General features: G+C 41.7%; 1 protein-coding gene across 1 annotated transcript; it reads right to left on the bottom strand.

Moving 5' to 3' along the window:
• Positions 1–18475: 18475 nt before the first annotated feature.
• gtf3c4 (general transcription factor IIIC, polypeptide 4) lies at positions 18476–43102 on the bottom strand. The gene is made up of 5 exons (XM_061980885.2): positions 42769–43102; positions 36025–37752; positions 26938–27068; positions 26663–26751; positions 18476–19543 (listed from the first exon to the last, which is right to left on the bottom strand). Exons 1-5 carry the CDS (start codon positions 43075–43077, stop codon positions 19479–19481), a joined length of 2322 nt encoding a protein of 773 aa, XP_061836869.2. The 5' UTR covers positions 43078–43102; the 3' UTR covers positions 18476–19478.
• Between the last annotated feature and the right edge of the window lie 28987 nt (positions 43103–72089).

Raw genomic sequence — 72089 nt, 5'->3', positions numbered from 1 at the left:
ACTAAACAATTCCAATAGATAACATTGGTGTCATTACCTTTTTGTGGCTAAAATCCAAATAAAATCCGAAAAACGTTGAAAGTTTTCCACTTGTATCGCTAGCAACGGCATTAGACTTGTGTTTTTTTGTCCCAACGTGGTCTTTTACATCGCTAATTCCTCCGTGTCCGATCGAAAAATCTTGTCTGCACAAGGTGCAATTCGCGTAGTTTTCACCCTTTTTGGAACTAAGAAACAAAGCTACGAACAATGGGAGACTGGGCTTTCTGCTCCGCCGCTCCCAGTCTGTGGAGCCCTCTCCCTGACCACCTGAGGGCACCAGAGACTGTGGATGCTTTTAAAAAAGGCTTAAAAACCCTTCTTTTTAAAAAAGCCTTTTTTTTTAGATACATGCATACTAGTTTTAGCTATTTGGCTGTTCTAGTTTTTATTTTTATTTATTTTTTATCATTTTTTTATTTTTATTTATTTATTTTATTTTATTTATTTATTTATTTGTAGCACTTTGAGGTTGTTTACTCAATGTAAAGTGCTTTTTACAAATAAAATCTATTGAAGTTTTGAAAACTAAAGGGTTGCTATGGTGATAAACAAGAGTGCACAATGAGTCCAAACGTGGAACAGGTGAAACTAATGGGGTAATCATGGAAACAAGACGAGGGAGTGAAAAGCCAGAAACTAAACAAAACGTGACTAAGACAAAACATGATTACACAGACATGACAGAAAAGTATCGAAATACATTTTGGTACCGGTACCAAAATATTGGTATCGGGACAACCCTAATTGACAGTGATGCAAAACTGAACTTGGAAGCAAAGCCACTTGACTAAATCATTAGCACACGTCACATACGCACTTCAATGTTTCCTAAGCGGTCCACAGTGAACAGAGTGCATCAAGCAGCCGTGTTTTCACGGCGTAAACTGAACGCGACGGAACAGATTGATACTCGTGAGACAAACTTGTGTGGCAGATCATGTTCTAAATCAAGTCTAAACAAAAGGAATATCACATGGAATTAAGGTGGGGGGGGGGGGGGGAAGGTGCCTGCAGTGATCTCAGCCACCCTGACATAAAGGATATAATAAATATTGTATGCAAAGAGAACAAAAACCCTGTTTGAAGCCTTGCGAGGAGACACAGTGGGGGGTAAGAGAAGCAGGTAATGATTGGTAGTTTGTCGTAAGGAAGTAGAACAAGCACTGACAGGAATCTTATGTCTAGGGCTGCAGCTAACGATTATTTTTCTATCGATTAATCTATAGATTATTTTTTTCGATTAATCGGTTAATCTATAGATTATTTTTTCGATTAATCTATAGATTATTTTTCCTTTTACCGATTTTTTTTTTTTATTTAAAATGAAGAGGAAAAAATAAATGTAGGCCAGTTTTTTCAAAAGGCATGGCTTTTATTTACAAAAACAAAAAAGTATGGCCACTCAGTCAACATTGACAACAACATGACAAAATATTCTGTAACAATGTAAACATTTAAAACTTTTAACATTTAACAAAATTAAAAGTAGCTTATTTGCTTTTTAATGTGCAAATATAAAAGTAAACATCCAGTGCAAATCTTAATATTCTGGAATAGTATAAGCATTTCAAAAGTAAAAGTATTGCTTATTTTGCTTTAAAATGTGCAAAAATAAAGATAAACATCCAATACAAAAAAGTGCAAAACGGAAATATTCTGTAACAAGTGTAAACATGTCAACAAAAGTAAAAGTATTGCTTATTTGCTAAAATGTGCAAAAATAAAGCTAAACATCCAATACAAAAAAGTGTACAGTGTAAACATTTCAACAAAAGTAAAAGTATTGCTTATTTTGCTTAATAACACAACAATGATAGTATGATTAAAGTGAAAGTTAATTGTTGGTTTGTACATAGTATATGTAACTGTTAATGTTGTAAAAGGTATTTGCACAACTAATTAACGTTAGCGTTTGTGACAAGTCTTGTGCCGTGGGGTTCTTTCAGGACCGACAGACTGAACGCCAGACGGCTTTGCCAGGTTTACAATCTTTTAATTTTACACAAAGTCTTTTCTCTTCCAACTGCGCGGATCGCGCACCCGGGCACGATTGCGGCGTCGCTCCCGGCGCGCCCCGCCTGGCCGCTCGCTCGCCGCCGCCGCCGCCTCTCCACAGCGTTAAAGAGGAGCGCGTCTTTGTAAACACTGAACAGGCACGCCAAACGCGCCTCTCAGAGCGAAACGGTGCTTTAGTTTATGAATTTACAACGCAGATACAAATGACACATTCATGTTTTTGTGTAATAATGACAACGTATGCGCACGCGGACGATTGACTTGTTGATGGTGATGGCAAGAACGCTGTCGGGGGTTTTCTTTTCAAATGTTCGTTCATAGCCGTTGTGCTGCTATGATAGGCCATTTCCGCTCGACACAGTGTGCATACAACAACATTATTAGGCCGTTTATTGAAATACTCCCACACTTTTGACGACTTTTGGCGTGCTTTTTTCCCCTCGCTCGCATCGTCTGCTTTGCGCTCCGCCATGACAGTAAAGTAGAGTGACGTAAATATGCGACGCGCCGACGCACAAAAACGGCGTCGACGTATTTACGTAACCGATGACGTCGACGCGTCGTTTCAGCCTTACTTATGTCCACTATTGGGTTGTCCTGGTACCAAAATGTATTTAGATACTTTTCTAAATAAAAGGGGACCACAAAAATGGCATTATCGGCTTTATTTTAACAAAAAAATCTTAGTGTACATGAAACATATGTTTATTATTGCAATTTAGTCCTTAAATAAAATAGTGAACATACTAGACAACTTGTCTTTTAGTAGTAAGTAAACAAACAAAGACTCCTAATTAGTCTATGCAGTAACATATTGTGTCATTTATACACCTATTATTTTGTACACATTATAAAGGACAAACTGTAAAAATTGGATTATTAATCCACTTGTTCATTTACTGTTAATATCTGCTTATTTTCTGTTTTAACATGTTCTATCTACACTTCTGTTAAAATGTAATAATCACTAATTCTTCTCTTCTTTGATACTTTACATTAGTTTAGGATCATACCTACATTTTGTGAATTTTTTTAAAAGGAAAAAAGATTTTGTGACAATAAAAAATATTGATGTAATCATAGTAGTATCGACTAGATACGCTCTTGTACTTGGTATCATTACAGTGTCTCATGTCTGTGTAATCATGTTTTGTTTTAAGTCATGTTTTGTTTAGGTATAGGACTCTTTAGTTTCTGTCTTTTCACTCCCTTGTCTTGTTTCCATGATTACCCCATTAGTTTCACCTGTTCCACGTTTGGACTCATTGTGCACTCTTGTTTGTCACCATAGCAACCATTAGTTTTCACCTGTCACGTCACGCACCTGTTTCACGTTTTGAGTCACGCACCTGCTTTCACTAATCATGTCCATAGTATTTAAGTTCATTCATTTTCTGTTGTTCGTCCTGACGACCTCACACCACATTTATGCTCTGTCCATTTTTTCATGTCCATGTTCACGCTGCTCCTTTTTTGTCCATGCCAAGTAAGTTTTCTTTATTCAAGCCATAGTTTGCAAGTTTTGTTTAATTGTTCATAGTTTATTCTCCGCCACTGTGCGCGCTTTTTGTTTGATCCTTTTTTTTTGTATTTATAGTTAATAAATAAATCATGTACCTTCATTCCCGTCTCGCCCGTGCCAACTTTCCGTTGCATACCGGAAAAGCAAACTCACAAGATCAAGACTTGACACAGTGGAAGTCAGGTGTAGATCCACCCATGGCGTTTGTTTACATTGTGACGCCGGTGAGCTATTGTATCCTCCCACGGTGTGTAGTGAAGCATGTTTAGCTATTCCTCGTCCTGCAGTGATAATGCTACTTGCAAGAAACTTACTTTATTTGTCGTCATGGAGGCGAGGAATAGTGATTTAGAAGAAGTTAAAACACTGCCGACTGCGGATGGAGGTTAGCCGCTAGCTAGCTACCCATAAAATAAATATAATATTCTCTCCATGAGCTTCAAGCACACCTGTGAAGTGAAAACCATTTCTTCTTGAAGCTCATGGAGAGAATGCCAAGAGTGTGCAAAGTAGTAATCAGAGCAAAGGGTGGCTATTTTGAAGGAACTAGAATATAAAACTAGGGATGTTCGATAATATCGGACTGCCGATATTATCGGCCGATAAATGCTTTAAAATGTAATATCGGAAATTATCGGTATCGATTTCAAAAAGTAAAATGTACGACTTTTTAAAAACGCCCGCTGTGTACACGGACGTAGGGAGAATAAACCTTAAAGGCACTGCCTTTGTGTGCCGGCCCAGTCACATAATATCTACGGCTTTTCACACACACAAGTGAATGCATACTTGGTCAACAGCCATACAGGTCACACTGAGGGTGGCCGTACAAACAACTTTAACACTGTTACAAATATGCAACATAAACATAACAGAACAAATACCCAGAAACCCTTGCAGCACTAACTCTTCCGGGACGCTACAATATACACCCCCACCCCCAAACGCCGCCTACCTCAACCTCCTCATGCTTTCTCAGGGAGAGCATGTCCCAAATTCCAAGCTGCCGTTTTGAGGCATGTTAAAAAAAACAATGCACTTTGTGACTTCAATAATAAATATGGCAGTGCCATGTTGGCATTTTTTTTCCCATAACTTGAGTTGATTTATTTTGGAAAACCTTGTTACATTGTTTAATGCATCCAGCGGGGCATCACAACAAAATTAGGCATAATAATGTGTTAATTCCACGACTGTATATATCGGTATCGCTTGATATCGGAATCGGTAATTAAGAGTTGGACAATATCGGCAAAAAAGCCATTATCGGACATCTCTATATAAAACACATGTTCAGTTATTTACATAACTCCACATGTGTTCATTCATAGCATTGATGCCTTCAGTGACAATCTACAATGTAAATAGCGTATTTTCCGCACTATTAGCCGCACCTAAAAACCACAAATTTACTCAAAAGCTGACAGTGCGCCTTATAACCCGGTGCGCTTTATATATGGATTAATATTAAGATTCATTTTCATAAAGTTTCGGTCTCGCAACTACGGTAAACAGCCGCCATCTTTTTTCCCCGTAGAAGAGGAAGTGCTTCTTCTTCTACGCAAGCAACCGCCAAGGTAAGCACCCGCCCCAATAGAACAGGAAGCGCTTCTTCTTCTACTGTAAGCAACCACCCGCCCGCGTAGAAGAAGAAGAAGCACGCGGATATTACGTTTCATTTCCTTTGTGTGTTTACATCTGTAAAGACCACAAAATGGCTCCTACTAAGCGACAGGGATCCGGTTCATGAAAAGACGCAATCTCTCCATCCGCACACGGACTACTATTTCACAGCAACTGCCTAAAGACTTTCAAGAAAAGCTGGCTACTTTCCGTGCATATTGTAAAAACAAGATAGCTGAAAAAAAGATCCGGCCAGAGAACATTATCAACATGGACGAGGTTCCACTGACTTTTGATATTCCTGTGAACCGCACTGTGGATACAACGGGAGCACGTACGGTGAATATTCGCACCACAGGGAATGAGAAGTCATCCTTCACTGTGGTTCTAGCTTGCCATGCTAATGGCCAGAAACTTCCACCCATGGTGATATTCAAAAGGAAGACCTTGCCAAAAGAGACCTTTCCAGCCGGCGTCATCATAAAAGCTAACTCGAAAAGATGGATGGATGAAGAAAAGATGAGCGAGTGGTTAAGGTAAGTTTACGCGAAGAGGCCGGGTGGCTTTTTTCACGCAGCTCCGTCCATGTTGATATACGACTCCATGCACGCCCACATCACGCTGGTTTTTAATATATTATTAAAGTTTGACTGACCTATCTGACTGTTTTTTTGACATTCCTTTAGCGCAGTTAGACGCGGCTTACAACACGGGGCGGCTTATAGGTGGACAAAGTTTTGAAATATGCCGTTCATTGAAGGCGCGGCTTATAACCCAGGGCGCCTTATGGTGCGGAAAATACGGGTCATGAAAATAAAGTATCTACGTCCTGCTCCTGTAACCGCCACCAGTGAGCTCGGAGCAAATAAATCGCCTTAATGGCGCCGAGCTTTTCTCTCTGCAGGGTGGACCCTAACCCATTTCTGAAATAAAGGCGACCCGCCCTCCTCTTTGATGAAACGCCACCAAGCTCTTCAGGTCCGTAAGGAAACAAGGTTGGAGGGAGGGCGAACACGCCATCCTTGTTCCCTTCCAAATACGAAGAAAGCCTAAGTTGCGGTTAACAATATGCTCCCCCTCCCCTCCTTGATTAGAATTAGAATCACATCTGGCGCCGAGTTCTGTCCCTCATTACCGCTGAATTTCATTACAGGCCGCTCCCGTGGGAGGCAGCACGGCAGGTTTTTAAGCACACTTCGCTTTCTTCCTGCCTATTGCTCATCTCATCCGCCGTTTCTTCTATTCCGCGTTTACATTAGCGGAAGTCCTCATCTGAGAGAATGACTGAGCGCCCTCCTCCTCCTCCGCCTACCAGAGCGTGGAAATTGTTTTATGCTGCCAATTAAAGGAGGCACGTCGAGAGTATGTTTTATTCACAATGTATTATTTGTTTTGCTCAAAAAAAAAAGTACGGAACGACTAAAATAGGTCTGGCGGTAAGTAGGTTCCACTTACTTGCAATAAAAAGTACACCAAAGGTTGGGAAATTCAGGCAAATTATTACGAAAAAAATGAGGACATTTATTTATGGTGGCGTCAAGTCTCCACATGAGCATATTTAAACTTGCATCCTCCGGGAGTTCTTTTAGAGGGTTAGGAAATAAAGGATGTCAAGTTTGAGCGCGGAATATTTTACCTCAAACTTTTTGTCACTCAAAAAAAACACCTGGCTCTCCAAGTGCCACCAGGATGACTACAGTAGCCAGTGTTTCCCCCAGAATATTTGTTAGTTAAGGTTGTGTTTCTCCAGGGGGGAGGGGGCTGGGTGGGTGTAATTTGGCCTGTCGCCACCATCACGTCTCCATCTCATCGCTGCCTGGGGGGGTGGCAATAGACTACAGACTGTGGTGAAGTAGGCCGGCTTCAACGCCTGAAGAAGCCTACAATTTGTGGTTGTGTTTTCCGCTCCGTATGCTGAATGGCAATATACTATACAGGTAAAAGCCAGTAAATTAGAATATTTTGAAAAACTTGATTTATTTCAGTAATTGCATTCAAAAGGTGTAACTTGTACATTATATTTATTCATTGCACACAGACTGATGCATTCAAATGTTTATTTCGTTTAATTTTGATGATTTGAAGTGGCAACAAATGAAAATCCAAAATTCCGTGTGTCACAAAATTAGAATATTGTGTAAGGGTTAAATTTTGAAGACACCTGGTGCCACAAACTAATCAGCTGATTAACTCAAAACACCTGCAAAGGGCTTTAAATGGTCTCTCAGTCCAGTTCTGAAGCCTACACAAACATGGGGAAGACTTCAGATTTGACAGCTGTCCAAAAGGCAACCATCGACACATTGCACAAGGAGGGAAAGACACAAAAGGTTATTGCTGAAGAGGCTGGCTGTTCTCAGAGCTCTGTGTCCAAACACATTAATGGAGAGGCAAAGGGAAGGAAAAACTGTGGTCAGAAAAAGTGTACAAGCGATAGGGATCACCGCGCCCTGGTCAAGATTGTGAAAAAAAAAACATTCAAAAATGTGGGGGAGATTCAGAAGGAGTCGACAGCTGCTGGAGTCAGTGCTTCAAGATCCACCACCAAGAGACGCTTGAAAGACATGGGTTTCAACTGCCGCATACCTCGGGTCAAGCCACTGTTGACCAAGAAACAGCGCGAAAAGCGTCTCACCTGGGCTAAGGAAAAAAAGAGCTGGACTGCTGCTGAGTGGTCCAAAGTCATGTTTTCTGACGAAAGCAAATTTTGCATTTCCTTTGGAAATCGAGGTCCCAGAGTCTGGAGGAAGACAGGAGAGGCACAGGATCCACGTTGCCTGAAGTCTAGTGTAAAGTTTCCACCATCAGTGATGGTTTGGGGTGCCATGTCATCTGCTGGTGTCGGTCCACTCTGTTTCCTGAGATCCAGGGTCAACGCAGCCGTCTACCAGCAAGTTTTAGAGCACTTCATGCTTCCTGCTGCTGACCTGCTCTATGGAGATGGAGATTTCAAGTTCCAACAGGACTTGGCGCCTGCACACAGCGCAAAATCTACCCGTGCCTGGTTTACGGACCATGGTATTTCTGTTCTAAATTGGCCCGCCAACTCCCCTGACCTTAGCCCCATAGAAAATCTGTGGGGTATTGTGAAAAGGAAGATGCAGAATGCCAGACCCAAAAACGCAGAAGAGTTGAAGGCCACTATCAGAGCAACCTGGGCTCTCATAACACCTGAGCAGTGCCAGAAACTCATCGACTCCATGCCACGCCGCATTAACGCAGTAATTGAGGCAAAAGGAGCTCCAACCAAGTATTGAGTATTGTACATGCTCATATTTTTCATTTTCATACTTTTCAGTTGGCCAACATTTCTAAAAATCCCTTTTTTGTATTAGCCTTAAGTAATATTCTAATTTTGTGACACACGGAATTTTGGATTTTCATTTGTTGCCACTTCAAATCATCAAAATTAAATGAAATAAACATTTGAATGCATCAGTCTGTGTGCAATGAATAAATATAATGTACAAGTTACACCTTTTGAATGCAATTACTGAAATAAATCAAGTTTTTCAAAATATTCTAATTTACTGGCTTTTACCTGTATATGTCTTGATATTTTTTCCGTCAAGTAAAACCAACACACAAAACAGTCCTAGTTACATAGTATGTCATTATTTTGACTTAGTAAATATTGACTTACTAAGACAAAACGACATACCGTATTTTTCGGAGTATAAGTCGCACCGGAGTATAAGTCGCACCTGCCGAAAATGCCTAATAAAGAAGGAAAAAAAACCTATATAAATCGCACTGGAGCCCGGCCAAACTATGAAAAAAACTGCGACTTATAGTTCGAAAAATACGGTACTTAGTATCTCAGGTAAGTTTTACAGTAAGTCATTAATTTGACTTAGTCATTATTTTGACTTAGTAAATATTGACTTACTAAGACAAAATAATGACTAAGTCAAATTAATGACTTACAGTAAGTATGTCATTATTTTGACTTAGTAAATATTGACTTACTAAGACAAAATAATGACATACTTAGTATCTCAGGTAAGTTTTACAGTAAGTCAATAATTTGACTAAGTCATTTTTTTGTCTTAGTAAGTCAATATTTACTAATTCAAAATAATGACTAAGTCAAATTAATGACTTACTGTAAATAAGCGTTTGCAATAAGCGTCATTATTTTGTCTTTTGACTTAGTAAATATTGACTTACTAAGACAAAATAATGACTTAGTCTAATTAATGACTTACAGTAAAACTTACCTGAGATACTAAGTATGTCATTAGTTTGACTTAGTAAATATTGACTTACTAAGACAAAATAAATTAATGACTTACAGTAAAACTTACCTGAGATACTAAGTATGTCATTATTTTGTCTTAGTAAGTCAATATTTACTAAGTCAAACTAATGACTTAGTCAAAATAATGACTTACTGTAAATCTTACCTGAGATACTAAGTATGCCATTATTTTGACTTAGTAAATATTGACTTACCAAGACAAAATAATGACTAAGTCAAATTAATGACTTACAGTAAAACTTACCTGAGATACTAAGTATGTCATTATTTTGTCTTAGTAAGTCAATATTTACTAAGTCAAACTAATGACTTAGTCAAATTAATGACTTACTGTAAATCTTACCTGAGATACTAAGTATGCCATTATTTTGACTTAGTAAATATTGACTTACTAAGACAAACTAATGACTTAGTCAAATTAATGACTTACTGTAAATCTTACCTGAGATACTAAGTATGTCATTATTTTGTCTTAGTAAGTCAATATTTACTAAGTCAAACTAACGACTTAGTCAAATTAATGACTTACTGTAAAACTTACCTGAGATACTAAGTATGTCATTAGTTTGACTTAGTAAATATTGACTTACTAAGACAAAATAAATTAATGACTTACAGTAAAACTTACCTGAGATACTAAGTATGTCATTATTTTGTCTTAGTAAGTCAATATTTACTAAGTCAAACTAATGACTTAGTCAAATTAATGACTTACTGTAAAACTTACCTGAGATACTAAGTATGTCATTATTTTGACTTAGTAAATATTGACTTACCAAGACAAAATAATGACTAAGTCAAATTAATGACTTACTGTAAAACTTACTTGAGATACTAAGTATGTCATTATTTTGTCTTAGTAAGTCAATATTTACTAAGTCAAACTAATGACTTAGTCAAATTAATGACTTACTGTAAAACTTACCTGAGATACTAAGTATGTCATTATTTTGACTTAGTAAATATTGACTTACTAAGACAAAATAATGACTTAGTCAAATTAATGACTTACTGTAAAACTTACCTGAGATACTAAGTATGTCATTAGTTTGACTTAGTAAATATTGACTTACTGAGACAAAATAATGACATACTTAGTATCTCAGGTAAGTTTTACAGTAAGTCATTAATTTGACTAAGTCATTAGTTTGACTTAGTAAATATTGACTTACTAAGACAAAATAATGACATACTTAGTATCTCAGGTAAGTTTTACTGTAAGTCATTAATTTGACTAAGTCATTATTTTGTCTTAGTAAGTCAATATTTACTAAGTCAAAACACAAAATAATGACGCTTATTTACAGTAAGTCATTAATTTGACTTAGTCATTATTTTGTGTTAGTAAGTCAATATTTACTAATTCAAAATAATGACTAAGTCAAATTAATGACTTACTGTAAATATGCGTTTGCAATTAGCGTTTGAAAAAAAGACTTAAAAGTGGGGCCACATGCTGACATATGCTCAACTCATCATGCTTAATTTACAGGACAAAAAATATATATTTACCATATTTTTCGGAGTATAAGTCGCACCGGCCGAAAATGCATAATAAAGAAGGAAAAAAACATATATAAGTCGCACTGGAGTATAAGTCGTATTTTTGGGGGAAATTTATTTGATAAAACCCAACAGCAAGAATAGACATTTGAAAGGCAATTTAAAATAAATAAAGAATAGTGAACAACAGGTTGAATAAGTGTACGTTATATGAGGCATAAATAACCAACTGGTATGTTAACGTAACATATTATGGTAAGAGTCATTCAAATAACTATAACATATAGAACATGCTATACGTTTACCAAACAATCTGTCACTCCTAATCGCTAAATCCCATGAAATCTTATACGTCTAGTCTCTTACGTGAATGAGATCAATAATATTATTTGATATTTTACGCTAATGTGTTAATAATTTCACACATAAGTCGCTCCTGAGTATAAGTCCGGCCAAACTATGAAAAAAACTGCGACTTATAGTGCGAAAAATACGGTATATATAAATTTTTTATTTTTTTTTAAAGACTTTAGTTTAGACTTTTTGGCACTTTAAAAATATCCCGACTTTTTGACACTTAGATAAAATCCTGATTTTTTGACACTTGGAAAAAATCCAGACTTTTTGACCAAAAAAATCCAGACATTTTGACACTTAGAAAAAATCCAGAGTTTTTGACAAAAAAATGTCCTACTTTTTGACACTTGTAAAAAAAATCCCAACTCTCTGACAAAAAAAAAATCCAGATTTTTTTGACACTTACAAAAAATCCTAATTTTTTGACAAAAAAATGTCCTACTTTTTGACACTTGTAAAAAAATCCTAACTCTTTGACACTTGTAAAAAAAATCCCGACCTTTTGACAAAAAAATATCTGATTTTTTTGACACTTAGAAAAAATCCTGACTTCTTGACACTTAGAAAAAAATCCCAATTTTTGGACCAAAAAAATCCAAATTTTTCGACATTTCGAGAAAATCCCAATTTTTTGACAGGGTTAGGGTTAGGGTTAGGGTTAGGGTTAGTAGGCCTAAGTTTTCTTCAAAACAAGACAGAAGTTTTATTTAAGAAATATATTTATTATTTTTTGCCACTGTAACATTGCATACAGTTATTTATAGTTATATAGGAAAATAAAACACTGTACTTAAAAAAATATTCAAATATTTGGCGTACCACTAGTGCACGGGTGTCAAACTTGTTTTTAGTGAGGGCCCCGTTCTTGTTATGAAGGGCCGCTTGAAACGGTAAATATTTATAAATATAAATGTACAATAGCCTCGTTTGCATAGGCAATTGTGTTTATTATCATTTACCAACAGTTTGATGGATAACTTGCTTTGAAAGTGTAAGTCAAGGTGACAAGCTGATAATTATGTATTTATTTTTGATAACCCAAAAAAAAAATGAAAAAATGCTTGGAGTTAGGGCTGGGCGATATATCGATATACTCGATATATCGCGGGTTTGTCTCTGTGCGATATAGAAAATGACTATATCGTGATATTCGAGTATACGTTCTCACGCAGTTGCTTTTAGCTGCAGGAATTACACTACAGGCTCTTCTCACTCTTTCTTGTCTCTCCTTCTCACAGAGACATAAAACAAGCGCACCTTTTTACATACGTCACATACGTATACGCCCTCGCGGAGCTTAGAGGTAGTGGCATGGGTAACATTAGCTGTGGTGCGAGTGGTAATACGAGAGAAAGAAGGTGCCAATCTGGTAACAAATAAAGGAAGAATTAATTCCCCCCAAAAAACAGCAGGGGGTCCATCGTCTGGCGGTAGATTATGGCGTCACATTAGTGCCAAAAATCCGAGCGCATAAAAACTGTTATCGCGCGCTAGAGATGCGCGGATAGGCAATTATTTCATCCGCAACCGCATCAGAAAGTCGTCAACCATCCGCCATCCACCCGATGTAACATTTGATTAGAACCGCACCCGCCCGCCATCCGCCCGCACCCGCCCGTTGTTATATATCTAATATAGACGATGCAAGGCATTAGTGAGGTTATAAAGCTTTTGCCTGTTAAAGAAAGGAGACTGATCCAATGCAGCACAGACATTCGCGTGCCACGCTGTCACGACCCAGACGCACACCAGTGCGCAATCATATGGGAGCCGCGCCGAGCGCACCTCCAAGCGCATCTCGCTGCCGGCGACGGCCGGGTATGGGCCCGACGCTCCAGCGCCATCCATTTTCAGGGCTAGTTGATTCCGCAGGTGGGTTGTTACACACTCCTTAGCGGGTTCCAACTTCCATGGCCACCGTCCTGCTGTCTATATCAACCAGGGTGAGCCCCACCCCTTTCGTGAGCGCACTGCGCGCGGAGTGACCCCTGTTACGCGCCCCCTGCAACGGGGGTGGCGGGCAGGTAAGCTGCGCGGGCGGAGCGCGCGGAGTGACCCCTGTTGCGAGCCCCCGGCCACGGGGGTGGCGGGCAGGTAAGCTGCTTACCTGCTGCGCGTGACGCCGGCCGCGGCGAAGGCGGACGAGGCGGGGTGTCGGTGCGGTGGGCGCGGTGGTGACCCTGGACGTGCGTCGGGCCCTTCTCGCGGATCGCCTCAGCTACGGCTCCCGGTGGGGCCCTCTCGGGGGAAGGGGCCTCGGTCCCGGACCCCGGCGAGGCGTCCCTTCTCCGCTCCGTAAAAGTGACCATCTATTTTTTTTTTTTTCTTCTGTTGTGGCATATGCTGCAGGTGCCTGCTCGTTTTTCGTATGTGGGTAACAACATTTAACTATGTATATATATTTCCCAATTGGTTTAACTGCCACCCGCCTGAATCTATTTAAAATCTAATTTTTTTTTATTTCAACTGCCCGACCCGACCCGACCCGCAGATAAAATCTAATTTTTTTAAATTTCATCCGCCCGATCCGCGGATAATCCGCGGACTCCGCGGTTGTGCCCGCAAACCACTCCTGGCATCTCTCATCGCACTGTCATGTTTCTTTTTGGCATTTTGGGGGCGGGTATGCTTAGACGGCCCCTTCTTTCTGATTGGCTGTGAGCATTTTTCATATGACCAATCATTCTCCAGCGTAGCAACGTTGTAGCCGTCTTACCTCGGACATCTAGCCTCAATCATTACATTGATGTCAATGGTACATGTACTAATTAAATTACCATAACTTGCTCGATTTTCGACCAATTTACAAACGGTTTGCCTTGTTACAAATCTTATTACATGTAGATATGACATAGGATGCTGTACCTGTTGAAATGACCTCTTTCGCTTTAAAAAAAAAATGACTTAATTGTGCAACATAGTTGTGTAGGGTCAGTGTTAGTCAGTTCTCTGATTATTTTAAACTGTTTCAGAATACATTATTAAAAGGCTATTTTTAACATTTTAAAAACAAAATTCAAAGATGATTTCATTAATTTTATGGCTGAATCAAAAGAAATTCCATGAATTAGAAAACAAATGTTCAAGAAGAAGTGAAAATATAAAATAATGTTATGGTTGGATGTTATTGCTGGTGGACCAGTTCTGGCTGAAAGATGTGATTATGGTGTTTGTTGTCTTATTATTTATTTGGGTCACATTTTGTATTACCCTGTATTGTGTTTATGTGGTATGAAATAACCTTCATCAGCGCGCGACATTTTTTTATCCACTTCTTCCTCCGTAAATCTTGATACATATTGACGATGACCCGTCCTGCTATACTTCTGATTGGCTCTGAGCATTTTTCAGCATTTTTCGCCTGACCAATCAGAAAGAAGAGGCCGTCCAAGCATACCCGCCCCCAAAGTGCCAAAAAGAATCATGACAGCGCGAGGAGCGATACCAGCGCGCAGAAAGGCGTCGCGCGCGCGCACGAAGTGAAGAATCAGCGCCCGATAACAGTTTTTATGCGCTCGGATTTTTGGCACTAATGTGACGCCATAGTAGTTTGGCTTCAAGCGGGAAGATGTCGAACAGACAACCGTCATTTGTCAAGTGTGGGGCAAAAGCGTTACTACAAAAAGTAGCATTACTGCTAATATGTAGCATCATTTGAAAAGCCACCTGCTAGAGAATGAAGAGTGCTTACTCCGCATGTCAACATCTCCGTTCGGTGCCACACCAACAAAATGCCGAGGCAACCATTGCCACATCAACACCGTATGAAACAAACAGTCAACAACATAAGGAGATAACGTCCGCCGGAACCTACCACATAGCAAAGGACACACACTATTTGATTTCCTATTATGCAGCTCAGTTTTATTTGACACTTATTGAAATATCTTGTGTGACATCATGCACAAAAGTGCACTTTGTTTTAAACTATTGTAGTGGCGTTCTGTACAATAAGTGCACTTTAATTTAGTGTTGTTTTGATATGTCATCTTAGTGGCATCATGCACAAAAGTGCACTAATAGCTTGTTTTAAAATGTCTCTGACAATCTTGCACTTTTTGTTTGGAAATGACATGAATGTCTGTGCCACTGCTTAATAACTGTTTAATAAATACACTTTTAGTTGTGATTTCCCTCTCTGCATGAAAGTTTAAAAGTAGCATATATTAATGCAGTATGAAGAAGAATGTTTTAATGTAGACACATTAGAGATGCGCGGATAGGCAATTATTTCATCCGCAACCGCATCACAAAAGTCGTCAACCATCCGCAACCACCCGAACAAAATTTAATCAAAACCGCACCCGCCCGTTGTTATATATCTAATATAGATGATGCAAGGCATTAGTGAGGTTATAAAGCTTTTGCCTGTTAAAGAAAGGAGACTGATCCAATGCAGCAGAGACATTCATTGCGTGCCACGCTGTCACGGCCCAGACGCACACCAGTGCGCAATCATCTGGGAGCCGCGCTCGCTGAGCGCACCTCCAAGCGCACCTCCAAGCGCGTGGCGGTGCGATGTCCCTCGCACCCACGGCGGCTCCACCCGGGCTCGCGCCCGAGGCTTCAGCGCGCACCGCGGCGGCCATCCTACTCGTCGCGGCCTAGCCCTTGCGGCTCTCGCTGCCGGCGACGGCCGGGTATGGGCCCGACGCTCCAGCGCCATCCATTTTCAGGGCTAGTTGATTCGGCAGGTGGGTTGTTACACACTCCTTAGCGGGTTCCGACGTCCATGGCCACCGTCCTGCTGTCTATATCAACCAACACCTTTTCTGGGGTCTGATGAGCGTCGGCATCGGGCGCCTTAACCCGGCGTTCGGTTCATCCCGCAGCGCCAGTTCTGCTTACCAAAAGTGGCCCACTCGGCTCACCGGGGTGAGCCCCACCCCTTTCGTGAGCGCACTGCGCGCAGAGTGACCCCTGTTACGCGCCCCCGGCAACGGGGGTGGCGGGCAGGTAAGCTGCGCGGGCGGAGCGCGCGGAGTGACCCCTGTTACGAGCCCCCGGCCACGGGGGTGGCGGGCAGGTAAGCTGCTTACCTGCTGCGCGTGACGCCGGCCGCGGCAAAGGCGGACGAGGCGGGGTGTCGGTGCGGTGGGCGCGGTGGTGACCCTGGACGTGCGTCGGGCCCTTCTCGCGGATCGCCTCAGATACGGCTCCCGATGGGGCCCTATCGGGGGAAGGGGCCTCGGTCCCGGACCCCGGCGAGGCGTCCCTTCTCCGCTCCGTAAAAGTGTCCATCTCTTTTTTTTTTCTTCTTCTGTTGTGGCATATGCAGCAGGTGCCTGCTCGTTTTTCGTATGTGGGTAACAACATTTAACTATGTATATATATTTCCGAATTGGTTTAACTGCCACCCGCCTGAATCTATTTAAAATCTAATTTTTTTTTATTTCAACCGCCCGACCCGACCCGCGGATAAAAGCTAATTTTTTTTTATTTCAACCGCCCGACCCGCGGATAATCCGCGGACTCCGCGGTTGTGTCCGCAAACCGCGCATCTCTAAGACACATAGAATCATCATACTGCTGTGATTATATGCATCAAGTGTTCATTCAAGGCTAAGGCAAAATATCCACATATATATGGTGTATCGTGACATGGCCTAAAAATATCGAGATATTAAAAAAAGGCCGTATCGCCCAGCCCTACTTGGAGTATTTTGTTGCATGACAAATAATAACAAAGTTAACAAGATGCCGGGCGCTCAAAAAAATGGATTCCCATTTGAATCGCAATTTTTATTTAGTCTGCTTCTAAATCGATTAAAAATAAAAATAAAAAAGAATCGATTGATTTTTTCCATCCATCCATCCATCCATCCATCTTCTTCCGCTTATCCGAGGTCGGGTCGCGGGGGCAGCAGCCTAAGCAGGGAAGCCCAGACTTCCCTCTCCCCAGCCACTTCGTCCAGCTCCTCCCGGGGGATCCCGAGGCGTTCCCAGGCCAGCCGGGAGAGATAGTCTTCCCAGCGTGTCCTGGGTCTTCCCCGTGGCCTCCTACCGGTCGGACGTGCCCGAAACACCTTCCTAGGGAGGCGTTCGGGTGGCATCCTGACCAGATGCCCGAACCACCTCATCTGGCTCCTCTCGATGTGGAGGAGCAGCGGCTTTACTTTGAGCTCCCCCCGGATGACAGAGCTTCTCACCCTATCTCTAAGGGAGAGACCCTCCACTCGGCGGAGGAAACTCATTTCGGCCGCTTGTACCCGTGATCTTGTCCTTTCGGTCATGACCCAAAGCTCATGACCATAGGTGAGGATGGGAACGTAGATCGACCGGTAAATCGAGAGCTTTGCCTTCCGGCTCAGCTCCTTCTTCACCACAACGGATCGATACAGCGTCCGCATTACTGAAGACTCTTCCCTCACTCGTGAACAAGACTCCGAGGTACTTGAACTCCTCCACTTGGGGCAAGATCTCCTCCCCAACCCGGAGATGGCACTCCACCCTTTTCCGGGAGAGAACCATGGACTCGGACTTGGAGGTGCTGATTCCCATCCCAGTCGCTTCACACTCGGCTGCGAACCGATCCAGCGAGAGCTGAAGATCTTGGCCAGAGGAAGCCATCAGGACCACATCATCTGCAAATAGCAGTGACCTAATCCTGCAGCCACCAAACCAGATCCCCTCAACGCCCTGACTGCGTCTAGAAATTCTGTCCATAAAGGTTATGAACAGAATGGGTGACAAAGGGCAGCCTTGGCGGAGTCCAACCCTCACTGGAAACGTGTCCGACTTACTGCCGGCAATGAGGACCAAGCTCTGACACTGATCATACAGGGAGCGAACTGCCACAATCAGACAGTCCGTTACCCCATACTCTCTGAGCACTCCCCACAGGACTTCCCGGGGTACACGGTCGAATGCCTTCTCCAAGTCCACAAAGCACATGTAGACTGGTTGGGCAAACTCCCATGCACCCTCAAGGACCCTGCCCAGAGTATAGAGCTGGTCCACAGTTCCACGACCAGGACGAAAACCACACTGTTCCTCCTGAATCCGAGGTTCGACTATCCGGCGTAGCCTCCTCTCCAGTACACCTGAATAGACCTTACCGGGAAGGCTGAGGAGTGTGATCCCACGATAGTTGGAACACACCCTCCGGTTCCCCTTCTTAAAGAGAGGAACCACCACCCCGGTCTGCCAATCCAGAGGTACCGCCCCCGATGTCCACGCGATGTTGCAGAGTCTTGTCAACCAAGACAGCCCCACAACATCCAGAGCCTTAAGGAACTCCGGGCGGATCTCATCCACCCCCGGGGCCTTGCCACCGAGGAGCTTTTTAACAACCTCAGCCCCAGAAATAGGAGAGCCCACCACAGATTCCCCAGGCCCTGCTTCCTCATAGGAAGACGTGCTGGTAGGATTGAGGAGATCTTCGAAGTATTCCCGATTGATTTTTTTAATATTATTTTTTTAAAGAATCTTTTTTTGGATAAAAAAAACATTAAATCAATATTATTGCTATCATTGTTATTATTGATACTGTGGTTTTGCAAATTTTAGTTTTTCCTTTTTTTTTTTTATGTTTTCTCAATAGCTTTGTAAATGTCTACCCTCAGTATTTTAAAGCTCGGATTGGTTTGGAGTTTGGTTTGCTCCCTTTTCTTTAATTAGATTAACATTCTGTGACTTTCGTAAATAAAAAAATAAAAAAACAACACTGTGCGTATAAATCATATGTCAGCAGCCAAGAGGAACTTTTGTTTTGAAAAGGTTTGAGTAAAATGTATATACCAAATAATATATGACATGAAACGTGTTGAATCGAATCGCCATCCCAAGAATCGGAATCGAATCGTGAGGTCTAATATAATTGCAGTATTTTTTTTTTTCTGTCAAAATTAAAAGAACAAATACATTTAGCCAGAAAGTACTTTAATCAAGCACTTTGGAGGGCCACATAAAATGAAGTAGTGGGCCACATCTGGCCCCTGGGGCCTTGAGTTTGACACCGGCGCACTAGTGGTACCCACACTACCGTTTGAGAATCACTGTTTTGCCTCATGAAAATAGGCAATTAAGACCTCAGCAGGTGTTTGGAAACAATACTTTTACTTGCAGACATAATAATAATTAGCGTGACCTATTAGCAGTGATTGGACCCTGTGGAGAGTGCAGGCATACTTGTGTTCCTGTGCTGGTTTAGCACTAAACCATTGGCGAGTCGCAGAGGGAACATGGTGCCTGGAGTATCTTCTTCACCCACTGTGGATCTAAAAGGGAACCAGATCATGGTTAGGATGGGGAACATGATGACCAATACATTATTTCATATAATGGGAGTATCAGTGTTTCCCACAGAACTGTAATCTACAGGTAAAAGCCAGTAAATTAGAATATTTTGAAAAACTTGATTTATTTCAGTAATTGCATTCAAAAGGTGTAACTTGTACATTATATTTATTCATTGCACACAGACTGATGCATTCAAATGTTTATTTCATTTAATTTTGATGATTTGAAGTGGCAACAAATGAAAATCCAAAATTCCGTGTGTCACAAAATTAGAATATTGTGTAAGGGTTACATTTTGAAGACACCTGGTGCCACAAACTAATCAGCTGATTAACTCAAAACACCTGCAAAGGGCTTTAAATGGTCTCTCAGTCCAGTTCTGAAGCCTACACAAACATGGGGAAGACTTCACATTTGACAGCTGTCCAAAAGGCAACCATCGACACATTGCACAAGGAGGGAAAGACACAAAAGGTTATTGCTGAAGAGGCTGGCTGTTCTCAGAGCTCTGTGTCCAAACACATTAATGGAGAGGCAAAGGGAAGGAAAAACTGTGGTCAGAAAAAGTGTACAAGCGATAGGGATCACCGCGCCCTGGTCAAGATTGTGAAAAAAAAACCCATTCAAAAATGTGGGGGAGATTCAGAAGGAGTGGACAGCTGCTGGAGTCAGTGCTTCAAGATCCACCACCAAGAGACACTTGAAAGACATGGGTTTCAACTGCCGCATACCTCGTGTCAGGCCACTGTTGACCAAGAAACAGCGCGAAAAGCGTCTCACCTGGGCTAAGGAAAAAAAGAGCTGGACTGCTGCTGAGTGGTCCAAAGTCATGTTTTCTGACGAAAGCAAATGTTGCATTTCCTTTGGAAATCGAGGTCCCAGAGTCTGGAGGAAGACAGGAGAGGCACAGGATCCACGTTGCCTGAAGTCTAGTGTAAAATTTCCACCATCAGTGATGGTTTGGGGTGCCATGTCATCTGCTGGTGTCGGTCCACTCTGTTTCCTGAGATCCAGGGTCAACGCAGCCGTCTACCAGCAAGTTTTAGAGCACTTCATGCTTCCTGCTGCTGACCTGCTCTATGGAGATGGAGATTTCAAGTTCCAACAGGACTTGGCGCCTGCACACAGCGCAAAATCTACCCGTGCCTGGTTTACGGACCATGGTATTTCTGTTCTAAATCGGCCCGCCAACTCCCCTGACCTTAGCCCCATAGAAAATCTGTGGGGTATTGTGAAAAGGAAGATGCAGAATGCCAGACCCAAAAACGCAGAAGAGTTGAAGGCCACTATCAGAGCAACCTGGGCTCTCATAACACCTGAGCAGTGCCAGAAACTCATCGACTCCATGCCACGCCGCATTAACGCAGTAATTGAGGCAAAAGGAGCTCCAACCAAGTATTGAGTATTGTACATGCTCATATTTTTCATTTTCATACTTTTCAGTTGGCCAACATTTCTAAAAATCCCTTTTTTGTATTAGCCTTAAGTAATATTCTAATTTTGTGACACACGGAATTTTGGATTTTCATTTGTTGCCACTTCAAATCATCAAAATTAAATGAAATAAACATTTGAATGCATCAGTCTGTGTGCAATGAATAAATATAATGTACAAGTTACACCTTTTGAATGCAATTACTGAAATAAATCAAGTTTTTCAAAATATTCTAATTTACTGGCTTTTACCTGTATTTGTGGTTGGGGGTTGGTTCCAAGATAGAGTTGCACGGTATACCGGTACTAGTATAGTGTCGCGGTACTAATGAATCAAAAACGGTACTATACTCGGTTTGAAAAGTACCGGTTCGCAACGGGCATGACGGCGCTTCATCCTCACATCATGACATTGCTGGTTTCACGAGCAGAGGAGCATGTTCGGCAGCGCACACACACGGAGTACTTACAAGCAGACACGGTGTGTAGACAGAAAAGGGAGAACGGACGCATTTTTGGCCTAAAAAGTAAAGATAAAGTTGAAGTTATAACACTGAAACACCCTCAGGAAGAGGTGCTTTAAGCAGCTAACATCCATCCGCAGTCGGCATGTCGCCTCCATGGCGACAAATAAAGTGAGTTTCTTACAAGTATCATTATCACTGCAGGACGAGGAATAGCTGATCATGCTTCACTACACACCGTAGGAGGATGCAATAGCTCACCGATGTCACCACTAACAAAAGCTAGCGCTCCTGAATGTAAACAAACGCCATGGGTGGATCTACACCTGACATCCACTGTAATGATACCAAGTACATGAGCGTATCTAGTCGATACTACTATGATTACATGGATATTTTTTATCGTCACAAAATCTTTTTTCCTTTTTTTGAAATTCATATTATGTTTATAAACTCAGGAAATACGTCCCTGGACACTTGAGGACTTTGAATATGACCAATGTATGATCCTGTAACTACTTGGTATCGGATCGATACCTAAATGTGTGGTATCATCCAAAACTAATGTAAAGTATCAAAGAAGAGAAGAATAAGTGATTATTACATCTGAACAGAAGTGTAGATAGAACATGTGGAAACAGAAAGTAAGCACATATTAACAGTAAATCTCGACAAAATATGAATTTAACAAAAATATGAATTTTAAAAAAAGGAAAAAAGATTGTGTGACGATAAAAAACATCAATGTAATCATAGTGGTATCAACTAGATACGCTCCTGTACTTGGTATCATTACAGTGGATGTCAGGTGTAGATCCACCCATGGCGTTTGTTTACATTGTGACGCCGGTGAGCTGTTGTATCCTCCTACGGTGTGTAGTGAAGCATGTTTAGCTATTCCTCGTCCTCCAGTGATAATGATACTTGTAAGAAACTTACTTCATTTGTCGCCATGGAGGCGAGGATTAGTGATTTAGAAGTAGCTAAAACACTGCAGACTGCGGATGGACGTTCGCCGCTAACTAGCTAGCCACGTCTTAATTAAAGGCTTAGTGGCCACATGCGTGGACAGCACCTTTTAGCTCTTATTTCCAAAATTGTGTACACTACTGAATTGGGGTCTTATGGCCGCTTATGTGGACACTTATACTGCCATCTGGTGGTGTCAGAAGAGTATAACATACAATGGAATTTGGAAAAAAAGTGTAAAAATAAGAATTAGCATGTCACTAAACATGAAGTACACGTTTGTGTACTTATGGACTAAGTACATCATATCAAAAGATGATTCTTAGTTTTTATTCTAATTAGGGTCCAATAAGCCCAAATAGCAAAGAGAAATAAAAAAAAAAGCATGTAAACAAACAGCTTGGGAACTTAAGAGGTTTTTAAAGCACCTCTTCCTGAAGGCGTTTCAGTGTTATAACTTCACTTTTATCTTTACTTTTTAGGCCAAAATGCGTCTACCTTTTCTGTCTACACATGTGTCTGCTTGTAAGTACTCTGTGTGTATGCGCTGCTGAACATGCTCCTCTGCTCGTAAAACCAGCAATGTCACGACGCGCCGTCATGCCCGGGAACCGGTACTTTTTAAACAGATTATAGTACTGTTTTTGATTCATTAGTACCACGATACTGTACTAGTACCGGTATACCGTACAACTATAGATGTCCAATAATGGCTTTTTTGCCGATACCCGATATCCCGATATTGTCTAACTCTTAATTACCGATTCCAATATCAAGCGATACCGATATATACAGTCGTGGAATGAACACATTATTATGCCTAATTTTGTTGTGATGCCCCGCTGGATGCATTAAACAATGTAACAAAGTTTTCCAAAATAAATCAACTCAAGTTATGGAAAAAAAATGCCAACATGGCACTGCCATATTTATTATTGAAGTCAGAAAGTGCATTATTTTTTTTAACATGCCTCAAAACAGCAGCTTGGAAATCGGGACATGCTCTCCCTGAGAGAGCATGAGGAGGTTGAGGTGGGCGGGGTTGAGTTGAGGTGGGGGGTCGGGGGGGGGCAGCGGGGGGTGTATATTGTAGCGTCCCGGAAGAGTTAGTGCTGCAAGCGTTTCTGGGTATTTGATCTGTTGTGTTTATGTTGTGTTACGGTGCGGATGTTCTCCCGAAATGTGTGTGTCATTCTTGTTTGGTGTGGGTTCACAGTGTGGCGCATATTTGTAACAGTGTTAAAGTTGTTAATACGGCCACCCTCAGTGTGACCTGTATGGCTGTTGACCCAGTATGCAGGCATTCACTTCTGTGTGTGAAAAATATGGCGTCACATTAGTGCCAAAAATCCGAGCGCATAAAAACTGTTATCGCGCGCTGATTCTCCACTTCGTGCGCGCGCGCGCTACACCCTTCTGTGCGCGCGGTGTTTTTCTGCGCGCGCGCGACGCCTTTCTGCGCGCTCTCTGTGTACTCCTGGCATCTCTCCTCGCGCTGGCATGTTTCTTTTTGGCACTTTGGGGGCGGGTATGCTTAGACGGCCCCTCCTTTCTGAATGCTCAGAGCCAATCAGAAGTATAGCAGGGCGGGTCATCGTCAATATGTATCAAGATTTACGGAGGAAGTAGTGGATAAAAAAATGTCGCGCGCTGATGAAGGTTATTTCATACCACATAAACACAATACAGGGTGATACAAAATGTGATCCAAATCAATAATAAGACAACAAACACCATAATCACATCTTTCAGCCAGAACTGGTCCACCAGCAATAACATCCAACCATAACATTATTTTATAATTTCACTTCTTCTTGAACATTTGTTTTCTAATTTATGGAATTTCTTTTGATTCAGCCATAAAATTAATGAAATAATCTTTGAATTTTGTTTTTAAAATGTTAAAAATAGCTTTTAATAATGTATTCTGAAACAGTTTAAAATAATCAGAGAACTGACTAACACTGACCCTACACAACTATGTTGCACAATTAAGTCTTTTTTGTTTTAAAGCGAAAGAGGTAATTTCAACAGGTACAGCATCCTATGTCATATCTACATGTAATACGATTTGTAACAAGGCAAACCGTTTGTAAATTGGTAAGTTATGGTAATTTAATTAGTACCGTATTTTCCGCACTATAAGGCGCACCGGATTATTAGCCGCACCTTCTATGAACTACATATTTCATAATTTTGTCCACCAATAAGCCGCCCCGGACTATAAGCCGCGCCTACGCTGCACTAAAGTGAATGTCAAAAAAACGCTGCGCTAAAGTAAATGTCAAAAAAACAGTCAGATAGTTCAGTCAAACTTTAATAATATATTGAAAACCAGCGTTCTAACAACTCTGTCCCAAAATGTACGCAAATGTGCAATCACAAACATAGTAAAATTCAAAATGGTGTAGAGCAAAAGCAACATAATGTTGCTCGAACGTTAATGTCACAACACACAAAATAAACATAGCGCTCACCTTCTGAAGTTATTCTTCATTCGTAAATCCTTCGAATTCTTCGTCTTCGGTGTCCGAATTGAAAAGTTGCGCAAGCGTGGGATCCAAAAATGGCCGGCTCCGTCTCGTCGAAGTCATCGGATTCAGTGTCGCTGTTGTTGTGCAGCAGTTCTGTGAATCCTGCCTTCCGGAAAGCTCGGACCACAGTTGTGACCGAAATATCTGCCCAGGCATTTACGATCCACTGGCAAATGTTGGCGTATGTCGTCCGGCGCTATCTGCCCGTCTTAGTGAAGGTGTGTTCGCCTTCGGAGCTGTGTGAAAAAAGCCACCCGGCCTCTTCGCGTAAACTTCCCTTAACCACTCGCTCATCTTTTCTTCATCCATCCATCCCTTCGAGTTAGCTTTTATGATGACGCCGGCTGGAAAGGTCTCTTTTGGCAAGGTCTTCCTTTTGAATATCACCATGGGTGGAAGTTAGCATGGCAAGCTAGAACCACAGTGAAGGATGACTTCTCATTCCCTGTGGTGCGAATATTCACCGTACGTGCTCCCGTTCCACAGTGCGGTTCACAGGAATATCAGTTGCTGTGAAATACGGTAGTAATCCGTGTGCGGATGGAGAGATTGCGTCTTTTTATGAACCGGATCCTTGTCGCTTTGTAGGAGCCATTTTGTGGTCTTTACAGATGTAAACAGGAAATGAAACGTACGGTGATATCCGCGCGTTTTTTCTTCTTCTTCCGGGGGCGGGTAGAAGAAGAAGCGCTTCCTGTTCTATGGGGGCGGGTGCTTTCCTTGGCGGTTGCTTGCGTAGAAGAAGAAGCGCTTCCTGTTCTACCGGGAAAAAAGATGGCGGCTGTTTACCGAAGTTGCGAGATCGAAACTTTATGAAAATGAATCGTAATAAAGCGCACCGGGTTATAAGGCGCACTGTCAGCTTTTGAGAAAAATTGTGGTTTTTAGGTGCGCCTTATAGTGCGGAAAATACGGTACATGTACTATTGACATCAATGTAATGATTGAGGCTAGATGTCCGAGGTAAGATGGCTACAACGTTGCTACACTGGAGAATGATTGGTCATATGAAAAATGCTCACAGCCAATCAGAAAAGAGGGGCCTTCTAAGCATACCCGCCCCCAAAGTGCCAAAAAGAAACATGACAGCGCGAGGAGAGATGCCAGGAGTACACAGAGAGCGCGCAGAAAGGCGTCACGCGTGCGCAGAAAGGCACCGCGCGCGCGCAAAAAGGCACCGCGCGCGCACAGAAAGGCACCGCGCGCGCGCAAAAAGGCACAGCGCGCGCAAAAGGGTGTCGCGCCCGCGCACGAAGTGGAGAATCAGCGCGCGATAACAGTTTTTATGCGCTCGGATTTTTGGCACTAATGTGACGCCATAGAAAAGCTGTAGATATTATGTGACTGGGCCGGCACGCAAAGGCAGTGCCTTTAAGGTTTATTGGCGCTCTGTACTTCTCCCTACGTCCGTGTACACAGCGGCGTTTTAAAAAGTCATACATTTTACTTTTTGAAACTGATACCGATAATTTCCGAACCGATACCGATAATTTCCGATATTACATTTTAAAGCATTTGTCGGCCGATTATATCGGCGGCCCGATATTATCGGACATCTCTACGCACAACCCTACGTGATGCTGACATGTAAATACTCAGCCATACACATTGACTTTTTAATTTTAACAGGCTCTAATTTCTCGAGCACCAGCGATGAACAAAGGTTGAACAGGAAGTGGAGGAACATTGTGCTTACCCTCAGGTGCTGGGAGTGCTGAGATGCTGTCCTGCAAGAGGCAGCGCCGGAATCTCAGCGCCTGGCACGCCTGGTAAGACAACACACACCTAAAACAGCCAAGAAAAAGGGTATTTGAGCTTGCGGTCGTGCACAAACGCACACACACACACACTCAAACACACAATGAGGTGGTGATTGACAAGACAACAAAGCGTGACGCGTGTGTAAATGTCAAAACAGGAAATGGTATGATTGCAGCTCCGTGAAGGTAAATAAAGACTTCATCTGTGTACCTGAGCCAAATGTGGCCATTTCCGCATACGGCTTGTCTGTGGTCCGTGAAAGGCAGCACGTCCTGACACAAGCAGCAGTGCTCCTGGAACGTCTGCTTGTGCATCTTTTTCTTGATGTGTCCGATCAGGACCTAAGTGAACACAAGTGGAAGTGAGGTTCATCTTACTTTCAACCTGCGTTAGGCCAAAGTAGGGCTGGGCGATATGGCCTTTTTTTAATATTTCGATATTTTTAGGCCATATCGCGATACACGATATGTATCTCCATATTTTGCCTTAGCCTTGAATGAACACTTGATGCATACAGGTAAAAGCCAGTAAATTAGAATATTTTGAAAAACTTGATTTATTTCAGTAATTGCATTCAAAAGGTGTAACTTGTACATTATATTTATTCATTGCACACAGACTGATGCATTCAAATGTTTATTTCATTTAATTTTGATGATTTGAAGTGGCAACTAATGAAAATCCAAAATTCCGTGTGCCATGTCATCTGCTGGTGTCGGTCCACTCTGTTTCCTGAGATCCAGGGTCAACGCAGACGTCTACCAGCAAGTTTTAGAGCACTTCATGCTTCCTACTGCTGACCTGCTCTATGGAGATGGAGATTTCAAGTTCCAACAGGACTTGGCGCCTGCACACAGCGCAAAATCTACCCGTGCCTGGTTTACGGACCATGGTATTTCTGTTCTAAATTGGCCCGCCAACTCCCCTGACCTTAGCCCCATAGAAAATCTGTGGGGTATTGTGAAAAGGAAGATGCAGAATGCCAGACCCAAAAACGCAGAAGAGTTGAAGGCCACTATCAGAGCAACCTGGGCTCTCATAACACCTGAGCAGTGCCAGAAACTCATCGACTCCACGCCGCATTAACGCAGTAATTGAGGCAAAAGGAGCTCCAACCAAGTATTGAGTATTGTACATGCTCATATTTTTCATTTTCATACTTTTCAGTTGGCCAACATTTCTAAAAATCCCTTTTTTGTATTAGCCTTAAGTAATATTCTAATTTTGTGACACACGGAATTTGGGATTTTCATTTGTTGCCACTTCAAATCATCAAAATTAAATGAAATAAACATTTGAATGCATCAGTCTGTGTGCAATGAATAAATATAATGTACAAGTTACACCTTTTGAATGCAATTACTGAAATAAATCAAGTTTTTCAAAATATTCTAATTTACTGGCTTTTACCTGTATAATCACAGCAGTATGATGATTCTATGTGTCTACTTTGAAACATTCTACTTCATACTAGGGATGTCCCGATCCAGGTTTTTGCACTTCCGATCCGATACCGATACTGACCGATACTGGCCTATCCGAGCATGTATTAAAGTTTAAAGTTATTTAGCCTACTTAGTTGTCAGAATCATGTTGAAAGGGGTTTTAGTACTCTTGATAACAACTAGCCAGCTGAATTAGGGGAGTTTGAATAATACACAATGGTTGGTAACAAGAAACTGACCTGTTTATTCAAGGAATAAACACAAAATAGACAAAATTATACATGACAAACAGAAATGGCATCATTGAAACAAGGGCTGGGCGAAATGGCCTTTTTTTAATATTGCGATATTTTAAGGCCATATTGCGATACACGATATATATCTCGATATTTTGCCTCAGCCTTGAATGAACACTTGATGCATATAATCACAGCAGTATGATGATTCTATGTGTTTTGATTGATTGATTGAGACTTTTATTAGTAGGTTGCACAGTGAAGTACCGTATTTTCCGCACTATAAGCCGCGCCTAAAAACCACAAATTTTCACAAAAGCTGACAGTGCGGCTTATAACCCGGTGCGCCTTATATATGGATTAATATAAATATAAATTTTCATAAAGTTTCGGTCTCGCAACTACGGTAAACAGCCGCCATCTTTTTTCCCCGTAGAAGAGGAAGCGCTTCTTCTTCTATGGTAAGCAACTGCCAAGGTAAGCACCCGCCCCCGTAGAAGAGGAAGCGCTTCTTCTTCTACGGTAAGCAACCACCCGCCCCCGTAGAAGAAGAAGCGCGGGTATTACGTTTCATTTCCTTTGTGTGTTTACATCTGTAAAGACCACAAAATGGCTCCTACTAAACGACACGCGTATAACGCAGAATTTAAACTTAAGGCAATAAGTCATGCCGAAGAACACGGAAATAGAGCAGCAGCAAGAGAATATAACATAAATGAATCAATGGTGCGTAGGTGGAGGAAGCAAGAAGATGACCTGCGCCAGGTAAAGAAGACAAAACAGAGTTTCCGAGGGAACAAAGCAAGATGGCAACTGTTGGAGGACAAACTCGAACAGTGGGTTGTTGAGCAGAGAGCAGCAAGCAGAAGTGTCAGCACCATCACTATTCGAATGAAGGCAACAGCGCTAGCAAGCGAACTTCACCTGGATGATTTTAAAGGTGGTGCTTCTTGGTGTTTCCGGTTCATGAAAAGACGCAATCTCTCCATCCGCATACGGACTACTATTTCACAGCAACTGCCTAAAGACTTTGAAGAAAAGCTGGCTACTTTCCGTGCATATTGTAAAAACAAGATAGCTGAAAAAAAGATCCGGCCAGAGAACATTATCAACATGGACGAGGTTCCACTGACTTTTGATATTCCTGTGAACCGCACTGTGGATACAACGGGAGCACGTACGGTGAATATTCGCACCACAGGGAATGAGAAGTCGTCCTTCACTGTGGTTCTAACTTGCCATGCTAATGGCCAGAAACTTCCACCCATGGAGATATTCAAAAGGAAGACCTTGCCAAAAGAGACCTTTCCAGCCGGCGTCATCATAAAAGCTCGAAGGGATGGATGGATGAAGAAAAGATGAGCGAGTGGTTAAGGGAAGTTTACGCGAAGAGGCCGGGTGGCTTTTTTTCACGCAGCTCCGTCCATGTTGATATACGACTCCATGCGCGCCCACATCACAGATGGTGTCAAAAAACAAGTGAAGCACACAAATACAACACTCGCCGTCATTCCGGGTGGATTTTAATATATTATTAAAGTTTGACTGACCTATCTGACTGTTTTTTTGACATTCCCTTTAGCGCAGTTAGATGCGGCTTATAACACGGGGCGGCTTATAGGTGGACAAAGTTTTGAAATATGCCGTTCATTGAAGGCGCGGCTTATAACCCAGGGCGGCTTATGGTGCGGAAAATACGGTACATATTCCGTACAATTGACCACTAAATGGTAACACCCCAATAAGTTTTTCAACTTGTTTAAGTCGGGGTCCACTTAAATTGATTGATGATACAGATATATACTATCAGATATATACTATCATCATAATACAGTCATCACACAAGATAATCACATTGAATTATTTACATTATTTATAATCCAGGGTGTGGAGGGGGGCGCCGGATGTAAGTGTCAAAAAGACAGCCAAAAGAGTTTGATATGAGAATAAATCTAAAGTTAAAATATAGGGTGAGAAATGCACCCATTTGCAGGAAATGTAGTCTTGATTTTCAAAATTTTCTTTCAAGGCTTGCATGTCTACATTAAAACATTCTTCTTCATACTGCGTTAATATATGCTACTTTTAAACTTTCATGCAGAGAAGGAAATCACAACTAAAAAAATCACACATTTTTTCATACGGTGTTGATCTGGAAATTTTTGCCTCAGCATTTTGATGGTGTGGACGTGTGGCACCGAATGGAGATAAGCGTCTCGACAGACGTCACAATATTCGAACAATGATGACGAAAACTGTTTTCTCTGTCGTGTCGGTGTGTCGAAAATTGTTATGCGCTTATTTTTTTATTAGATTCTGTGCGTGGCATATAATTGCTATGCGCAGAGGACGTTTGAGCAGTACGCAATTGCACAAGCGCGCACCTTAGAGAGAACGTTGGTCACACGGGTGCGCTAGCATCACAGCTAACGTTAGCCATGCTGCTACCTCTCTGCTCGGGGATGGGTTAATACGTATGTGACGTATGACATGACAGTATGTGACGTGTGTAAGAAGGTGCGCTTGCTGTCTGTGAGAGGGAGACACAGAAAAGAGTGAGAAGAGCCTGTCGTGTAATGCCAGCAGCTAAAAGCAACTGCGTTAGAATCCACAGACCTGTGGATGTGTTGAAGGTGTGCTGGAAAATGCGGAATGGAAATTATAGGGAGCAGCAGAAAAGTGGAATGTATTATTTAAATCGGTGCGTTGGAAAACACGGAGCGGAGTTTTTTTTAACTGGATCTGGAGCGGCATTTTCCCATGCCTTGCCGATACGCATTTTTTTGCAAATATCGGCGGCCGATCCGATCCAAATATCGGATTGGGACATCCCTAATCACAACTAAGTCAATTTAGCAAAAGTGTATTTATTAAACAGTTATTAAGCAGTGGCACAAACATTCATGTCATTTCCAAAACAGAAAGTGCAAGATTGTCAGAGACATTTTAAAACAAGCTATGAGTGCACTTTTGTGCATGATGTCACTAAGATGACTTATCAAAACAACACCAAATTAAAGTGCACTTTTTTTACAGAACGCCACTACAATAGTTTAAAAACATGATGTCACACAAGATATTTGAATAAGTGTCAAATAAAAATGAGCTGCATAATAGGAAATCAAATAGTGTTCGTCCTTCGCTATGTGGTAGGTTCCTGCGAAGGTTATCTCCTTCTGTTGTTGACTATTTTTTTCATACGGTGTTGATCTGGAAATGTTTGCCTCTGCATTTTGATGGTGTGGGTGTGTGGCACCGAACGGAGATGTTGACATGCGGAGTAAGCACTCTTCATTCTCTAGCAGGTGACTTTTCAAATGATGCTACATATTAGCAGTAATGCTACTTTTTGTAGAAACGCTTTTGCCCCACACTTGACAAATTACGGTTGTCTGTTCGACATATTCCCACTTGAAGCCAAACCACCGCCAGACGATGGACCCCCTGCTGTTTTTCTTGGGAATTAATTCTTCCTTCATTTGTTACCAGATTCGCACTTTCTTTCTCTCGTATTACCACTCGCACCTCAGCTAACGTTACCCATGCCGCTACCTCTCTGCTCCGCGAGGGCGTATACGTACCGTATTTTTCGGACTATAAGTCGCAGTTTTTTTTCCTCCAGTGCGAATTATATATGTTTTTTTCCTTTTTTATTATGCATTTTCGGCAGGTGCGACTTATACTCCGGTGCGACTTATACTCCGAAAAATACGGTATGTGACATATGACGTGACAGTATGTGACGTATGTAAGAAGGTGCGCTTGTTGTCTGTGAGAAGGAGAGACAGGAAAGAGCGAGGAGAGCCTGTCGTGTAATGCCAGCAGCAAAAAGCAACTGCGTGAGAACGTATACTCCAATATCACCATATAGTCATTTTCTATATCGCACAGAGACAAACCCGCGATATATCGCTTATATCGATATATCGCCAAGCCCTAGGCCAAAGGTTTATTTAAACAACACCATTTTTTTTTTTAATCAAGCCAAATGGAAATCAGCTAAAAAGGGACAAATATGAGCAGTAAAATAAATTCATCCAACTGCAGCCTTTGGAATATTTGTTGACTGGCTTTTTTTCCCTTGTATTTATACATCATTAATGCAAACGCAAACATTAGATCACAGGTGTCAAACTCAAGATCTGGCCCGCAAACACCTGGAAATGTGTCAATAAAGTACTTAATATTTTCTCACTAAATATAATTTTTTTTTTTCATTTTCACAGAAAAATGTACTGCTTGAAATTGCCTGCATTTTAAACTTTAATCGTATCCAATATTGCAACAAATATTACAGTATATTATCTAGGGCTGTAACGGTACGTGTATTTATACTGAACCGTTTTGGTACGGGGGTGTCGGTTCGGTTCGGAGGTGTACCGAACGAGTTTCCACACGGACATATTAAGTAGCGTAACGCACGTTGTGTAAACAATGCACACCGAGGCACAACACACGGCATGCTAGCAGCTAACGGGCTAGGATAGACTGACCATACGTCCTCTTTTCACCGGACATGTCCTCTTTTGCGGAGCTGTCAGGGCGGAGTTTCTTAAATGCCTCAAATGTCCGGCATTTTGAGTTAGGGTTGCGTGTATTTTCAATGTGCGTTCAGGGTTAAGAAGGGGTTAAAAACAAAACAAACAGCAGCATTGGTGAGGGAGGGGCAGAGACAGAGAGAGAGAGAGAATTATGGTAAACGCGCATGCGTCGTCAGACTCTGCTTTTTATCCATAGATTTATCACATTTAATTTTTTATTATCTATAGCAGGGGTGTCAAAAGTGTGCCCCGGAGGATATTTGCGGCCCACAGCTAATGTTTTAAAGGCCCACGGCACATTCTAAAAATGCTATTAAAATAATCAAAAACATAACAAAAGTGAAATAAAAAAGGTTAAATGTAATTTAGAAAAAGTTGCAATGTTGACTAATAAAACAAAGCTGTTTTTTTTTCTTTCAAACTGTCATTGCTCGAAACATAATATTGAATCAAAATCAATGTTGTTATGAATTATTGACCTATCCAAGGTTCCCATTACTTCACATCAAATATTACACTAAGAAAAATATTTTTGGTGGAAGATTCTGCAAATTTGGTAAATAAATAACCCAATAATGTATATTTTGTTGTTTTCTTACTGTACCGAAAATGAACCGAACCGTGACCTCTAAACCGAGGTACGTACCGAACCGAAATTTTTGTGTACCGTTACACCCCTAATAATGCTACATATGCCCGTTCTCAATAAATGTTTTTGATCTTGTTTGAAAAAAGTATTTCAGTTTTGTATCCTAACACACCAAGAAATCTGTGCAGCTGTCATTTAAGTATATAAATTAAACATTAATAAATGTTAAGATGAAATTAGGGCTAGGCGATATGGCAAAAAAAATATATTTTTTCATTTTGTCCGATCTCAATTAATATATATATATATATATATTTTTTTTTATAAAAGGCTAATTGTCCAGTGCGTTATTATACCAAGTACTGCCTCCCTACTGTTGACTACTGCAGTATATTGTAACATTGCCACCATGTTTGATTGAGGTATAACATACTAACATCTGACAACTGTCATTTTGTTTCATTGTCCCATTTACTCTTTGTAAAGCACCAGAAAATCAGGCCCAGAGCATAATACTACCACCACCATTCTTGACGGTAGCCTTGGTGTTCCTGGGATTAAAGGCCTAATTTTTTCTCCCCCAAACATATTGCTGGGTATTTGTTAGAATAATTATGTATATATTATCACACTAACTTTAGTATGCTTAAAGTACGTTGCTTTAGTTATTTAGCTATTGTGCTCAAGTTGGACTTTTTCTAATGTGAGCAAGGACAAATACTTCTTGTCTGAGGGGTGGCCTCAGCTGTAGATGTTATCTTTGTTTGAGCCCGCCAACAGCCAAGGACTTCAACCGACTTCAGCGAATATGGGATGACGGCACGCGGACGAGGCAGAGACTTCAAGGACCTCAACAAGATAAGATTCCAACACGCAGACGAAGCGGTGACGGGGCGAAAGCACAAGGCCCCCAGAACATTCCGTCACGTATCGCGCGTCCTGGACCTGCTTTGCATAAAATATGTGACCACTCCTTTTAGACGCAGCCTTAGTATTGTTGACTGTGGAACTCCTGAATAAAAAGAGAGACGCAAGAGCTGGACCTTAGAGCGTAGGGCGAGACTGTGACTAAGGGTCCGGCTCCATGCGTTCTCCTCATGAGCTAAATTGAACTCTGTCTCTGATTGATTCCTTGCTTCTTGTCTGATTAATAGATGTCATCAGTGTTTGAACCTGACAGTATTGTGGCTACCAAAAGCAGAAGCTTGTGGATGGCTACCAAAAGCGCCTTATTGCAGGTAAACTTGCCAAGGGGACATGTAAGCAAATATTAACATTGCTGTATGTATACTTTTGACCCTCACATTTTCAGTAGAGCCATAATAAATTCATAAAAGAAGCAAACTTCATGAATGTTTTTTGTGAGCAACAAAATCAGAGCTTTTTAAAAAGAATCTGAAGTACCGTATTTTCCGCACTATTAGCCGCACCTAAAAACCACAAATTTACTCAAAAGCTGACAGTGCGGCTTATAACCCGGTGCGCTTTATATATGGATTAATATTAAGATTCATTTTCATGAAGTTTCGGTCTCGCAACTACGGTAAACAGCCGCCATCTTTTTTCCCCGTAGAAGAGGAAGTGCTTCTTCTTCTACGCAAGCAACCGCCAAGGTAAGCACCCGCCCCCATAGAACAGGAAGCGCTTCTTCTTCTACTGTAAGCAACCACCCGCCCGCGTAGAAGAAGAAGAAGCGCGCGGATATTACGTTTCATTTCCTTTGTGTGTTTACATCTGTAAAGACCACAAAATGGCTCCTACTAAGCGACAGGTTTCCGGTTCATGAAAAGACGCAATCTCTCCATCCACACACGGACTACTATTTCACAGCAACTGCCTAAAGACTTTCAAGAAAAGCTGGCTACTTTCCGTGCATATTGTAAAAACAAGATAGCTGAAAAAAAGATCCGGCCAGAGAACATTATCAACATGGACGAGGTTCCACTGACTTTTGATATTCCTGTGAACCGCACTGTGGATACAACGGGAGCACGTACGGTGAATATTCTCACCACAGGGAATGAGAAGTCATCCTTCACTGTGGTTCTAGCTTGCCATGCTAATGGCCAGAAACTTCCACCCATGGTGATATTCAAAAGGAAGACCTTGCCAAAAGAGACCTTTCCAGCCGGCGTCATCATAAAAGCTAACTCGAAGGGATGGATGGATGAAGAAAAGATGAGCGAGTGGTTAAGGTAAGTTTACGCGAAGAGGCCGGGTGGCTTTTTTCACGCAGCTCCGTCCATGTTGATATACGACTCCATGCGCGCCCACATCACGCTGGTTTTTAATATATTATTAAAGTTTGACTGACCTATCTGACTGTTTTTTTGACATTCCTTTAGCGCAGTTAGATGCGGCTTACAACACGGGGCGGCTTATAGGTGGACAAAGTTTTGAAATTTGCCGTTCATTGAAGGCGCGGCTTATAACCCAGGGCGCCTTATGGTGCGGAAAATATGGTATGTGACTAGAAAAGATGTTACCTCCACGTCCTTGTCGCTGGTATCTTTCGAGAGGTGGTCGGCCAGGCCCAACGTGGGGACGCAGGTGTTCTCTGTGATCCGCGTGTTAAGGTAAACCGCACCGAGCAGTTTCTTCATGTTCTTGTTGACCAGCTGGGTCTCCACTGAATCTATCAATGCCTTCGCCTTCTCCATCCGCTCCTCTGGATTCTCCGGCGGCGCCGCTTTGACGGCACCGGCCTCCCCGCGCTCGTTTTCCAACTCATCCTCCTCGTCCTCTTCCTCGTCGTCGAGCACGGGCGCCTTGCCGGCCTCGCCGGGCGGCTTCCAGTGGTGATCCGTCAGCGGCGTCTGAAGTGACTGGTACGTCACGCGGACCAAAAACAGCTTCAAGCGCCACAAATAGGGAGAGTCCACGTCCTGGATCTTCTGTTCTAGCTCTTGCTGCAACGCCTCTGGGATTCTTTTGTCTTTTAGGATGGTCCACCTCAGGAGATCCAGCAGGTCGGCCTGCTGGTGCAGGTTCTGCGAGGGGGATTTTAACAGAAGTCCCGCTGCCGTTTCCGGCGATTTCAAGGCAATAAAGTGCACCTGGTAATTCCTATCAATGGGGTGAAACATGTCCACCAGACCTTGCGTGCTGGCCAGTGCGACGTACGCTCCGTTGCTGCTCACTGCGATACCATGCATTCGCCTCTCACCTAAAAACTCAGGGCCCAGCATGTCCTCTCGGTCGAAAAACAGACTTTTTTCTGTAAATTTTGGCGTCAGCTTTTTCACCCAGCCGTCCATGTAGCATGCGTACACGACCCCCTGCTTGGTGACGGCGAGCGAGGCGACCGGAAGCGAGTGGAGGCCCAACACGTGAGAGTTGTACACGTTTAGTCCGCTAGGGGAAACCATGAGCAAACACCAGTAGATGTAGCAGCCGCGAGCGGCCACGATGAGGCTGCAGCTCAACTTCTGAACGGGGTGGACCAAAGGCACGCATGTGATGCTTTCCGCGGCGATGTGGTCACACTCCTTCCAGAGGATGACGGGGTGACGCAGGGTGAAGTAGCCCTTAACCCCCGCCATGCTGACCGGCATGATCTTAACGGTGCCCAGCTCGCTGCCGACGATCAACCCGCTCATCCGTCTGTCCGCGTTTTCGTACTCCCACCACGCCAGATCGCTGGGTCTGCTCACCCCCGACTCGATGACGTCGAAAAACACCACGTCGGCCCCGCTCTCGAACGGCAACACAAACTTCCACAAAACAAGGTCGCCGTTTTCCATCAAAACGGCGAGGAGGACCATCTCCACGTCCAGGCAGGCGTTGTCAGCCTGCACCTGTTTCATCTTGTAAATGCCCGACCACTTCATCCTCACGGGAGTCTGCATCTGGAAACGGCGCTGCAGCTCCTCGAAGTCCTGCAGGTTTTTCTGAGGCGGCTGGTCGTCTTTTTTGGCGTAGCCTCGCTCCTCGAGCATGTCGCCGTATGTCTGGGTGAGGTCCACTAGCGAGGTCCAGGTGAAAGGCTTGCGGCTGTGATGGATGATGAGTCTGTGGTCGAGAGTTAGGCAGGCGAGCAGGCAGCGTTCACTGGAGTCACAGCCCAATGGAGACCAACTGGCGTATTTAACTCCTTTGGGCGCGACTCCCAAGGGATCTATCACTCTGTCCAGATGAAAAACTTGCCTTAAGCTGGGGTCTGGGTGTGAGGTAAAGTACTGGATGGCCTTATCCTGCTTTTTTTCTGGCCCCACCTGCAAATGTGACAAGGAAAAAAAATCATATTAAAAAGGAAATTAAAGCTACCGTATTTTCCGCACTATAAGGCGCACCTAAAAACCACACATTTTCTCAAAAGCTGACAGTGCGCCTTATAACCCGGTGCGCTTTATATATGGATTAATATTAAGATTCATTTTCATAAAGTTTCGGTCTCGCAACTTCGGTAAACAGCCGCCATCTTTTTTCCCGGTAGAACAGGAAGCGCTTCTTCTTCTACGCAAGCAACCGCCAAGGTAAGCACCCGCCCCCATAGAACAGGAAGCGCTTCTTCTTCTACTGTAAGCAACCACCCGCCCGCGTAGAAGAAGAAAAAGCGCGCGGATATTACCGTACGTTTCATTTCCTTTGTGTGTTTACATCTGTAAAGACCACAAAATGGCTCCTACTAAGCGACAGGGATCCGGTTCATGAAAAGACGCAATCTCTCCATCCGCACACGGATTACTATTTCACAGCAACTGATATTCCTGTGAACCGCACTGTGGATACAACGGGAGCACGTACGGTGAATATTCGCACCACAGGGAATGAGAAGTCATCCTTCACTGTGGTTCTAGCTTGCCATGCTAATGGCCAGAAACTTCCACCCATGGTGATATTCAAAAGGAAGACCTTGCCAAAAGAGACCTTTCCAGCCGGCGTCATCATAAAAGCTAACTCGAAGGGATGGATGAAGAAAAGATGAGCGAGTGGTTAAGGTAAGTTTAAGTTTACGCGAAGAGGCCGGGTGACTTTTTTCACGCAGCTCTGTCCATGTTGATATACGATTCCATGCGCGCCCACATCACGCTGGTTTTAATATATTATTAAAGTTTGACTGACCTATCTGACTGTTTTTTTGACATTCCTTTAGCGCAGTTAGATGCGGCTTACAACACGGGGCGGCTTATAGGTGGACAAAGTTTTGAAATATGCCGTTCATTGAAGGCGCGGCTTATAACCCAGGGCGCCTTATGGTGCGGAAAATACGGTACACCAAAATGATCTACTGCTAACGATGGATTCTGATGCGTCATCTATGTTGCTGCTTCTTGATCTTAGCGCTGCTTTCGATACCGTCGATCGTAATATTTTATTAGAGCGTATCAAAACACGTATTGGTATGTCAGACTTAGCTTTGTCGTGGTTTAACTCTTATCTTACTGACAGGATGCAGTGCGTCTCCCATAATAATGTGACCTCGGACTATGTTAAGGTAACGTGCGGAGTTCCTCAGGGTTCGGTTCTTGGCCCTGCACTCTTTAGTATATACATGCTGCCGCTAGGCGACATCATACGCAAATACGGTGTTAGCTTTCATTGTTATGCTGATGACAGCCAACTCTACATGCCCCTAAAGCTGACCAACACGCCGGATTGTAGTCAGCTGGAGGCGTGTCTTAATGAAATTAAACAATGGATGTCCGCTAACTTCTTGCAACTCAACGCCAAGAAAACGGAAATGCTGATTATCGGTCCTGCTAAACACCGACATTTATTTAAAAATATCACCTTAACATTTGACAACCAAACAATTACACGAGGCGAATCAGTAAAGAATCTGGGTATTATCTTCGACCCAACTCTCTCGTTTGAGTCACACATTAAGAGTGTTACTAAAACGGCCTTCTTTCATCTCCGTAATATCGCTAAAATTCGTTCTATTTTATCCACTAGCGACGCTGAGATCATTATTCATGCGTTCGTTACGTCTCGTCTCGACTACTGTAACGTATTATTTTGGGGTCTCCCTATGTCTAGCATTAAAAGATTACAGTTGGTACAAAATGCGGCTGCTAGACTTTTGACAAGAACAAGAAAGTTTGATCATATTACGCCTATACTGGCTCACCTGCACTGGCTTCCTGTGCACTTACAGGTAAAAGCCAGTAAATTAGAATATTTTGAAAAACTTGATTTATTTCAGTAATTGCATTCAAAAGGTGTAACTTGTACATTATATTTATTCATTGCACACAGACTGATGCATTCAAATGTTTATTTCATTTAATTTTGATGATTTGAAGTGGCAACAAATGAAAATCCAAAATTCCGTGTGTCACAAAATTAGAATATTACTTGAGGCTAATACAAAAAAGGGATTTTTAGAAATGTTGGCCAACTGAAAAGTATGAAAATGAAAAATATGAGCATGTACAATACTCAATACTTGGTTGGAGCTCCTTTTGCCTCAATTACTGCGTTAATGCGGCGTGGCATGGAGTCGATGAGTTTCTGGCACTGCTCAGGTGTTATGAGAGCCCAGGTTGCTCTGATAGTGGCCTTCAACTCTTCTGCGTTTTTGGGTCTGGCATTCTGCATCATCCTTTTCACAATACCCCACAGATTTTCTATGGGGCTAAGGTCAGGGGAGTTGGCGGGCCAATTTAGAACAGAAATACCATGGTCCGTAAACCAGGCACGGGTAGATTTTGCGCTGTGTGCAGGCGCCAAGTCCTGTTGGAACTTGAAATCTCCATCTTCATAGAGCAGGTCAGCAGCAGGAAGCATGAAGTGCTCTAAAACTTGCTGGTAGACGGCTGCGTTGACCCTGGATCTCAGGAAACAGAGTGGACCGGCACCAGCAGATGACATGGCACCCCAAACCATCACCCAACCATGCAAATTTTGCATTTCCTTTGGAAATCGAGGTCCCAGAGTCTGGAGGAAGACCGGAGAGGCACAGGATCCACGTTGCCTGCAGTCTAGTGTAAAGTTTCCACCATCAGTGATGGTTTGGGGTGCCATGTCATCTGCTGGTGTCGGTCCACTCTGTTTCCTGAGATCCAGGGTCAACAGGGTCATATGCGGTCCTCTCCAAGGTTTCTCATAGTCATTCACATCGACGTCCCACTGGGGCGAGTTTTTCCTTGCCCTTATGTGGGCTCTGTACCGAGGATGTCGTTGTGGCTTGTGCAGCCCTTTGAGACACTTGTGATTTAGGGCTACATAAATAAACATTGATTGATTGATTGATTGATTGATTGATTAAAAACTAGATTTTGACCCACTTCTATGGTGGAAGAACAATGAGCCCATATATCCTCTTACTGCCAAGTTAGCCAGGCTGGGGGGAAGAAAAGTTAATCTGAGGCCGAGTTGACTTGAAACTGTTTAATGTTGCACTTTTTATATGTAGAAGAAAAGTTTTGTCATTTTATTTAATCTGAGCAACAACTTGAGGCAGTTTAATGTTGATTAATGTGGACCCCGACTTAAACAAGTTGAAAAACTTATTGGGGTGTTACCATTTAGTGGTCAATTGTAGGGAATATGTACTGTACTGTGCAATCTACTAATAAAAGTCTCAATCAATCAATCAAAAAAAGCACTTTATATGTAAAAAGGTTTGGTTAAGAGCCTTATCTTATTTAGTTTTTATTTTATATATGTTGACCACATTAACCCTGGCAATGGACCCTGTGTGTATATGTATGTTTTGCCATTGTTTACAAATGTGGTAAATAAATAACCAGAAAATGTATGTTTTGTTGATTTCTTACTGTACCGAATATGAACCGAACTGTGACCTCTAAACCGAGGTACGTACAGAACCGAAATTATTGTGTACCGTTACACCCCTACCCTAAACAGACGTCAAAAGTGGTAAAGGAATGGCTAAATCAGGCTAGAATGAAGGTTTTAGAATGGTCTTCCCAAAGTCCTGACCTAAACGTGTGGACAATGCTGAAGAAACAAGTCCGTGTCAGAAAACCAACACATTTAGCTGAACTGCACCAATTTTGTCAAGAGGAGTGGTCAAAAATTCCAGCAGAAGCTACCAAAAGCACCTTATTGCAGGTAAACTTGCCAAGGGACATGTAAGCAAATATTAACATTGCTGTATGTATACTTTTGACCAGGGCCGGCCCGTGGCATAGGCCGTATAGGCAAATGCTAAGGGCACCGTCCATCAGGGGGCGCCACGCCAGTGCCACAAATTCCCCCGCCCCTCCCTTCCCGTATCATGACTCTTTTTGGACGTCACCACATCAAAAAATCAACACAAGATGTCAAAACGGCCAAAACTGTCAGGTGCCCAGGGAAGAAAAAAGAGAAAAGAAGAGGAGGAGAAACGAGAAAAAGACAAGAGGTAGCAGGTAGGTAACGTTAGCCTACATGAAATTATTTGTCTGTTACAGAATGTGATAGTAACCTGGCTTTTTAGCATTAAGCTAATGTTACATGATTCGGCAATTGCTAATCAATAAATAGCTAGTTCTGTTTTAACGTCGGGTTAATATTGTGGAGGGGGCTAACTTGTTATGGAAAATAATAATGTAACGTTAGGTAATTACAGTACTCCCACCTTACATTCCTCAGGGACATTTGTATTAGATCTTTTAAGCAGGTGTTTTTTGTTTACATTGTTATTGCCTTCTGGTTAGCTAATGTTTGCCCTGCAGGTAATAGTCACTTTTCCACCCCTTTATATATTAGGTATAGTTGTAAGCCTAGTTGTTAAAGTGCACATCATTAATGCAAATTAAGCAATATGTATGTAAAAAATATTGTATTTCATATATTCATTTTTTATTTTTTGCATTCATTTATTTATTCATATTTTTTTTATCTTGTTAACTATTCTGATTGTTAATTTGCTTTCTTTAAGTAAAAAAAAGGTCAAAGACAAAGCTATTCGGTTTCTTGTGAGTATATACACTTCACTGCCGATGTGGGGGGGCGCCACCTAAAATCTTGCCTTGGGCGCCAGATTGGTTAGGGCCGGGCCTGCTTTTGACCCAGTAGATTTTCAGTAGACCCATAATAAATTCATAAAAGAAGCAAACTTCATGAATGTTTTTTTGTGACCAACAAGTATGTGCTCCAATCACTACATCACAAAAAAATAAGAGTTGTAGAAATGATTGTAAACTGAAGACAGCCATGACATGATGTTCTTTACAAGTGTATGTACACTTTTGACCACGACTGCATTCTGATTGCCAGAAATTCAAACTTAGCTTGTTCCAGTTGTCTGAGAGTTTGCAACTTTAGAGCATTATTACCCGAATCTTGTGCGCATCAGCGGGCATCAGAATAGAAGTTCTGTGCAGGACGAGCTCCTGCTTGCTGCTGGTGACGTCACATATCAGTTCCAGTAGCACCAAGGAGGAGGACGTACACACAGACAGCCGGTGGTCCTGCGACCAAACGAGCGGCTGCGACCCGATTACCGGGGACAACAGCGAGACGACCGGATCCCGTTTCACAGGCAAGTCGTCCGGTTTAACGGCTGCGTTGTCGCCGGACTCTATCTCCATCTTAACGGCTTCGTTTGGGGCAGATAACAAACATGACGAGCCGGACACCGCCATGTTTGTTGTCTGGCGGAAGTGACGTCGGCAACCACGAAAGCGGCGGAAATGTCATTTTGACAACTTTTCTTTTTTTTTTTTCGATTTACCGATGATTTGTTTAATTTGCTGATTAGATACGTAACATACAGCATTTTTATTTATTTATTTTTTTGAATTTTATAAACCTTTTATAAACCGCACAGGAACATTTTTCTTCACAGAAATTAACATATTCAATATTGAATGAATGAATGAAATAAATTTATTTCGGTCATATAATCAACCATCAACCATTTTGTGTGACCAGTTTATACCAGATTATACATATTATATATATATATATATATTTTTGTATCTGTCTATATTTTATTTTATTTCTGATTATTATTATCATTAATGTGTTATTATTTCCTTCCTTTTTTTTCTTTTTTTTCTGTTTATTTAATTTATGTATTTGTAGATATTACTTTGGTTTTTTTTGTTGTTTCTTTCTTTTTTGCGGGGGGGAGGCTGGTATGGATGGGATATAAACAAAAATATTTTGACATTTACAACTTTTCTTCTTTTTTTTTCGATTTACTGATGATTTGTTTAATTTGCTGATTAGATACGTAACATCCAGCATTTTTATTTTATTTATTTTTTGAATTTTATAAACTGCCCTCATATATGTGTTGGAACATTTTTCTTCACAGAAATTAACATATTCAATATTGAATGAATGAATGAAATAAATTTATTTCGGTCATATAATCAACCATCAACCATTTTGTGTGACCAGTTTATACCAGATTATACATATTATATATATATATATATTTTTGTATCTGTTTATATTTTATTTTATTTCTGATTATTATTATTATTAATGTGTTATTATTTCCTTCCTTTTTTTTCTGTTTATTTAATTTATGTATTTGTAGATATTACTTTGGTTTTTTTTGTTGTTTCTTTCTTTTTTGCGGGGGGGAGGCTCGTTTGGATGGGATATAAACAAAAATATTTTGACATTTACAACTTTTCTTTTTTTTTTTTCGATTTACCGATGATTTGTTTAATTTGCTGATTAGATACGTAACATCCAGCATTTTTATTTTATTTATTTTTTGAATTTTATGAACCTTTTATAAACCGCACTCATGTATGTGTTGGAACATTTTTCATCACAGAAATGAACATCTTCAATATTGAATGAATTAATGAAATACGTTTATTTCGGTCATATAATCAACCATCAACCATTTTGTGTGACCAGTTTAACAGTACAGATTATACATATTATATATAGGCGAGGGCGGACCTACGTCACTTCCGCCTGCCAATCCCCTAGCAACCGGTCGCCATATTGAATTCGTTGAAAACAAACCAGCTCACAGCGAACACAGCATTGACAGAAAAGGCATTTAACGAGGTTTCACGGCATTTTAAACTGTTCTAAATGGCGTATGATTATGTAAATAGTCTTTCCAGTGAGGCTCGGTTAAGATACGAGTTAAAATGTTCTGTAGTTGGATTAAACGACTGCCCTTACCGCCTTCCAGCAGATGCGTGGACTGATAATCCTACACAATGGAAATTTGGAATTTGGAAATCTTTATGTCTACCTCACAAGTGCACCAGGTCGGTTGTTAGCTTCGGTTGTTATATAACGAATAAATCACCTAAAAATTGTTGTTGTTAGGGTTTATTGGTTTTTAAAAACCCAACCGTTAAGTGCACATTTAAATGAAACCGGTTTTCGAAAATAGCCTTTATACCGTATGTTATTGTTGTGCAACAACAACAACTTCAGCTGTCGAACGTTATTCAGTAAAAATTCAACGGGTTCAACATTAGCATGGAAGGTATAGCCAAGTTGTGGTTAAGAAGGTGGATTTTTGTTCCTTATATTTACCAGAAACAAAGTGATCCGAACACACGACCCGGGATTTTGGGGGACTCCAGTGAGAACCGTCCTCGTTTTCCCGGTGTAAAGCTGCGAGCCATTTGTCTCGTCTCTGTGGGCTTTTAGCACGCTTTGGCAGAACCAAATACGACCTTTGTTTTCCCTGTTTCCACTTTGTGGTTTGCACAACCAAAAACAACACAGTTTTTTGGCATTTTGGAGGCAGAATGACGGGTTTAATCAGCGCAGGTCGACAGGTTAAAGAGTAATGGCGACGGTTTGTTTTCAACGCCAGTCGGGTTGCTATGGCTCGAAGAACCCGTATGTAGCTCAGTTGCCCGGATGTCGGCCCTGCCCTATATATATTTTTTTGTATCTGTTTATATTTTATTTTATTTCTGATGATTATTATTATTAATGTATTATTATTTCCTTCTTTTTTCTTTTTTTTTCCTTTTTTTTCTATTTATTAAATTGATGTATTTGTAGATATTACTTTGTTTTTTTTGTTGTTTCTTTCTTTTTGGGGGGGGGGGTGGTGGGTGGGTGGTATGGATGGGATATAAACAAAAATATTTTTGACATTTAGGGCAGACAATAGATGTATGATTTATGTGAATATGATGTAATGGATAGGAATGTCTGATGCTGGATGTCAATAAAAATACAATGGAAAAAAAAAAAAAAAAAAAAAAAAAAATATATATATATATATATATATATATATATATATATATATATATATATGTCTTAATAAGGTTATCCAAAAAATAGTGCTCGATACCGTAGTAGAGCGCAATATATGTATGTATGTGTGGGAAAAAAATCACAAGATTACTTCATCTCTACAGGCCTGTTTCATGAGGGGTTCCCTCAATCATCAGGAGATTTTCTCCTGATGATTGAGGGAACCCCTCATGAAACAGGCCTGTAGAGATGAAGTAGTCTTGTGATTTTTTTCCCACACATACATATATATATATATATATATATATATATATATATATATATATGTATATAATATTATACATATTTAACAATCATACACATTTACACACAAAAAGAAGAGAAAAAGAATGACCGTAAAAGGAATAGGCTGAAGCCAAAGCTTATATTTGCCTATCCTATACATTCACTGAAAATTACATTGCCTGAAACATCGTTAAAAAAATCAATGGGATGAAAGTAATCGTTGCTATATTTCATCATTTTCAATTATTTCACTTTTCAATGTTTTCTTAAACCTTAACAAAGAACTACATGTCTTCAAATCATCACTGATATTAAGGTTTGATTTTGATAATAAACATTTTTTGCTTTTTGTTTTTTTATTGAACAATGTACATACAAACTTATATTTTCAATGTACACAAAAAATCAAGGCACTTTCAACAAATCTCAACAAATTCAAATATCAGGTTGAGCAAATACTGTCTTTTACAAAAGATGTAAGGAAAGAAAACTAAGCAAATACAAATAGAATATAAAAATAATAACAATAACTAATAAAAAAAATAGGATAAGATACTAAATTTAAACAGATAAAAAAGGCTAATCTAAATTACTTTGATTTTATTTTTTATTTTTTAGATTTACTGATGATTTGTTTAATTTGCTGATCTGATACGTAACATCCAGCATTTTTATTTTATTTTATTTTTTTAAATTTTATAAATCTTCATTTATAATATGCAACATTTACATAAAATCAAGAAATAATATTAATAATCAAAACAAGAACAGAAACTGTACAAAACAGCGCTTGGGGGTTGTAAACTCAATAAAGTAATTAAAATAAAATGCAAAATATATATATGTCACAAAATGTAAAGCCATAGGCTCACACAGGTCCCGTAAATAATCCAAATACAGCTCCACAGATATAACAGCCATCAACCTTCATGTTAAATTTAAGTTTCAAAAAATCCTTTGTAGGATATATTCCATTAATAATTTTAAATTGTATTTCTGTAATTTTGGGAAGAAATGGGTATGTCATATATATTGTCCTTATTTTCCTTAGCTCAAATTTTGTAAACTCCTTCAGGATATATTGTCTATGAACTGTGCCCGGAAAATATTATTTCACTAAAACTGCCCTCATATATTTGTTGGAACATTTTTCATCACAGAAATGAACATCTTCAATATAAAGGTTTAATTATGATAATAATATTTTTTTTTGTTTTTTTATTGAACAATGTACATACAAACATATATTTGCAATGTACAAAGGTGAAAATGTGAGGCCTTTAATCCCAGGAACACTACCCATACCGTCAAGCATGGTGGTAGTAGTATTATGCTCTGGGCCTGTTTTGCCGCCAATGGAACTGGTGCTTTACAGAGAGTAAATGGGACAATGAAAAAGGAGGATTACCTCCAAATTCTTCAGGCGAGGTAAAATCATCAGCCCGGAGGTTGGGTCTTGGGCGCAGTTGGGTGTTCCAACAGGACAATGACCCCAAACACACGTCAAAAGTGGTAAAAGAATGGCTAAATCAGGCTAGATTGAAGGTTTTAGAATGGCCTTCCCAAAGTCCTGACTTAAACGTGTGGACAATGCTGAAGAAACAAGTCCCTGTCAGAAAACCAACACATTTAGCTGAACTGCACCAATTTTGTCAAGAGGAGTGGTCAAAAAATTCAAGCAGAAGCTTGTGGATGGCTACCAAAAGCGCCTTTTTGCAGGTAAACTTGCCAAGGGACATGTAAGCAAATATTAACATTGCTGTATGTATACTTTTGACCCTCACATTTTCAGTAGACCCATGATAAATCCATAAAAGAAGCAAATTTCATGAATGTTTTTTGTGACCAACAAGTATGTGCTCCAATCACTCTATCACAAAAATATAAGAGTTGTAGAAATGATTGGAAACTCCATAACTGCCATAAGAGTGTACAGTAGTTCTCGTCCATGTGCTTCTGGCGTACGTTTATCAATATGTAGTACCAAGTCTAAATGTGCAAAACCTTTAAATAAAAATATATCAACACATCTATTTTACATGCTTTATATTTTTATGGCTTTCATACTTTCATTGATTTAATTGTGGGGGGTATTTCTGAGGTTTAACGCTCATAAGGGGTCAACTTTAAATGTTCTCTATGAATAAAAATGCATTAGACTGGATAAATATACAGGTAAAAGCCAGTAAATTAGTATATTTTGAAAAACTTGATTTATTTCAGTAATTGCATTCAAAAGGTGTAACTTGTACATTATATCTATTCATTGCACACAGACTGATGCATTCAAATGTTTATTTCATTTAATTTTGATGATTTGAAGTGGCAACAAATGAAAATCCAAAATTCCGTGTGTCACAAAATTAGAATATTACTTAAGGCTACTACAAAAAAGGGATTTTTAGAAATGTTGGCCAACTGAAAAGTATGAAAATGAAAAATATGAGCATGTACAATACTCAATACTTGGTTGGAGCTCCTTTTGCCTCAATTACTGTGTTAATGCGGCGTGGCATGGAGTCGATGAGTTTCTGGCACTGCTCAGGTGTTATGAGAGCCCAGGTTGCTCTGATAGTGGCCTTCAACTCTTCTGCGTTTTTGGGTCTGGCATTCTGCATCTTCCTTTTCACAATACCCCACAGATTTTCTATGGGGCTAAGGTCAGGGGAGTTGGCGGGCCAATTTAGAACAGAAATACCATGGTCCGTAAACCAGGCACGGGTAGATTTTGCGCTGTGTGCAGGCGCCAAGTCCTGTTGGAACTTGAAATCTCCATCTCCATAGAGCAGGTCAGCAGCAGGAAGCATGAAGTGCTCTAAAACTTGCTGGTAGACGGCTGCGTTGACCCTGGATCTCAGGAAACAGAGTGGACCGACACCAGCAGATGACATGGCACCCCAAACCATCACCCAACCATGCAAAATTTGCATTTCCTTTGAAAATCGAGGTCCCAGAGTCTGGAGGAAGACAGGAGAGGCACAGGATCCACGTTGCCTGAAGTCTAGTGTAAAGTTTCCACCATCAGTAATGGTTTGGGGTGCCATGTCATCTGCTGGTGTCGGTCCACTCTGTTTCCTGAGATCCAGGGTCAACGCAGCCGTCTACCAGCAAGTTTTAGAGCACTTCATGCTTCCTGCTGCTGACCTGCTCTATGGAGATGGAGATTTCAAGTTCCAACAGGACTTGGCGCCTGCACACAGCGCAAAATCTACCCGTGTCTGGTTTACGGACCATGGTATTTCTGTTCTAAATTGGCCCGCCAACTCCCCTGACCTTAGCCCCATAGAAAATCTGTGGGGTATTGTGAAAAGGAAGATGCAGAATGCCAGACCCAAAAACGCAGAAGAGTTGAAGGCCACTATCAGAGCAACCTGGGCTCTCATAACACCTGAGCAGTGCCAGAAACTCATCGACTCCATGCCACGCCGCATTAACGCAGTAATTGAGGCAAAAGGAGCTCCAACCAAGTATTGAGTATTGTACATGCTCATATTTTTCATTTTCATACTTTTCAGTTGGCCAACATTTCTAAAAATCCCTTTTTTGTATTAGCCTTAAGTAATATTCTAATTTTGTGACACACGGAATTTTGGATTTTCATTTGTTGCCACTTCAAATCATCAAAATTAAATGAAATAAACATGTGAATGCATCAGTCTGTGTGCAATGAATAAATATAATGTACAAGTTACACCTTTTGAATGCAATTACTGAAATAAATCAAGTTTTTCAAAATATTCTAATTTACTGGCTTTTACCTGTAAGTAAATATGAGGTTTCATAGCTGTGTGTTTCTGCTTGCGTGTTCATTTCCAGATGCTGCATGCGACTGATAAAAGCATGATTAAATCAGCACTAAATGCATCACTAATTGCATCTAAACACTAAAACGGAAGACGCGCACACACAAAGTATGCATTAAATATTTGACAGTATGCAAAGCAAGCTGCTAAACGTGATGAACTGGCGGATGATGGCGGAGGGAACGTGATTGGCATTTAAGTGGAATGAAGAGTTGAAAGGACAACATCTCGGAGATCAGGCACAGTCTTTTCAACATTTGATCAGTGGACGCTCTGACAGCTGGCGGGTCAAAACTCAGCAACAATCACCTTGTGCATGAAAACGATACATCTGTTTTACATTTTCACATTAAAGCGCCAACCCACCCCCCACCCTCCCCTTTTTCCTGGCGGAGAGGGGATGAAGGCGCCCCACGCTTGATGACGACTGGTGTTTATGGCTGCAAGACTGTACACGCCATATCATCTACATGTTTATTTTCAGTGTCTTGACTCAGGTATGACAGAATAACAACCTCACAAAACCATCTGGGATGGAAACTGTGTGGAGAAGGGCAGGTGTTTTAAAAAAAAAAAGGATGCTGTTGGCCATCCACATGAAGTCTATTTTGGAAGGCCCATTGCAAATTGAAACGTAAATATAAAAAAGGGAAAAGAGCGATGATTTTCTGGCAGCTTTGGAGAATAAATACAAATAGATAAAACAAACAAATGAGAACATATGTGCGGTCTTTAGGTTTACACTTCAGAGTGTAAAGAGCCCTCTGGTAATGTATTGACTGAATTTACAGCATGTTTTCCACTTGATGAACACGGTTTGACAATCTGTCTGTGTGTGTTTTATAATCTCACTTGGAGTTGAGGATCTGTGATGATACTTTGTTTTTGCTATTTTCCACTGTTTCATTGTAGGAATTGAACTATATATACATATATATATATATATATATATATATATATATATATATATATATATATATATATATATATATATATGTATGTGTGGGGAAAAAAATCACAAGACTACTTCATCTCTACAGGCCTGTTTCATGAGGGGTTCCCTCAATCATCAGGAGATTTTAATGGGAGCATTCACATACCATGGTTTATATAGGGCACAGAGTGGGTGGGTACAGGCTGGCGTAGGGGCGTGGTGATTGGCTCATGTGTTACCTAGGAGGTGTTTCCGTCTGTGGCGGCATACTGATACAATTTCACTGCGCTTGTTGAGGGATGACAGGTCTGGACGGTATATAATAAACAGTTTCTCTTTCAAGCATAGGTTGCATCTTTTATTACCACTATTGTAAGGTGTGCTGGATGCAAGAATTTGCCATGTTATTGAATATTCAACATTATTGTCTTTGAGGTCCCAAATGTGTTTGCTGAGTTCTGTGGTATTCCGCAGGTTTTGGTTCCTGAAAGAAGCCTTGTGATTGTTCCATCTGGTTTTAAACTCTCCCTCGGTTAAGCCTACATATGTGTCGGATGTGTTAATGTCCTTGCGTGTTACCTTAGATTGGTAAACAACTGATGTTTGTAAGCACCCCCCGTTGAGAGGGCAATCAGGTTTCTTGCGGAAGTTGCAGCCTTTGTTGGTTTTGGGGTCGCTCTGTCCGGTGGCCGACGGCTCATTTGCAATTGTTTTGTTGTGGTTTGAGATAATTTGTCGTATATTGTTCATACAGCTGTAGCTCAATTTAATGTTGTTCTTGTTGCAGCTACAGCTGTATGAACAATATACGACAAATTATCTCAAACCACAACAAAACAATTGCAAATGAGCCGTCGGCCCCCGGACAGAGCGACCCCAAAACCAACAAAGGCTGCAACTGCCGCAAGAAACCTGATTGCCCTCTCAACGGGGGGTGCTTACAAACATCAGTTGTTTACCAATCTAAGGTAACACGCAAGGACATTAACACATCCGACACATATGTAGGATTAACCGAGGGAGAGTTTAAAACCAGATGGAACAATCACAAGGCTTCTTTCAGGAACCAAAACCTGCGGAATACCACAGAACTCAGCAAACACATTTGGGACCTCAAAGACAATAATGTTGAATATTCAATAACATGGCAAATTCTTGCATCCAGCACACCTTACAATAGTGGTAATAAAAGATGCAACCTATGCTTGAAAGAGAAACTGTTTATTATTTACCGTCCAGACCTGTCATCCCTCAACAAGCGCAGTGAAATTGTATCAGCATGCCGCCACAGACGGAAACACCTCCTAGGTAACACATGAGCCAACCACCACGCCCCTACGCCAGCCTGTACCCACCCACTCTGTGCCCTATATAAACCATGGTATGTGAATGCTCCCATTAAAATCTCCTGATGATTGAGGGAACCCCTCATGAAACAGGCCTGTAGAGATGAAGTAGTCTTGTGATTTTTTTTTCCCACACATATATATATATATATATATATATATATATATATATATATATATATATATATATATACATATATGTATATACAGTGGTGGTCCAAAGTGTACATACACTTGTAAAGAACATCATGTCATGGCTGTCTTGAGTTTCCAATAATTTCTACAACTCTTATTTTTGTGTGATAGAGTGATTGAAGCACATACTTGTTGGTCACAAAAAACATTCATGAAGTTTGCTTCTTTTATGAATTTATTATGGGTCTACTAAAAATGTGAGCAAATGTGCTGGGTCAAAAGTATACATACAGCAATGTTAATATTTGCTTACATGTCCCTTGGCAAGTTTACCTGCAATAAGGCGCTTTTGGTAGCCATCCACAAGCTTCCGCTTGAATTTTTGACCACTCCTCTTGACAAAATTGGTGCAGTTCAGCTAAATGTGTTGCTTTTCTGACATGGACTTGTTTCTTCAGCATTGTCCACACGTTTTAGTCAGGACTTTGGGAAAGACATTCTAAAACCTTCATTCTAGCCTGATTTAGCCATTCCTTTACCACTTTTGACGTGTGTTTGGGGTCATTGTCCTGTTGGAACACCCAACTGCGCCCAAGACCCAACCTCCGGGCTGATGATTTTAGCTTGTCCTGAAGAATTTGGAGGTAATCCTCTTTTTTCATTGTCCCATTTACTCTCTGTAAAGCACCAGTTAAATTGGCAGCAAAACAGGCCCAGAGCATAATACTACCACCACCATGCTTGATGGTAGGCTTGGTGTTCCTGGGATTAAAACACCTTTTCTCCTCCAAACATATTGCTGGGTATTGTGGCCAAACAGCTCAGAACAGTTTGAAAAGTACCGCTTCCCAATTTATTATTATTTTCATCATTTTAACGGACATGACGGTGTGTCGTCACGTCGTGACATTGCTGGTTTTACGTTTCACTATTATGTTGGATCCACTATGGACTGGACTCTCACTATTATGTTAGATCCACTATGGACTGGACTCTCACTATTATGTTAGATCCACTATGGACTGGACTCTCACTATTATGTTAGATCCACTATGGACTGGACTCTCACACTATTATGTTAGATCCACTATGGACTGGACTCTCACTATTATGTTAGATCCACTATGGATTGGACTCTCTCACTATTATGTTAGATCCACTATGGACTGGACTCTCACTATTATGTTAGATCTACTATGGACTGGACTCTCACACTATTATGTTAGATCCACTATGGACTGGACTCTCACACTATTATGTTAGATCCACTATGGACTGGACTCTCACTATTATGTTAGATCTACTATGGACTGGACTCTCACTATTATGTTAGATCTACTATGGACTGGACTCTCACAGTATTATAATACTACCTGGGATTTATATAGCGCTTTTCTAAGTACCCAAAGTCGCTTTACATGTAGAACCCATCATTCATTCACACCTGGTGGTGGTAAGCTACTTTCATAGCCACAGCTGCCCTGGGGTAGACTGACGGAAGCGTGGCTGCAATTTGCGCCAACGGCCCCTCCGACCACCACCTATCATTCATCATTCAATTCACCGGTGTGAGTGGCACCGGGGGCAAAGGGTGAAGTGTCCCGCCCAAGGACACAACGGCAGCGATTTTTGGATGGTAAGAGGCGGGGAGCGAACCTGCAACCCTCAGGTTTCTGGCACGGTTGCTCTACCCACTACGCCATGCCGCCCCTGTTAGATCCACTATGGACTGGACTCTCACACTATTATGTTAGATCCACTATGGACTGGACTCTCACTATTATGTTGGATCTACTATGGACTGGACTCTCACACTATTATGTTAGATCCACTATGGACTGGACTCTCACTATTATGTTAGATCCACTATGGACTGGACTCTCACTATTATGTTAGATCCACTATGGACTGGACTCTCACTATTATGTTAGATCCACTATGGACTGGACTCTCACACTATTATGTTAGATCCACTATGGACTGGACTCTCACACTATTATGTTAGATCCACTATGGACTGGACTCTCACTATTATGTTAGATCTACTATGGACTGGACTCTCACTATTATGTTAGATCCACTATGGACTGGACTCTCACTATTATGTTAGATCCACTATGGACTGGACTCCCACTATTATGTTAGATACACTATGGACTGGACTCTCACTATTATGTTAGATCCACTATGGACTGGACTCTCACTATTATGTTAGATCCACTATGGACTGGACTCTCACACTATTATGTTAGATCCACTATGGACTGGACTCTTACTATTATGTTAGATCCACTATGGACTGGACTCTCACTATTATGTTATTTTTTTTTCTTGTTTTTGAACACTGACTTTTTGCAGTGCATAGTGTGTATAATTCTCCTTTCTCCGGGAACTACAACATATGACACAGGAATATATTTTAATTCTAACAAGGTTTATCGACTGTGTTTCTTCAAATGTCACATGACTATTTTGGGGGGGGGCAGAGGACCGTTGCTGCAGAACAATATCGCTTTGGACAGCGTGTCAAGGACTTGCACATTCTTCTTTTAATTAAATGAGATTAGATGAAACTTTAATGATCTCCACTGGGAAATTTTGAAACGTACGTGACATATCCCGTTCAAAGAGGCGGGGTCTCGGCTGGAAAAAAAAAAAAAACGCAGACTGACAAATCCGTCACTTTGTGAGGGGGGGTGGTGGGGGGACTTCACGTGTCTGCGGTCAGTCAATCCCCCGACAGATCGTTAACTGTCATATTTCACTGCTAATTGATACAAATAAGGACGGCGCTCAGGCATTAATCAGCGTGTTCCACGTGATGAGCGAGCGTACGCTCCTGGACAGGTCAGAGGTCAAACGACGGCGGGCTGAAGAGACGGCGCAGGCATTTGTCACGGCGCTCGACATAAACGCCGCCGCCGCCCGACTCTCGGCGAGACGACAGCGGTATTTGTCACGAAACAAATGGTTACAAATCTGTAAGACAAATACAGAATAGCACGCCCACGATGTTTTAATCCCTCATTTTTCTCTCTTTTGTTTCAATAATCGAAATGAATAAATGAGGGAGTGTGTTTCATTCTTAATGAAGCGTGTAGTGAATGAATATTTCACACACCTGCTGTGTGTGTGTGTGTCTTTGCCGCCTTTTGACTGGGGACCCAATCCCAGCTTGCCGTGTATGAATGTAGGATTAAACATTCATCAAACGCTGTCACTAAAACTTTATCCTCGCCTTTCCAGCCACACAGAAAGAGGCCAATGCACACACGGGCGAGAGAAGAGCTATGATTTTATCTTTTGTTTTTATTTTTAAGTAACAGCTTTTTGGTGACAGACTCGCTGCACTCGAGTCATGTCGGATATAATAATGATTATCAAGCCAAACGACGCTAGTGCGTGCCTTCGTGTTGCCTAAATTCATTAATAAATGACAGTTTTTCGGTAATTAAAAAAATGTTATCGCAAATTATCATTATACCATTATACCGCAGCTTTTAGATGCTGTACTGAGGAAATAAAAGCAACATCAAATAGTTTTCTCCTTCGTTATATACTTTTAGTGTGGGGACAAGTGTCTCCGATATTGTCCACACCTGTCTCCATCTAAACACAGCAATGCGCTATTAAACGCACACTGAGAAGTGAGGGGAAATTACTTTAAACCAAGTGCTTGGCTCCGTGTAGTCCGAGGGGAAATCTCCGAAGCAAAGTCCGTGTAGATTGTCCGGCATGATTATCAAGGCAAATGACGCTAGTGTGCATGCGCCTGACTTTGTGTTGCCTAAATGCATTAATAAATGACGGTTTTTCGGTAATTAAAAAAATTAGACGGTATTGCTAACCGTCGGGAATTGTATCGCAAATTATCATTATATGGCGTGGCGCGGTTGGGAGAGTGGCCGTGCCAGCAACCTGAGAGTTCCTGGTTCAATCCCCACCTTCTACCAACCTCGTCACGTCCGTTGTGTTCTTGAGCAAGACACTTCATCCCTTGCTCCTGATGGGTCGTGGTTAGGGCCTTGCATGGCAGCTCCCGCCATCAGTGTGTGAATGTGTGTGTGAATGGGTGAATGTAGAAATACTGTCAAAGCGCTTTGAGTACCTTGAAGGTAGAAAAGCGCTATACAAGTATAACCCATTTATCATTTATACCATTATACCGCAGCTGATGGACAATGTATTGAGAAAATAAAAGCAACATCAAATAGTTGTCTCCTTTGTTGTATACTTTTAGTGTGGGGACAAGTATCTCCAATATTGTCAACACCTGTCTCCATCTAAACACAGCAGTGCGCTCTTAAATGTGTACTCCAAGGGGAAAGCTCCAGAGCAAAGTCCGTGTAGCTTGTCCGCCATGATTGTCAAGCCAAATGAAGCAAGTGCGCATGCGCCTGACTTCGTGTTGCCTAAATGCATTAATAAATGACGGTTTTTCGGTAATTAAAAAATAATGTATAAGGGAATAAGCGGTAGAAAATGGATGGATGGATGTATACTTTTAGTGTGGGGAAAAGTATCTCCAATATTGTCCACACCTGTCTCCATCTAAACACAGCAGTGCGCTCTTAAACGCACACCGCAAAGTTTTTTCGGTAATTAAAAAATTAGACGGTATTACTAACCGTCGGGAATTTTATCGAAAAATTATCACTATACCGTTTACTGTTACTCTAGCCCTCGTCCATTAACAAGTAAAAAGTCAAGGGCGGTCACGGCATGTTGTAGCCGTCGATGTTGGTCAATTTTTTTAGGGCATGACGGCAAATGACGAGGGCGGTCGCAGCAGCTGTATTGAGAAAATAAAAGCAACATCAAATAGTTTTCTCCTTCAATGTATACTTTTAGTGTGGGGACAAGTGTCTCCAATATTGTCCACACCTGTCTCCATCTAAACACAGCAGTGCGCTCTTAAACGCACACCGAGAAGTTTTTTCGGTAATTAAAAAATTAGACGGTATTACTAACCGTCGGGAATCTTATCGAAAAATGATCATTATACTGTTTACTGTTGCTCTACCCCTCCCTCGTCCATTAACAAGTAAAAAGTCAAGGGCGGTCACGGCATGTTGTAGCCGTCAATGTTGGTCAATTTTTTAGGGCATGACGGCAAATGACGAGGGCGGTAGCGGCAATTGCTGTGGTTACACAATCTTCACAGCCAGCGTTCAATTCGATGAGATGACAAAACATTTGAGCTAGTACTGATGTTATTTGAACACTGATACAGCAAGCAGTTAAATAAAGAACGCGTGAACATCCCAGTAAAGAAACTAAAGACTTTATAATGAAGTTGTGACAATGTTCACGACACATCACCTGCTGCATGTTTCCTCACCTCATGAACTCTCAGTTGTATTGAGAAAATGAAAGCAACATAAAATAGTTTTCTCCTTCGTTGTATACTTTTAGTGTGGGGACAAGTGTCTCCAATATTGTCCACACCTGTCTCCATCTAAACACAGCAGTGCGCTCTTAAACGCACACCGCAAAGTTTTTTCGGTAATTAAAAAATTAGACGGTATTACTAACCGTCGGGAATTTTATCGAAAAATTATCATTATACCGTTTACTGTTACTCTAGCCCTCGTCCATTAACAAGTAAAAAGTCAAGGGCGGTCACAGCATGTTGTTGCCGTCGATGTTGGTCAATTTTTTAGGGCATGACGGCAAATGACGAGGGCGGTCGCAGCAGCTGATGGACGCTGTATTGAGAAAATAAAAGCAACATCAAATAGTTTTCTCCTTCGTTGTATACTTTTAGTGTGGGGACAAGTGTCTCCAATATTGTCCACACCTGTCTCCATCCAAACACAGCAGTGCGCTCTTAAACACACACCGAAAAGTAAGGGAAAATTACGTTAAACCAAGCGCTTGGCTCCGGATCTCCGGAGCAAAGCTTGTCCGCATAGCTCAGTGGTTCTCAACCTTTTTTCAGTGATGTACCCCCTTTTTAAATTCAAGTACCCCCTAATCAGAGCGAAGCATTTTCGATTGAAAAAAAAGAGATAAGAAGTAAAATACAGCACTATGTCATCAGTTTCTGATTTATTAAATTGTATAACAGTGCAAAATATTGCTCATTTGTAGTGGTCTTTGTTGAACTATTTGGAAAAAAAGATATAAAAATAACGAAAAACTTGTTGAAAACTAAACAAGTGATTCAATTATAAATATTTTTACACATAGAAGTAATCATCAACTTAAAGTGCCCTCTTTGGGGATTGTAATAGAGATCCATCTGGATTCATGAACTTAATTCTAAACATTTCTTCACAAAAAAAGAAATCTTTAACATCAATATTTATGGAACATGTCCACAAAAAAATCTAGCTGTCAACACTGAATGTTGCATTGTTGCATTGTAATGAATGGAATAGCCTACTTGATTTGATGTTCAGTTTATGAACTTACATTCACATTTTGTGGAAGTATTATTCAATAAATATATTTAAAAAGGATTTTTGAATTGTTGCTATTTTTAGAATATTTAAAAAAAATCTCACGTACCCCTTGGCATACCTTCAAGTACCCCCAGGGGTACGCGTACCCCCATTTGAGAACCACTGGCATAGCTTGTAGCTTGTCTGCCATGATTATCGAGCCAAATGACGCTAGTGCGCATGCACCTGCCTTCGTGTTGCCTAAATGCATTAATAAATGACGGTTTTTCGGTAATTTAAAAAATTAGACGGTATTACTAACCGTCGGGAATTGTATCGCAAATTATCATTATACCATTATACAACAGCTGATGGACGCTGTATTGAGAAAATAAAAGCAACATAAAATAGTTTTCTCCTTCGTTGTATACTTTTAGTGTGGGGACAAGTGTCTCCAATATTGTCAACACCTGTCTCCATCTAAACACAGCAGTGCGCTCTTAAACACACACCGCAAAGTTTTTTCGGTAATTAAAAAATTAGACGGTATTACTAACCGTCGGGAATTTTATCGAAAAATTATCATTATACTGTTTACTGTTGCTCTACCCCCATTTGAGAACCACTGGCATAGCTTGTAGCTTGTCCGCCATGATTATCAAGCCAAATGACGCTAGTGCGCATGCACCTGCCTTCGTGTTGCCTGAATGCATTAATAAATGACGGTTTTCAATCTGGTTTTCAGGGCAAATCACTCTACGGAGACAGCCCTCGCAAAAATGACTAATGATCTACTGCTAACGATGGATTCTGATGCGTCATCTATGTTGCTGCTTCTTGATCTTAGCGCTGCTTTCGATACCGTCGATCATAACATTTTATTAGAGCGTATCAAAACACGTATTGGTATGTCAGACTTAGCCTTGTCGTGGTTTAACTCTTATCTTACTGACAGGATGCAATGCGTCTCCCATAACAATGTGACCTCGGACTATGTTAAGGTAACGTGCGGAGTCCCCCAGGGTTTCGGTTCTTGGCCCTGCACTCTTTAGTATTTACATGCTGCCGCTAGGCGACATCATACGCAAATACGGTGTTAGCTTTCATTGTTATGCTGATGACACCCAACTCTACATGCCCCTAAAGCTGACCAACACGCCGGATTGTAGTCAGCTGGAGGCGTGTCTTAATGAAATTAAACAATGGATGTCCGCTAACTTCTTGCAACTCATCCATCCATCCATCCATCTTCTTCCGCTTATCCGAGGTCGGGTCGCGGGGGCAGCAGCCTAAGCAGGGAAGCCCAGACTTCCCTCTCCCCAGCCACTTCGTCCAGCTCCTCCCGGGGGATCCCGAGGCGTTCCCAGGCCAGCCGGGAGACATAGTCTTCCCAAAGTGTCCTGGGTCTTCCTCGTGGCCTCCTACCGGTCGGACGTGCCCTAAACACCTCCCTAGGGAGGCGCTCGGGTGGCATCCTGACTAGATGCCCGAACCACCTCATCTGGCTCCTCTCGATGTGGAGGAGCAGCGGCTTTACTTTGAGCTCCCCCCGGATGACAGAGCTTCTCACCCTATCTCTAAGGGAGAGCCCCGCCACCCGGCGGAGGAAACTCATTTCGGCCGCTTGTACCCGTGATCTTGTCCTTTCGGTCATAACCCAAAGCTCATGACCATAGGTGAGGATGGGAACGTAGATCGACCGGTAAATTGAGAGCTTTGCCTTCCGGCTCAGTTCCTTCTTCACCACAACGGATCGATACAGCGTCCGCATTACTGAAGACGCCGCACCGATCCGCCTGTCGATCTCACGATCCACTCTTCCCTCACTCGTGAACAAGACTCCGAGGTACTTGAACTCCTCCACTTGGGGCAAGATCTCCTCCCCAACCCGGAGATGGCACTCCACCCTTTTCCGGGCGAGAACCATGGACTCGGACTTGGAGGTGCTGATTCTCATCCCAGTCGCTTCACACTCAGCTGCGAACCGATCCAGTGAGAGCTGAAGATCCTGGCCAGATGAAGCCATCAGGACCACATCATCTGCAAAAAGCAGACACCTAATCCTGCAGCCACCAAACCGAATCCCCTCAACGCCTTGACTGCGCCTAGAAATTCTATCCATAAAAGTTATGAACAGAATCGGTGACAAAGGGCAGCCTTGGCGGAGTCCAACCTTCACCGGAAACGTGTCCGACTTACTGCCGGCAATGCGAACCAAGCTCTGACACTGATCATACAGGGAGCGGACCGCCACAATCAGACAGTCCGAAACCCCATATTCTCTGAGCACTCCCCACAGGACTTCCCGAGGGACACGGTCGAATGCCTTCTCCAAGTCCACAAAGCACATGTAGACTGGTTGGGCAAACTCCCATGCACCCTCAAGGACCCTGCCGAGAGTATAGAGCTGGTCCACAGTTCCACGACCAGGACAAAAACCAACACTCAACAACTCAACACTAAGAAAACGAAAATGCTGATTATCGGTCCTGCTAAACACCGACATTTATTTGATAATACCACCTTAACATTTGACAACCAAACAATTACACAAGGCGAATCAGTAAAGAATCTGGGTATTATCTTCCACCCAACTCTCTCCTTTGAGTCACACATTAAGAGTGTTACTAAAACGGCCTTCTTTCATCTCCGTAATATCGCTAAAATTCGTTCCATTTTGTCCACTAGCGACGCTGAGATCATTATTCATGCGTTCGTTACGTCTCGTCTCGACTACTGTAACGTATTATTTTGGGGTCTCCCTATGTCTAGCATTAAAAGACTACAATTGGTACAAAATGCGGCTGCTAGACTTTTGACAAGAACAAGAAAGTTTGATCATATTACGCCTATACTGGCTCACCTGCACTGGCTTCCTGTGCACTTAAGATGCGACTTTAAGGTTTTACTACTTACGTATAAAATACTACACGGTCTAGCTCCAGCCTATCTTGTCGATTGCATTGTACCATATGTCCCGGCAAGAAATCTGCGTTCAAAGAACTCCGGCTTATTAGTGATTCCCAGAGCCCAAAAAAAGTCTGCGGGCTATAGAGCGTTTTCTATTCGGGTTCCAGTACTATGGAATGCCCTCCCGGTAACAGTTAGAGATGCTACCTCAGTAGAAGCATTTAAGTCCCATCTTAAAACTCATTTGTATACTCTAGCCTTTGAATAGCCCCCCTTTTTTAGACCAGTTGATCTGCCGTTTCTTTTCTATTCTCCTCTGCTCCCCCCTATCCCTTGTGTGCTGGCTGTCCGGGGTCGGGACCCGGGGTGGACCGCTCGCCTGTATATCGGTTGGGAACATCTCTGTGCTGCTGACCCGTGTCCGCTCGGGATGGTTTCCTGCTGACCCCACTGTGGACTGGACTCTTACTGTTATGCTGGATCCACTATGGACTGTACTCTCACAATATTATGTTAGACCCACTCAACATCCATTGCATTCGGTCTCCCTAGAGGGGGGGGGGGGTTACCCACATATGCGGTCCTCTCCAAGGTTTCTCATAGTCATTCACATCGACGTCCCACTGGGGTGAGTTTTTCCTTGCCCTTATGTGGGCTCTGTACCGAGGATGTCGTTGTGGCTTGTGCAGCCCTTTGAGACACTTGTGATTTAGGGCTATATAAATAAACATTGATTGATTGATTGATTGAACCTCTTCATGCTCTCTCAGGGAGAGCATGTCCCAAATTCCAAACTGCTGTTTTGAGGCATGTTAAAAAAAATAATGCACTTTGTGACTTCAATAATAATAAATATGGCAGTGCCATGTTGGCATTTTTTTTCTCCATAACTTGAGTTGATTTATTTTGGAAAACCTTGTTACATTGTTTAATGCATCCAGCGGGGCATCACAACAAAATGAGGCATAATAATGTGTTAATTCCACCACCGTATATATCGGTATCGCTTGATATCGGAATCGGGAATTAAGAGTTGGACAATATCGGAATATCGGCAAAAAAAGCCATTATCTTTACTAATTTCATTGGCTAATTCTAAATTAACACGTGCATTAGTGTATGCAATTATATTTGTTATGTTTATTTTTCAAAATAAGTAAAATGCGTAGATTATTTTAAAACAAAGCTAAAAATGAGTACCGTATTTTCCGCACCATAAGCCGCCCTGGGTTATAAGCCGCGCCTTCAATGAACGGCATATTTCAAAACTTTGTCCACCTATAAGCCGCCCCGTGTTGTAAGCCGCATCTAACTGCGCTAAAGGAATGTCAAAAAAACAGTCAGATAGGTCAGTCAAACTTTAATAATATATTAAAAACCAGCGTGATGTGGGCGCGCATGGAGTCGTATATCAACATGGACGGAGCTGCGTGAAAAAAGCCACCCGGCCTCTTCGCGTAAACTTCCCTTAACCACTCGCTCATCTTTTCTTCATCCATCCATCCCTTCGAGTTAGCTTTTATGATGACGCCGGCTGGAAAGGTCTCTTTTGGCAAGGTCTTCCTTTTGAACATCACCATGGGTGGAAGTTTCTGGCCATTAGCATGGCAAGCTAGAACCACAGTGAAGGATGACTTCTCATTCCCTGTGGTGCGAATATTCACCGTACGTGCTCCCGTTGTATCCACAGTGCGGTTCACAGGAATATCAAAAGTCAGTGGAACCTCGTCCATGTTGATAATGTTCTCTGGCCGGATCTTTTTTTTCAGCTATCTTGTTTTTACAATATGCACGGAAAGTAGCCAGCTTTTCTTGAAAGTCTTTAGGCAGTTGCTGTGAAATAGTAGTCCGTGTGCGGATGGAGAGATTGCGTCTTTTCATGAACCGGAAACCTGTCGCTTAGTAGGAGCCATTTTGTGGTCTTTACAGATGTAAACACACAAAGGAAATGAAACGTACGGTAATATCCGCGCCCTTCTTCTTCTTCTACGGGGGCAGGTGGTTGCTTACAGTAGAAGAAGAAGCGCTTCCTGTTCTATGGGGGCGGGTGCTTACCTTGGCGGTTGCTTGCGTAGAAGAAGAAGCACTTCCTCTTCTACGGGGAAAAAAGATGGCGGCTGTTTACCGTAGTTGCGAGACCGAAACTTTATGAAAATGAATCTTAATATTAATCCATATATAAAGCGCACCGGGTTATAAGCCGCACTGTCAGCTTTTGAGTAAATTTGTGGTTTTTAGGTGCGGCTAATAGTGCGGAAAATACGGTACTAAAAGGACTTTTTTTTTTTTTTCAAGAAAGAAAAACACTTTGAACACTGACTATATCACACCTAGTTCTAGTTGCCCAGTATTGCACGTACAGTATGGCCTTTTGTATGAAAATAGACCCGCTCATCGGCAGTGCGCCTTATAGTCCGGTGCGCCCTATGGTCCGGAAAATACGTTATCGGCAGTACTGACCCGTTAATTACTTGGTCTTGGCACGACCCAGGCAGACATTTGCTGCATCTCCCGCCCCGGGAACATAAATGACATCTTACAGTGAACTTTGGTATTTTACTCGTATTTTCGCCACGGAAGCTTTTTACTCTGATCTTAACTTGCCATCTTCTCGACCTTTACCGGGCGTCTGAACATCCCAAAGGGGAGCTAAACAAAAAGGCCAGCGCTGTGTTTCCTCCTGATGTGATATCAATGTGTGTCTTGTAGAGAGGTAGGATTTGCTCAACTGCTCCGTGAAGCTCTCTTCGTGGCAAAGCACGCTCCTTTAGAGCAGTGTTTTTCAACCACTGTGCCGCGGATACAGTCTGGTGTGCTGTGGGAGATGATCTAATTTCACCTATTTGGGTTAAAAATATTTTTTGCAAACCAGTAATTATAGTCTGCAAATGATGTGTTGTTGTTAAGTGTCGGTGCTGTCTAGAGCTCGGCAGAGTAACCGTGTAATACTCTTCCATATCAGTAGGTGGCAGCAGGTAGCTAATTGCTTTGTAGATGTCGGAAACAGCGGGAGGCAGAGTGAAGGTAAAAAGGTGTCTAATGCTTAAACCAAAAATAAACAAAAGGTGAGTGCCCCTAAGAAAAGGCATTGAAGCTTAGGGAAGGCTAGGCAGAACAAAACTAAAACTGAACTGGCTACAAAGTAAACAAAAACAGAATGCTGGACGACAGCAAAGACTTACTGTGGAGCAAAGACGGCGTCCACAATGTACTTCCAATGACAATCAACAATGTCCCTACAAAGAAGGATAAAAACAACTGAAATATTCTTGATTGCTAAAACAAAGCAGGTGCGGGGAATAGCGCTCAAAGGAAGACATGAAACTGCTACGGGAAAATACCAAAAAAAGAGAAAAAGCCACCAAAATAGGAGCGCAAGACAAGAATTAAAACATGACACACAGGAAAACAGCAAAAAACTCAGAATAAGTCAGGGTGTGATGTGACAGGTGGTGACAGTACACCTACTTTGAGACAAGAGCTATAGTCATGCATGCTTGGTTATGGTTTAAAGTCATATCCAACAAATGCGACAACAACTTTTTACAGTCAACTGAGTTTCGATTTTTAAGGACTAAAGCTGGTGGCAGCCGGTAGCTAATTGCTTTGTAGATGTCGGAAACAGCGGGTGGCAGTGTGCAGGTAAAAAGGTGTCTAATGCTTAAACCAGAAATAAACAAAAGGTGAGTGACCCTAAGAAAAAGCATTGAAGCTTAGGGAAGGCTATGCAGAACGAAAACTAAAACTGAACTGGCTACAAAGTAAACAAAAACAGAATGCTGGACGACAGCAAAGACTTACTGTGGAGCAAAGACGGCGTCCACAATGTACTTCCAATGACAATCAACAATGTCCCTACAAAGAAGGATAAAAACAACTGAAATATTCTTGATTGCTAAAACAAAGCAGGTGCGGGGAATAGCGCTCAAAGGAAGACATGAAACTGCTACGGGAAAATACCAAAAAAAGAGAAAAAGCCACCAAAATAGGAGCGCAAGACAAGAACTAAAACATGACACACAGGAAAACAGCAAAAAACTCAGAATAAGTCAGGGTGTGATGTGACAGGTGGTGACAGTACACCTACTTTGAGACAAGAGCTATAATCATGCATGCTTGGTTATGGTTTAAAGTCATATCCAACAAATGCGACAACAACTTTTTACTGTCAACTGAGTTTCGATTTTTAAGGACTAAAACTGGTGGCAGCAGGTAGCTAATTGCTTTGTAGATGTCGGAAACAGCGGGAGGCAGAGTGAAGGTAAAAAGGTGTCTAATGCTTAAACCAAAAATAAACAAAAGGTGAGTGCCCCTAAGAAAAGGCATTGAAGCTTAGGGAAGGCTATGCAGAACAAAACTAAAACTGAACTGGCTACAAAGTAAACAAAAACAGAATGCTGGACGACAGCAAAGACTTACTGTGGAGCAAAGACGGCGTCCACAATGTACTTCCAATGACAATCAACAATGCTTTAAAGTCATATCCAACAATTGCGAGTTTTTACTGTCAACTGAGTTTTGTTTTTTAATGATTTCTGCCGGTGGTGTGCCTCCGGATTTTTTCAACGCAAAAAAATGTGCCTTGGCTCAAGAAAGGTTGAAAAAGACTGCTTTAGAGGCTGTCACAACATGTAAAAGGACCACCACCCCAAAGACAGCATGGTAGGGCTGATTTAGAACAGCACCTGTCAGGTGAGGCTTTCGCGGTCGACAGCGCGGAAGGAGCCCCGAGTCGACTGCTAATCTCGGACATGGTGACCCCCTCCCCCCTCCCATCCTACTGGCGGGGTCGGGGGCGGGTTGGTGGACGAAACCTGCACACCCGACCCTGCTAATTTCTTCCTGAACGGCATGCTCTAAATACATTTAATTATCATCATCATGACCGTATCGCTAATTCCGTGTTGCGGGTAATGTGCTGCAGCAGCGCCCTCCCGGGAGGAGTCTGAGGGGGCGGATGATTAAAACATGCACCATGAAGCATGCATCCGAGCGTCCCTGCAGGCTTCCTCACAAGATACGCGCAGGCAGCATCCGCTGACACTCGGCTGATGAAGAGCCTGCGGGTAATAACGAGCTCGGGTCGGATATGTCAGCGTCTTTCAACCTTTATTGAGCAAAGTCACATTTTTTTTCCGTTGAAAATCCGGAGTCACGCCACCTGCAGAAAACATAAACAAAATTAAACTCAGACAGTAAAAAGTCGTTGTCACAATTGTTGGATATGACTTTAAAGCATAACCAATCATGCATGACTATAGCTTTTGTCTCAAAGTAGGTGTACTGTCACCACCTGTCACATCACACCCTGACTTATTTGGACTTTTTCGCTGTTTTCCTGTGTGTAGTGTTTTAGTTCTTGTCTCGCGCTCCTATTTTGGTGGCTTTTCCTGTTTTGTTGGTATTTTCCTGTTGCAGTTTCATGTCTTCCTATGTCGTCAGGACGAACAACAGAAAATGAATGAACTTAAATACTATGGACATGATTAGTGAAAGCAGGTGCGTGACTCAAAACGTGAAACAGGTGCGTGACGTGACAGGTGAAAACTAATGGTTGCTATGGTGACAAACAAGAGTGCACAATGAGTCCAAACGTGGAACGGGTGAAACTAATGGGTAATCATGCAAACAAGACAAGGGAGTGAAAAGCCAGAAACTAAACAAAACATGACTTAAAACAAAACTTGATTACACAGACATGACATCAATTGTACGGAATATGTGCTGTACTGTGCAAATCTACTAATACAAGTTTCAATCAATCAATTCCTTGCACCTGTTTTGTTTGAGAAATCAAGACAATTTAAGTTGTTGCTATCCTTTGTTGATTGTCATGTCATGTTCGGATGTACTTTGTGGACACCGTCCGCTTCTCCACACGCTGTAAGTCTTTGCTGTCGTCCAGCATTCTGTTTTTGTTTACTTTGTAGCCAGTTCAGTTTTAGTTTCGTTCTGCATAGCCTTCCCTAAGCTTCAATGCCTTTTCTTAGCGGCACTCACCTTTTGTATATTTTTGGTTTAAGCGTTAGATACCTTTTTACCTGCACACTGCCTCCCGCTGCCATCTGCATATTGTGATCACGACAAACCATTGTCGTCTCACACGACGTGTTCCCGACATCTTCAAAGCAATTAGCTACCGGCTTCCCCCTACTAATATGGTATGGCAGTGTTTTTCAACCTTTTGTGAGCCAAGGCGCATTTTTTTCATCGAAAAAATGCGGAGGCACACCACCAGCAGAAATCATTAACAAATGAAACTCATTTGACAGTAAAAAGTCGATCTTGCAATTGTTGGATATGACTTTAAAGCATAACAAACCATGCATGATTATAGCTCTTGTCTCAAAGTAGGTGTACTGTCACCACCTGTCACATCACACCCTGACTTATTTGGACTTTTTCGCTGTTTTCCTGTGTGTAGTGTTTTAGTTCTTGTCTCGCGCTCCTATTTTGGTGGCTTTTCCTGTTTTGTTGGTATTTTCCTGTTGCCGTTTCATGTCTTCCTATAAGCGCTACCATGAATTGATTAACGTGGACCCCGACTTAAACAAGTTGAAAAACTTATTGGGGTGTTACCATTTAGTGATCAATTGTCATGACTTGGACTGTGGCTTGGTTTGTTCTCCCGAGGTGCAAGTGAATTGGACTGGTCATGGCGTGAAGGTAAATACATTTTTAATAATAACACTCAAAAGAACAAAAGGCGCGCTCAAGGCGGATGTACAAACTTGACTGATGAAAACAAAAGACTTGCACGGGGGCAAAAAACTATGAACAACAACAAAAAAACACTAACTGTGGCAATAATAAACAAACTTACTTGGCGTGGACATGAAGTGCGCAGAGGTGGACAGAGTGTGACAGGGGGCATAAATGCGGGGATGTCGTCAGGACGAACAACAGAAAATGAATGAACTTAAATACTGTGGACATGATTAGTGAAAGCAGGTGCGTGACTCAAAACGTGAAACAGGTGCGTGACGTGACAGGTGGAAACTAATGGTTGCTATGGTGACAAACAAGAGTGCACAATGAGTCCAAACGTGGAACGGGTGAAACTAATGGGTAATCATGCAAACAAGACAAGGGAGTGAAAAGCCAGAAACTAAACAAAACATGACTTAAAACAAAACTTGATTACACAGACATGACATCAATTGTACGGAATATGTGCTGTACTGTGCAATCTACTAATACAAGTTTCAATCAATCAATTCCTTGCACCTGTTTTGTTTGAGAAATCAAGACAATTTAAGTTGTTGCTATCCTTTGTTGATTGTCATGTCATGTACGGATGTGCTTTGTGGACGCCGTCTGCTGCTCCACACGCTGTAAGTCTTTGCTGTCGTCCAGCATTCTGACTTTGTTTACTTTGCAGCCAAGTTCAGTTGTAGTTTCGTTCTGCATAACCTTCCCTAAGCTTCAATGCCTTTTCTTAGGAGCACTCACCTTTTGTTTATTTTTGGTTTAAGCATTAGATACCTTTTTACCTGCACGCTGCCTCCCGCTGCCGTCTGCATATTGTGATCACGACAAACCATCGTCGTCTCACACGACGTGTTCCCGACATCTTCAAAGCAATTAGCTACCGGCTTCCACCTACTAATATGGTATGGCAGTGTTTTTCAACCTTTTTTGAGCCAAGGCGCATTTTTTTCATCGAAAAAATGCGGAGGCACACCACCAGCAGAAATCATTAACAAATGAAACTCATTTGACAGTAAAAAGTCGATCTTGCAATTGTTTGATATGACTTTAAAGCATAACAAACCATGCATGACTATAGCTCTTGTCTCAAAGTAGGTGTACTGTCACCACCTGTCACATCACACCCTGACTTATTTGGACTTTTTCGCTGTTTTCCTGTGTGTAGTGTTTTAGTTCTTGTCTCGCGCTCCTATTTTGGTGGCTTTTCCTGTTTTGTTGGTATTTTCCTGTTGCAGTTTCATGTCTTCCTATAAGCGCTACCATGAATTGATTAACGTGGACCCCGACTTAAACAAGTTGAAAAACTTATTGGGGTGTTACCATTTAGTGGTCAATTGTACGGAATATGTACTGTACTGTGCAAATCTACTAATACAAGTTTCAATCAATCAATTCCTTGCACCTGTTTTGTTTGAGAAATCAAGACAATTTATGTTGTTGCTATCCTTTGTTGATTGTCATGTCATGTACGGATGTGCTTTGTGGACACCGTCCGCTTCTCCACACGCTGTAAGTCTTTGCTGTCGTCCAGCATTCTGTTTTTGTTTACTTTGTAGCCAGTTCAGTTTTAGTTTCGTTCTGCATAGCCTTCCCTAAGCTTCAATGCCTTTTCTTAGCGGCACTCACCTTTTGTATATTTTTGGTTTAAGCGTTAGATACCTTTTTACCTGCACGCTGCCTCCCGCTGCCGTCTGCATATTGTGATCACGACAAACCATTGTCGTCTCACACGACGTGTTCCCGACATCTACAAAGCTATTAGCTACCGGCTTCCCCCTACTAATATGGTATGGCAGTGTTTTTCAACCTTTTTTGAGCCAAGGCACATTTTTTTCATCGAAAAAATGCGGAGGCACACCACCAGCAGAAATCATTAACAAATGAAACTCATTTGACAGTAAAAAGTCGATCTTACAATTGTTGGATATGACTTTAAAGCATAACCAAGCATGCATGACTATAGCTCTTGTCTCAAAGTAGGTGTACTGTCACCACCTGTCACATCACACCCTGACTTATTTGGACTTTTTCGCTGTTTTCCTGTGTGTAGTGTTTTAGTTCTTGTCTCGCGCTCCTATTTTGGTGGCTTTTCCTGTTTTGTTGGTATTTTCCTGTTGCAGTTTCATGTCTTCCTATGTCGTCAGGAGGAACAACAGAAAATGAATGAACTTAAATACTATGGACATGATTAGTGAAAGCAGGTGCGTGACTCAAAACGTGAAACAGGTGCGTGACGTGACAGGTGAAAACTAATGGTTGCTATGGTGACAAACCAGAGTGCACAATGAGTCCAAACGTGGAACGGGTGAAACTAATGGGTAATCATGCAAACAAGACAAGGGAGTGAAAAGCCAGAAACTAAACAAAACATGACTTAAAACAAAACTTGATTACACAGACATGACATCAATTGTACGGAATATGTACTGTACTGTGCAATCTACTAATACAAGTTTCAATCAATCAATTCCTTGCACCTGTTTTGTTTGAGAAATCAAGACTATTCAAGTTGTTGCTATCCTCTGTTGATTGTCATGTCATGTTCGGATGTACTTTGCGGACACCGTCCGCTTCTCCACACGCTGTAAGTCTTTGCTGTCGTCCAGCATTCTGTTTTTGTTTACTTTGTAGCCAGTTCAGTTTTACTTCCATTCTGCATAGCCTTCCCTAAGCTTCAATGCCTTTTCTTAGCGGCACTCACCTTTTGTATATTTTTGGTTTAAGCGTTAGTTACCTTTTTACCTGCACGCTGCCTCCCGCTGCCGTCTGCATATTGTGATCACGACAAACCATCGTCGTCTCACACGACGTGTTCCCGACATCTTCAAAGCAATTAGCTGCCGGCTTCCCCCTACTAATATGGTATGGCAGTGTTTTTCAACCTTTTTTGAGCCAAGGCGCATTTTTTTCATCGAAAAAATGCGGAGGCACACCACCAGCAGAAATCATTAACAAATGAAACTCATATGACAGTAAAAAGTCGATCTTGCAATTGTTGGATATGACTTTAAAGCATAACAAACCATGCATGATTATAGCTCTTGTCTCAAAGTAGGTGTACTGTCACCACCTGTCACATCACGCCCTGTCTTATTTGGACTTTTTCGCTGTTTTCCTGTGTGTAGTGTTTTAGTTCTTGTCTCGCGCTCCTATTTTGGTGGCTTTTCCTGTTTTGTTGGTATTTTCCTGTTGCAGTTTCATGTCTTCCTATGTCGTCAGGACGAACAACAGAAAATGAATGAACTTAAATACTATGGACATGATTACCGGTAGTGAAAGCAGGTGCGTGACTCAAAACGTGAAACAGGTGCGTGACGTGACAGGTGGAAACTAATGGTTGCTATGGTGACAAACAAGAGTGCACAATGAGTCCAAACGTGGAACGGGTGAAACTAATGGGTAATCATGCAAACAAGACAAGGGAGTGAAAAGCCAGAAACTAAACAAAACATGACTTAAAACAAAACTTGATTACACAGACATGACATCAATTGTACGGAATATGTACTGTACTGTGCAAATCTACTAATACAAGTTTCAATCAATCAATTCCTTGCACCTGTTTTGTTTGAGAAATCAAGACAATTTAAGTTGTTGCTATCCTTTGTTGATTGTCATGTCATGTACGGATGTGCTTTGTGGACACCGTCCGCTTCTCCACACGCTGTAAGTCTTTGCTGTCGTCCAGCATTCTGTTTTTGTTTACTTTGTAGCCAGTTCAGTTTTACTTCCATTCTGCATAGCCTTCCCTAAGCTTCAATGCCTTTTCTTAGCGGCACTCACCTTTTGTATATTTTTGGTTTAAGCGTTAGATACCTTTTTACCTGCACGCTGCCTCCCGCTGCCGTCTGCATATTGTGATCACGACAAACCATCGTCGTCTCACACGACGTGTTCCCGACATCTACAAAGCTATTAGCTACCGGCTTCCCCCTACTAATATGGTAT

The sequence above is a fragment of the Nerophis lumbriciformis genome, linkage group LG20, assembly GCF_033978685.3.
Source record: "Nerophis lumbriciformis linkage group LG20, RoL_Nlum_v2.1, whole genome shotgun sequence".
NCBI lineage: Eukaryota > Metazoa > Chordata > Actinopteri > Syngnathiformes > Syngnathidae > Nerophis > Nerophis lumbriciformis.
The sequence above is the reverse complement of the archived record's forward strand: the minus strand, read 5'-3'. Positions and strand labels throughout refer to the sequence as shown.

Excerpts from the sequence above, each read along its gene's own strand:
- gtf3c4 (XM_061980885.2), bottom strand. The coding sequence starts at position 43,077 with ATGGCGGTGTCCGGCTCGTCATGTTTGTTATCTGCCCCAAACGAAGCC. Across the intron at positions 27,069-36,024 it reads CCAGCGACAAGGACGTGGAG|GTCCTGATCGGACACATCAA; the intron begins GTAACATCTTTT and ends GTGTTCACTTAG. Across the intron at positions 26,752-26,937 it reads AATGGCCACATTTGGCTCAG|GTGTGTGTTGTCTTACCAGG; the intron begins GTACACAGATGA and ends TGGCTGTTTTAG.